This window comes from Apteryx rowi, unplaced genomic scaffold (assembly GCF_003343035.1).
Source record: "Apteryx rowi isolate R43461 unplaced genomic scaffold, aptRow1 scaffold_34, whole genome shotgun sequence".
Classification (NCBI taxonomy): Eukaryota; Metazoa; Chordata; class Aves; order Apterygiformes; family Apterygidae; genus Apteryx; species Apteryx rowi.
The window spans coordinates 1,650,206-1,722,294 of record NW_020449863.1 but is presented as its reverse complement, the minus strand read 5'-3'; the positions used below and the strand labels follow the sequence as shown (position 1 = coordinate 1,722,294).

Here is a 72,089-nt window from a genome sequence, read left to right as displayed (position 1 = left end):
TGTAGAAGCAAGGTCAGATGAAAAGTAGATGAAAAGTAATTGCACAAAAAGCTTCTTCATTTCCTGCTTCAGGGGTGAGTCTGATCTCACTCAGTGATCAGCAGACACTGACTCCCACAGTCAGTGGCCCACATCTGATAGTCCCTCATTTCTCCACACAGTAGGTAAATGAGTAACTTCAGAGAAGCCCATATTTTGATTTTTTGGAACACCATTTTCTGTTGATATCTGTCAGGGAAGGCACCAGCTAAAGTTCTCACTGTTTGGAAGAAGGGAGAAAAGCAAAAGGGAAAAATGCTAACTCTTTCTTCTCCTAGCATCCAGCTAAAAACAAATCTATTTGCCACTCCTACACAATCTGCTCACAATGAATGCTACAAAACCAAGAATCTTTGGAAAATTCCCATTTTGGACATTCAGAGAAATAAGGAAAGCTTGTTCCTGAACTGCCACACCACTGACTTGCATCTTTACTTCTCCTCTCCTTCCTTCTCTTCTCCTTTTTAAAAACCAATACAGAGGAAATAAAAAAATCCATGTTTTCTGCAGGCCTATTATTATCATTGACCAAGGACTCCACCCTGCCCAGTTTTGCTCCTCATTTATTTTTGTGATTTGCCAGTTGTTAACTGGAGAAGAGGTGATTGCACAGTCATCTTTCTGGAGGACTATGGCTCACAGCCAGAGTTTGATCCAAAGGGCTTAATCTTGATCTCATTGATCCAATCAGGGGACCAGCATTTGTCTCCAAAATTGTAGTTATATTCATCAGTACTGACCTGGAAAGCCTCATCTTGCAAAAAGAAGATCCAAAACACTATTTCTCATGGAATGTCTACACAGCCTGATGGCAAAGGGCTAGATTTGCCAGTCTAGGCTAAAATGCAGTGGGCAGTAGTTTTGTAAGGCAGACCTGTGCATGCTCATGATTAAAACAAGCAATTTTAAAGTTTCAGTGCAATCCTCCTCATCAGCATCTGCTGACCTGGAGTGAATGTGAACTTGCAAATGTCTCACCCCTGGGATGAACACCAAACCCAGCAGAAGGACTGGGGCACAACCAGGTAGTACAATTTTCTCTTCTTTTTGTTGGAGAAGGAAGAGGGATCAGCAAACTCTTACAGGCAAAGCAGAGAAAAAAGCTTAACAGGAAGACTGACAAGGCAGAAACAGGTCAAAGAAGAGTAGAATGCTTATTGGGAGGTCAAACCAACTGAAAAGTGTATGTTTTTTCTCCAAATAAGGCAGACATCCAGAGTCTATAGTTTGTGAGGCACTTGGCCAAAGTCAAAGTGAGACATACAAAACCCTACTGCAAGACAGATAGAAAGAAAGAAAAATATCCATATCTCAGCATAACAGCACACTTGGCTCAGAATCTACTGTTGAATGAAAGGCCAGCAGACAGCCCTTAGTCAGTGATGATTGCTGAGTATGAAGAGACACAAGCAAGAGGCAGCTAAAGAAGCAGAGATGATTAGAACGGCAGCAAACCTTCCCCAGCTGGGAATGGTGCTGGACAAAGCATATTATCTCCCTGTGCTCCCATGCATACTTAAAGCCAGAAGCCATTTTGAGAGGGGGCGAGACCAATAAACCTATCTGGACTCATCACCTCTTTCCAAACTCGGCTGATTCAGATAATGATGCAGTACAAACAGATTTCTGCAAATAACAACTCGGCATTTTAGGAATGCCTTCTACTGACACACATGGAGAATATGTTACAGCACACTGGCTGCAAGCTGAATGGGAATAATCGAAATTCCACATAGAACTGGGATCCCTGCCCTTCAGTTAACACACCTGGCACATTTCCCCCAAATGTGTTTAACATGAAAGCTTCCTATTATTTTAGCCCCTTATTTTCCTCCTTCCCCCATCTCACATTCTAGTTGTAACGTTTACTCTAAGGCTACCCCCAGCCAGAACTACTCCCTTGCCTCCCTCTCCCACATCTTCAATAAAATTAGCCTAAGCATGGTGAAACGTAAGGACAAAACACAAGTGACAGGTGCTCAGAATGGCTGAAGAGAACAATCATAACCCTATTTATTAGTCATTAATTAATTCCCTATTAATCCTAGCCTGAAAGACCTCTGCCCGACATATCATGGGTCTTTGCGGAATAAACTTACTCCCAAGGACAAGGATGTGGATACCACCAAACTCAGAATATGAATTGAGAACTGAAGCTCTACCATTACAGCGAAACTTTAAGTAAGTTTAGCTTCTCTGTTATTTACGCTCATTAAAGCTTTTACCCACATAGCTGGGGACTTAACTGCAATGCATCTGTTAGAGAATTTTGAATTCAATAGATGCTTTTATACATTTTACAAATGTTGACCTGAAGAAAACTGGAACCAAACTGAACGATCAGTGTGCTAGCTCCCCATCTCCTCTTCTCTGTTTTCTTGCTAGATATTACAGTATTACCTTTCCAAACTACTCAGACATATCTTTAAAGAAATTTTCCATATACTGTTTTCTAATGGACTGGGTTGAGAATGTGTGTTTTTCCTTTCCCTTTTCTTTTTTTTAAATCTTTATTCTGATTTTTGGGTGGCAAAAGAGAGAAGACTTAAATTTAAAATGTTTTAGGGATCCTATGAGGAACCTCTTTATAATTGTGTGTGGTCATACAGTTTTTTTAATTGTCTGACATTTTAATTTCCTGTTGCGCTCTTCTGGTGGGATTCTGATTTCCTCTCACTCTTTCTCTTCTCTCCACTACAAATAACTGACAGGCATCCCCATTTCTATTATCTGTTTCCTATTCACTTTTACGAATGTTTAAGAAAATAATTAATTTGCCAAACAGGGCTGGTGTAGCCCTCCTGTCAATAGGTAACTCCTACCATCTCTTTACAGTCTTTCTACGTCTTATCTTCTTTGCACCAGACAGGTAACCATTCATGGTCTAACTCACCAATGAAACTGGTCCAGGTTTACATGGTTTAATGTTTTGACACTAGAAACAGCCATTCAGGGTATTCCGTGTCCTCATGAAATGCGGTATTAATACAGTCCAGCTGGCCAACTACTTTTCAAGACAGTGTCCTTCAGTGTTTACACAACATATAATGTGAAGGAAATACCTGCAAACAGTGTGATAAAACAGCTAGGTTGGGCAATATATATTCTGTACTCAGCGGCTAAATACACAGTGCGCTGCTAGCAGGGATATGATGGCATCCGGCCATCAGAAAGATGGCAAGCAGAAAGATTGTGTCTATCTTTAAAGGAAACACAATCTATTTAAACAGATATCACCCARCTCCTTTCTAGTCCTGTTTTATATGTCAATACAGCTCTCAGCAGCAATCATTTCTCCTCCTATGAGATTCCTCCCAAATGTCTAGTTGCCATCTCCATGAGGCAGAGACTATCTTTTTCTTCTGTTTGGCTATGACTTGTGTCAAGGGGTGTTCATCCATGATAGTACTGTCCAGTGTTTACAAAATACAAATATGAAATCATAGCACAGCACTTATGAGCATTTCTACAGCTGCAGGAACATACATGTCCTGAATGCTAAGTATCGATTTAGAAAGTATTACCACTGGCATTTAATTGTTACCACCACTGAAGTGCTATGTACACATTCTGCCTTTAAATTTACCAATAAGCTTTGCTGTAAAAGACCATGCTAACCTTCACCACACCAGCTGCCAACAAGAGATATTATATCATAAAAAAAAAAATCTCAAAATCTCATCTGTGTGTCTAAGTGTCAAAATCCCTTTTATATTATTCGCTTATACCTCACACACTGACAAACATTAACGATTGTCAGAACTAAGATGGACCCTAATGTCTTGTGGCAGCTTCAGCTCTCAGCCCAGGGGTAAGTGAGTGCAAAGTTTATTCCTTCTGTTTGTCCTCCCTCTTACAAAATATCTCTATCGTCCTCACAGCATCAGCCCAATAAGAGTGCAGGGGCAAGCAAGCCAGGGGCCACGCGCTGAGCTGCCACAGTTGGACTTTGCCTTTCACCTGCAGAGTAGAGATTCCCATATCCAAAGCCGAGGAGAAACAGCCAGGCTGAGGTGAGCTTTGCACGCGTGGCTCCCTGTCAGGAAGGTGGCAGGGAGCAGGGCATGCTGAAAGGAGCCAGAGAGGCGGCTCAGGACCCAGCTCTCTTTGCCAGTCAGTCTGGCCAGACAGGACCACGTAGTTCCTGGCCAGGGTTGTACTGCTGTGTCCCCGCGTGCCAGCCAGCAGCATGCTGCTTCTCCCCTTCAGCAAACGGCAGCACCAACACACCAGACTGCACCAGCAGCTCCCCCTCACCTCGCAGGCCACCACAGTGCTTACCAAGCCTCACTCAAACCACTTTTCCTCTCCTTAGATTTTTAGTCATATCTCAGAATTCATCTGCTGGATGTTTTCCCAGATGAACACATCTGTAACTTTTCCTTGGGGCTTAAAAAAGACTTTTCAACCCATTTTTCCATATCCCCACACACTGCCCTGGAGATGTCTCTGAGGTAGGTATATAATGAGGTTATATATTCCTAGTCCTCACTGGGAAAAGGATTGCAAAAGAACATTCCAAATATTTTAAGCTATGGAAAAAGTGATCAAGTATTTCACTCACCACTAAAATGTCATCATTTTATGCATTTCATAAAGACTTCTCTCATTATGTTAGATAGGCCTGGAGAGACTCCAGTCTCTGTGGGTTGCACACATTCTCCTGTTCAGAAATTAAAAGTCTAAGTCTGTTTTATAAGAAAGCTAAGTCCTTTGGTGCCCTGCTACTGACCCAGAACTTAAAGGTAATATAACTGATTTCTCCAATAAATTGACTTGGTCTTTTTAAGAATATTTTGCACACAGTTGTGTGAACAGCATTCTCTCCATATGCCTTCATAAAAATAACAATTACACATGAAGAAAAAGAAAGCCCAAAACAGTAAGCTCATCAACAATCACCTGAGAAAACAGTGACAGCTCATGAGCGACGCAGCTAATCAATGACACTGAATAAACAAGGCAGCAAGTTCCATTCTCTTCCCAACTGAATAAGGTCATTAGTATCCTGACTTTTAATTTATCTAGACTTTTCTTTTTAATCTTGTCACAATGCTGCAGCAATACAACAGCATTATATGAATTACTGCAGCATCAGCAAGGATGCTCAGAAAATCTAGTTCAACCTCCTTGAGCTACAGAGTAACACAGACTCTATGAACACAAGAGAACAATTCTGATTCTGTCCAGGAGAGAGGTGAAGCATATTCTTAACTCTTACTCTCTTTCATACTACCACGTGCCTAAAGGCTCAAAGAGCCAAAGACACCAGTGACTCTACAAGCCTAGAAAATGACAGTTCTAAACCTATAAATGACAGTTCTAAGGCTGCAACACAAAGATGTGCAATCCAGTGGCCTGGCAGAGATGAAGGCTGAGAAAGAAATGTCTTTATTGAGAAATACATCATTTTTCAGTCTAGGTTGCTTTAGTCTGAACAATTGTATCAATGGATTTTACCTGATAAAATCTACCCCCTGATAATTCTCTGCAAAGTTTCTCCTCTTCTGTCAGATCTTCATAAAATATCTTTCTACAAAAATAGATAGAAAATACAATGCCAGTACATGACTACTTAAAAGTATGTTTTCGCCATTCTTTCTTTGTCTCTTGCCACCTCATCTAAGTTTATCTATTTATAATGAAAAAAAAAAAATTAAAACTAATGCTGTGAGATCCATGGCTGCCTTGTACTGAAAACATCAAGTAATCCTTTCATTGGCAGCATCTGGCTGAAAGATATAGGCACCACCAGAGTGTTTAAGGAACAAGTACAAGACATGTTCCAGATTATCTGAAGAACCATGACAAGAAATATCATTGACTGCTTGTCAGTAAAAAAAAGTAACAGATACCGCCCTTGAAAAGAAATATGTGTTGGGACAACACACGTTAGGGAAACACTAAAGATCCCTATCCAAGACCACTAGGTGTAAGTAGTAGCTTTGAATGCAGACATTGGTGCCTTGTCCTAGTGAACCAACGATGACAACAGAAAGTATCAAATGTTGCGTCTGATCCCACAGACTCCACTGATATGAGCAAATCCCATTGCCTTTGCAGGTCCTACTCCTGTGCACTCCTCACAGAAGAAAAGGTGCAACTGAGAGCAGCTATTGACCTGCTTTAGAACTGCCTTTGGAAGGGAGAACTCGTGAATTATTAACAATTTTCAGTTTATCCCTAATCCCTTAATTCTATCGTTCTGAGGATAGAGACTTTTGCTTAATGGTAGTGCCAGAAATAACAAGCTAGAATTGCATGTTTATGAAATGGGGTCTTAGTTACTTATTAGGATCAACTGGGCTTGAATTAATGTTGGCTGACATTCAAGAGCACTGAGTGGACTAAATAAGCATCACAGTTTAAAACACATTAATGGCTGTTTGTTGTATATATCTAACATACTAGAACCATGCAAGCTCGTTAGACCATAGTTTTCTTATAAAGATATAGACATTTTATATTCAGTAGAAAAATGTGGCTAATATAGCATTGCATTCTTTAGAATTACAGCTCTGTTCCTATTGGTGATTGATTGATGAAGACAATGCTCCATTTAACATGATACCTTTGATTTCCACATTTAAATTGGGCTGGGGTTGGTAGACACATCACATTGTTATCATTTGTGTTTTTATCTCAGAAAGTAGGTGACTATTTTACAGGTGATAAGCCAAAATTGGGCAGAAGTGGGGCTTGTGTAGAAGTGACGTTGAAATACAAGTGGAATGGAGTTCAGGCCAGTTTAAATGAGTAGCTGACACTGTAGACAACAGTAAGTTTCTCAAAGTCTCATGCTTAATATGTAAATATTACTCTATATTTTGATCTGCTCAAAAATTGCACACAAGATACGTGCTGCAGATGACTTATAAATGATCTGAAGCACAGGGAGGACAACCATTCACATAGTCTGGATACACATTACACAATCTTCTTACAATACTAGATTTTTTTTTTTTTTAATTGTGTGAAGGCTCATCACGTTTAAGCTTGCACAAGAGCACAACTCCATTTCTGAAGATCTAACAATGTGAGGGATATTTCAGATAGAGGATCCTATGTCAGGAATCAGCAAGCACAACAAAAAATAAGAGTAGTATATCCACATCAGCATTCTGTTTCATACCAGGAGCAAGCTTTTGAACAAAATCTCCTCATCATCCCACTTAACATGTTTTGCACTTTACCACTTTACCATGGTTTGCACCTCAAACAGCCTTGTGGTTCTCAAACTGGATTCTCTTTGGATGAAACTAAATGGGAAGATCCACTCCAACAGTATACCTACTGCACTTCACGCAGTTAGGGCATGCAGTTCACAGGACCAGATTAGAAACAGTTCAAGGTAAATCCCCTAAAATGTGTTTAGTGTGCACATCAGCTCCTCAGCACCTATTGTTCTGTCCCATGAATCCACTGCTGTTGTGCTGCAGTCCCTGCTAACAAGAACACAGTCAGTGTCAGCTGAATAAAACTGAGCCATGCAATCATAAAATTAATTTTTTAGAATGCCTGAAAAAAGAAGTTCCACACAAGCAGAATACGTGGAAGCAGAGGGAGAGGAAAGGAAGTACCACCTTTCAAGCAACTCCTTTCCTCTAAGGCCAGTCCTGAAAACCTGACACCTGAGCAAAGCACCTCTGGGCTGATTCCATCACTATTGAAGAACAGTACTTTGCCAAATCAGACCCAAAGAGAAAATGTCACTCTAAAAGGCCCAAAGCAAAAGCTTTCATGTGAAAATGAAACAAAACAAACTCATAGCTTTGACTGAATACTATGGCAATAATAATAACATATGGCAATAATAAAATAGACATTTCAGGATCTGACTTTTCATCAAAACATTAGAAAACTTTGACCAAAATGATCAATTTTGTCTGTCCACAAAGTCTTTCTAATCCCCCCCAAAAAAAATTAAGAGAAAAAGAAATTCCTCTCTCTGATACATAACCACAAAGCAATGGTGAATCCAGTCTGCATACAGTCAAACTTTCCACAAGTGGAGATGCATATACAATTAACATGACCCATACAGTACTCTCTCAAGGACACAGATCTGTCCTACATAATCTTGACTGTTTTTAGCAGAAGCAAAGAAAATTCCAACCTAAGTCCTCTGGCCAGAAGCTTCAGGGAAAGAAGTGTCTCCCTCCTCCCCCTCTGGGAAAAAGCAAAGCATGGCACCAAAGACAGTTTCACTTGCAAAGGCTTTCAAATAGCATTCTAGTAGGAACATGTTTTAAAATGATCATAAACAGACATCACTTTGGTCTTGGAGGACTACTCTCCTACTCTTCCCAGTCCTACAATGGAAGAATCTACAGTGACCAAGAAGTTTACCATGAAAGATGTAGCAGAGCTAAGAAGCCACTGAAACTCAGTAGTAAAGTTTAGTAAGCACTGTCATGTTTCAGTGACCCCAGGAAGGACACAGCAGGAGTCAGGGTTTGCATGGAGTCATTCAGATWACCGGTACTGACTAACCCCAAATGACAGTGCGTTTTGAGGATGGGTGAGGCACAGCGGTCAAGCAAGACTGCAGGTCAGGGGCAGGAAGGCAGCCTGACCCCTGCCAACGTTACAGCAGCATGTCCCAGCACTGAGGCTACCGCACTTCCCCGGCTACATACGTGCTCTGTTGCTGGGCTCCTAGGAGGATGACATCCGTCTGATGGAGACTTTCCATTACATCTAGCTAATGAGGACTTTTCCTCCCTCTGTTGCACACTGGACTACCCACAAGTATTCCTGAAGCTGCTGTACAGGTAACTTCTGCAAAGATTAGCTCTGCACAATGCACTGTATGTTTTAATGATAAACTCAGAGACAGATTTGATGGCTTGTGTACTAGAATAATTTTATAAGGTATTTTTTGGATAGATCAAAACTCTGGTAGCAAAGATTTTCAAAAGTAGTCTGTGATTTTGGGCCCCTGGTTTGAGGCCTGAAGTTGAGAGAAAATAAGGTCTGCCTGAGGTATCTCAAGATTTCAGGCCTGCTGCTTGATGCATTAGTTCTTCACAAAAATACAAGTTTCCACTCAAAAGAGAAAAAAAAGAAAAAACTTTTGGTAAAATTAAATACATTTATTCCTATACTACAGGAAACACTGATAGGCAATGAAAACCAGAAGTCATGTGATGGTCCCTTCATGAATGTAAGTAATTGTATTACAATTTGAAGGCCATATTATCCCTTTTTTTTCAGCTCAAAGTATTATTTTGCTCCAACAGATTGACCATGCCTTTTGAACTAAAAATAAAAAATTCGTCCTTTCCTTTATTCCTCTGCCTGTTTCAGAACTATCACAAGAAAAGATAGTAGCTGATAAAGGTATCAAGAAGGCTGGGAACACGGTAGAAGTACAAGTCAACTTACAAATATGAAAGAAAAGTATTCATGAAAACATAGTAGCATTTAAACAAAAGCATGTTTAGCACAGCAAGGCATATAACACTTTTGTTGCTGAATAAACTGAAAAGGTAAGTTGTCATGCTGCCAAAGAAAATAAAGAAAACCTACATGATTCAAGAGACTCATCAATTAAAAGAAATCATGACAACAAAACCTAAGCCCATGCAGAAGATTGCACAAAATACAAGCAGTAATTTTAAAGAAAGGCAAGCACGGCTTCCCTGAAAACCATTTAGACATCTAAGGCCTTTTGGAGTCTGAGCGGATAAGATATCCACTCTGCAACATCTGAGCAAAAAAGCAGACTTCTTGTGGTTACAGGGTTTCAGAAAGGATTCATCATACCTAGCATCATTTTGCAATCCCACATAATGCTGATTTCTTCATAATCTCATCTTGATTCCTTCATATTTCTGGTAACTATAAATCACAGCAGTTTAAAAGAAGGTCATGCACACACTTTCATATATGATTCTGTTACAGAAGATGGACAACATGGCGTATTTTGCCTGAGGGTTGTAAAGTCATCAGTTCACTTCTGGATTGATTTTAATATGTCTCCATGGAATACTTTCATCCTTTTCTCCTTCAGAAGGACTCTGTACACTCATTAGTTCCCTAACTACTTACAGCAAGCCCCAAAATTCTTCCAAAATTTAACAGACCACAAAGCCTCCTCTTACAGGAAAGCACAACACACAAGATGATGCAGTCCACCACACTACCTCAGTGCAGGCGCCCAACTCCTGAATGGGCTCTGTCACCCTCACTGAGGTACCTCGACTCCCTGTATAGTTTGTGAGGAGATTTAAGCACCTCAGAATGAGATACAAAAACCAACACACACCTAATGCATGTACCTTGCTGTGAACCTCTGAACTCTGGTATCACCTCTCAGGTCCTACCTCCCAGCTGCTGCAGTGTGCTTCAGCCCGCAAAATCCAGCCTTGAACCATCTCCTCTGGGCATATTTGTGCTCCTTTCCTCAGCCTGCTGGGCAGGGCTGCTCTGCTTTTTATTATTTAACATGAGCTAATAAGTCCAGGAGAACCCAAAACAGGGACTTACATACTCCCTGAAGGGTCCAGGTTATGCACAGCAGGGACAGTGTTGAACTAGAATTAATCATTTTAGCTGAATTAGACCTGGCTCCATGCTAAATCAATCTGATGCATTTGCTCCCCTTGTGCCCTAGGGAATCAGTATTATCCTGGTTTTCCCATTAACCATGGCATATCAGCCCTTTGTTATACAGAGCTGTGTGTAGTATTGTGCATACAGTAATAAACACTGGTATTAAGTGACTACTACATAAGATCACTCTAGGACAGAGCCTAAACCTGAGCATATCCACCTCTGACATTTTTTCATGTCCTTCTGAGTTTAGTTTTGACTTTGTATCTCCAGGTTTCATAATTGCTAATTAGAGGATATTAGCCTACATCTTTGCCATTTCCTAACAGTTTCTTTAAATCATCTGCAGTTATTACTGGTTTTATTTGGAAATATGGTTGCATTTACTGATTTTATGTGTAAGTATCAACTTCAGCCTAATCAAAAATACAAACTGAATTGCCACATATCCAAAAACTTATTCTGTGTTATCACAGAAACAGACCTGCTTACATTTTCATTACCTTTTCAGACCCATGTGAACACCAAAATCAGGCAGTATAGGAGGTGATCACCAGTACCTAGAATAGGCCTTATTTTAAACCATAGGTTTGGATTTTATGTTTTTTAAGCATTTTTTTTTTATGCCAGACCAAAATGCTTTACATGCTACTAACTCAAGCTGCAACGTTTATTGTGGTTGAAATCCTGACCCTTGCTCCTAGCAAAACTGTCATGGTCCTTGCTATAAACCCCAGAGCTAGCAACAGCTATCAATTAGCAAGCAATTAGGGGCCAAGGGGGTTGCTCCAGGCTCCATTTTCTTGCCTTCCATGCTCCAGATAAGTGTCACTGTATTATTTCTGCTACTGCTGCCTTCCATCTCCTTGCTTCACACACGGTAGAGAATCTTTTATGCTCCCAACTCTCTCACGCCTCCAGCCAGGCAACAACTTGTAATAAAAAGCTGACGCCAAAAATTAGAATCATAACTGTATGTTGAAATACTCCTCCGAAGTGCTTGTATCCGTAACACCATATGGATCCAGCAAAGGATCTCAGAGAGGGAGAGAGACAGACAGAAAGAGAAACGAGAGCTTCTAACTGAGAAGCACGTGGATTCATGCTAGCAGCAGCAAAGAAAGCTGCTGGGACTGATTTACCACTAGAGTTGTTAACCAATAACTGACTTTTTCCAATGAATGGTTTCACAAACAATAATCAGGTTAAAATTAATAATCTGAATATAAAACTTTTCTTAAAGGCAAGGTAGTGCTGTCCCACAGAGGCAGGGGAAGAGAGAAGGTTCAGAAAAGGAAGACATGAGAAAGCGTCCTGGAGGTGGGAAGTGTGTTTCCTACTGGGGCAGAGCTGCAGGACACCACACAGCACACACTGAGCTCCCTCTCTCACATCAGGAACTGCCAGGTGCCACTCTGGTGAAAGTAGGGATGAACTGGAAGCCAGAGCAGAGTATGAGGTCTGGGGTTGTTCGTGCGTGCGTGCGTGTGTGTGTATATGAGAGAGAGAAAGAGGGAGGGAGGGAGAGAAGAGGAGGGACAGAGACTAAAGTCTCAAATATATAATCTGGTTTTGAACAACTTTTCCTACTCTATTTGTAGTTTGTAATTACAGATTAGAATTAACAACTTCATCTACCATCTACACATTTACTTTCTCATATTTAACCACTGCACTGCAAGTATTTACCAGTCAAGTGTGTTTTAATAAATATAGCATCATTGAGAGTTCACAGTTCAAGAAACAGAGGCAGAAAGGTAAGAGACAACATTTTCAAAAGGAGGTTCTGATTTGGGGGTGACCAGCTTGTTTATCATAAACCAGAGACTGTTTTTTTAAAGCTTTGGTTTCAGTGACTGTAGCCAAATACAAGAGAGAAAACTGGAGCCTGAACACAAATGTCTGGCTCCTATCCTGTTCTTAGACCACCATGCCGGATTACCACCACTGCTAAAAGCACTTCCACTGAGAATTGTCAGTGGGGCCTCTTGACAAAATACGAAGATATGTTGATGAGCTTTGAGTTGAAAACACTGAAGTATTCACTCCATTTAATAAAGAAAAGCATCTAAATCTTTTAAGTCAAAAGTTCTATTGGGAAATAAGCAATAGACATTTCTGTGTTCCAAATGTCAGGACTTCCATTCTCTTCCTATAAATTGTATGCAGGGTTCAAATAAGAGGGGGAAAATTCCCAGCACAATTCTGCGCTGCACAGAATTCTCAAAAAGGACAATACTGAGCAACCATATTATCCATATAGTTTTCTAGTCTTTTCACACACCCAAAGAGAAAACAAGGACCACCCCAGGACAGGAAGCAATTTTAGTTACTATAGCGGAAACTAAGGTACAAATTATAGGAAATACTTGTACAGGAAAAATTTAGCTTCCTAGACACTTGGCAGTATCACTTACTAGGAAACAATAATACTAGCTGTTCAGAGATTTAACCATCCTTTCTAATAACTTTATGCAGACTGAGATGTTTCTTCCAGTCTGCAAAATCCAGTACAGCTTTGAGTCTTACTAGAGGTGAAGGAAGTGAGCACTGCTGGCTATTAAAATACAAAGGTCAGTATACAATCCCTGCCCCAGGAAGTCCCTACACTGCAGATTACCAGCTGTTTGGAGAGTTTAACAATGAAAGGAGCACTCTAATAATGCTCTGTTTTTATACTCCCCTCCGGACATCCACTACACAACATGCATCCTGGGATAGAAAGCAGGGTGCCTGGGGTGTTCTTTTTTCTTAGCAGTTCTTGAATTTCGGCCCATATATTTTACTTTTTTGGTGTATTTCCTTCCTTCTTCTGCAAGTTAAGAAAGGTTCAGTCAGTAAACAACAAGAATTTCACAGCCATTATTTTAAAAAGCATATAGGAAATTAGGCTCTAAACTCCTTATTTAAGAACCTAATGACTTCTAACCAAAACAAGTTCTAGTAAGATTTCCTAATGTGCTGAAAGACAAGCTAGCAAGTACCAAGGCAGCCAGACCGACCTCAACTGATCTCAAGCAACAGACTTTCACATCAGGCTTCTTGTCCACAGAGTCACTTCCTGCTCCTCTTTGTTTCGCAAGATAGGATTCAATCAAATGAAGTCATTAGATTAGCAACCTCAAGCTCATTTCCATGGCAGCTCATGGCATAACAAAACATAGGATTTTAATCACCATTCTCACATTTCATCAGGAGAGAAGAAACTGGGCTGCAAATTGACAGAATTGTATGACTCATAAATAAATAAAAGCAACAAGGGAATGTATAAGTGCAATAGCATGCTATATTACTACAGGGGCAAATGGATCCAAACCATGCTGTGTAGATCCAGGTCTAGATCTGGATCTTAGCTCCCCCACTGTTTGGTAATATTCAGTGCTTTAACCTGTGGCATTCAGACTCAGAAAGGGATGAACCTAAGCTCCCCAGAGATCATTAACAGTCAGATTCACCGGTCTGGTCCTGCTCAGCACAGAATTGGGCCTAAGCCATAACAAGGTCCAGGTCAACTGCCCCAGAGCTCAACTGAATCTGTTATTTCTCCTAACTGCACCTCTAGTTTCCGTATCTGAAGTCCCAGTTGAAAGATCCTCTTTTGATAGCATGTGAGAGAGATCATTTATTCTTATGCTTTCACTCATTTGAATATTTTTATTTCTACTGATAATTCCATTTTATTGCCTAGTTTCTCTCTCTGAGATAAAGCAGCATCAGCACTAGAATCTTATTGCTGATGGTGACTTGCTTTTAGTGAGAATTCTTGGTTAAACTTTTTTTGAATAAGATATCGTAAGACCTACACGTAAATATGTTTTGCAATCATTTGATTTTGTACACTTGCATCCTATACCCTGGCTTCAAAAGAAAGTCTTTGGATAGCAAATAAAATATTATCAATATTAGGACAAAACCAGGGGAAAGATACATATTTAGATAAGCTGAAAAAGATTCAGTGAACATTTGAATGAGTTTTATAGCTTTATCCCAAGTTAAGGCTAAGAGTCCAATCTCTGGGAAAGGCCCCAAAGCAATCTTTGATCATAAAAAATTCACTAGGCTATATCCTTCAAGCAAGCATAATTCCCCTGCTTCAGATCTCCTTGGACCCTGTGTACAGCAGCTAATCTTTGATTTGTTACATAAACACGGTTGCACATACCAGGTTAAAGCATATCTTAGGAGGCATTCCTGCATCCTGCTGGTATGGATGTTTCTTCTAACCCATTATATATGGAGGATTTTTTTTTTTTCCTCCTCCCATTCAGAGCTCCATTGCATTGTTTTTTTCAGGGAAAAAAAAAACAAAAAACTTTCCAATAGGATATTTCTACAAGCTGAATGAGTACCTAAGAGTGTTTTCACATCCTCTCTTGGAGGCGGTATTAAGACAGGCTGAGTTCAATGTGAAGTAAGGTGTGCAATTTAAGTATGCCAAATGGGAAATCTCAGGTCACAAGGACTGATGAAAATCACTCCTTAAGCTACAGCTTTCGTAGCTTCATATCTATGAACTTCATGCCTGTATGGTCCCACACACAACGGAAAATAGAAAGCCAGCCAAATTTCAACAATTTGGAAATCCCGCAAAATTACTGAATCCCACATAGTTCCTGTTTGAAAGTATAATTAACTCCAATTTGTTTAAGAGTCCTGTCAAAAGTCTGTGAATGAGCCCAGTTTGAACTTTGCTACCGACATTTCATATAACTGAATAACTAATAGTAGTCCTTAAGTTTTGAGAAGTTCTCAACATGCTGCCACTCCCACTGAGAAGCTGATGAGAGCAACATAATACTGCTGAATGCTGAGCTCTACTGAAAATCCAAGAGTCCAAATGAGAGCTGACGGTTTCCAAATTATTTTGAAAATAAAATGAGCTTTTCAGAATATCCCCTGCAGTGGCAAGCAACTCAAAAGGCATAAGTGATTGCTACTGTGGTAACACAGTCATAATGTTTTTATAAACATTAAAATTATAAAAAATATATAATTTGGGAAGTAAACTCTAAGATTTATCTCTTATAATTTCCGGCACCACCAGAGAATGAGTCAAATCTTATGGTGTGGTCACTAACCGTCTCTCTGTGGACTGGAGGAAATACTGAAGGCTTCTCATTTTGGTACTGAAGTAGGTGCTCAAAGGCAGGTGACAGGAGTACAGGGCAAAATGTTTCCAATAGATACTTCAGCAGTTAAGTGAACTGCCTCTTCATACCTCCTACCAAACTGTTAATCTGCAGACTCACCAAAGGAAATTTAGCATGCATTTTTCCAGCAATCACTTTTCTTGCATCTGATAGGACACTAGAATACAGAACCTCTATTTTCACTACAGCTGTTTTTGTGAATGCAAGACCACTGTCAACCTTGATTCAGTCTCAAAAGGACAGAATATGAGAGCAGGATGTCACAGTAGCACTTCTTGTTCTTTTCAAGCTGAAGAACCCTTAGGAAAGGTAACATGGCTTTAATACGAGTGTATGAATTTGAACCAGTGATAAACCCCATCATGGTGGATGATGGGGGATGTGTGGATAGTCTGGCAAAGTAGATGGAAATCTTGACTCCATTCCTAGCTCTGCCATGGATTTGTTGTATTAACTTTTACCAGCAAAATCATGAAACCAAAAAAATCAGCTAGTGCCTTGCCTTTGACATCAGGAAGGCTATGATGCCATCTTCAGTGTTTCAAATTCCTTTCTACAGAATAGAGATTATAAACTGCTCCCATTTCCCAGAGGTCACCATAGATAAACATCAAAAACTAAGAAGCTATGGTTATAAGGTCACAAAACAAAAAAGTTACTATATTGATTTCTAAAAACTTAACTGAATGAAAGGAACATATACTTTATATAGTGTTAATGAGCTTTCTTTGTATTGTTTTGCTTACTATAGCTCAGTAATTTTGTTTCTAGTGTTTTATTATAAGTTATCTTCTACATTCATCTGCCAAGAAAGACAGATGTCATTAGAGGCCATGTCAGATTGGAAACAGTAATCCATTTTCTAGATAAATCCTCCTACAAAGACAGCAACTAGCACACAGGATGTATAGCAGCTGAAACCGCAATGGTGCATATAATGTTTAATTGTGCATATGTGATATAGCTTTTTCTTTGTTTAATGCAGCACATAGAAACTCTCAACAGGCTGAAAAGGGTCATATCCATGGCTGAATGAGAAAAGAACGTTAAAATTATCATTATAGGCCTTCCTCCCTTTGACTTAGCTGGGTGAACCTTAAAAGATTTAGAGTTCAGGTTCAGTTCAGATAAACATCCAAAAGTTCACAGGTTTACCCAAACGATCTGAATCTCTAGAGCCCCAAAATAAGCTGGAAATCTCCAGAACTGCCCTTCTTGAGGGATTTCCTGCACTTCCCCTTTTGGATAAAAATCAGAAGTGAAACAAAAAGGAAAAAAACACCCAACATGAATTAAACATTGCAGAACCACAGCACAATTCATTTCAAGTTACTCTCCAAAAGTCAGTCTACCCATATTGATATCCTATCAAGTGTTCTGATGATCTCTTTTTTAATAATAGCTTTTATGTCTGAATCTGACCACTTTTACTTTTTCACATGGCTTCTCTCATTCACTCTTACTCCTTTTTACCATCATAATATTGTGACTGGAACCCAGAGCAGGCGGTAAAAGGATGCTCTGTTCTTGCACACACTGACAGTATATCTACATTGCACATTTAGGTCTTGCAGAGAGTATCTCCCCATCTAAAATATTTATTAAAAAAGAGACTAAGAGGTGAAGCGAAGAGACTGGGAGTATAGCAAAGTAGTTTACAAAGTGCTGACATTCATAATGGATAGCGCTCTCATTGGCATAGGAGCTGCTGGTTTCTCTCTTTGACACTGATAGGAAAAAAACATCAGCAGCCGCACTATCAGTAAGAACACAATCTCCTGATCAGCCTTTGCTTACTTTCCCAATGCAGATATTCTCACCTACCAAATTAACTGTGGCCATTCATTTTCTCTGTTGTAAAAATGTGTTTTCAACCACATTTGAGACTAAGACAGATCTTCTCTGCTAAACAAAAAACATGTTGCCTTGTGGTAGTTTCCCTCTTCTCCTCCACATGGAAAGCCAGATAGGAGTCTGGATACCTATGTCACGAGCACAATTCTCCTGGCATTCTGCAAGGAGCCCACTTTGTCAGGAAGCTCTCCAGAAACACCCTCCCCATTCGCTCGGTGCTGTGTTGTGCCATTTGTACCAGGCTGATCAGAAGCATTCTCTCTGACGCTTCTTATGGTACCAACTGGGGAAAAATGTATTTCATAATCTAAGCACTGCCATACTTCATCAGTCAAAGGTCTATGTAGTCTAGTCTAATAACAGTGACAAGAAAAGGGGTCTATTCACAGTAACTCTTTCCCTGGTATATCCATCCASGTACCAGCTAGAAACATCCTCAACCACAATTTGTATCTGCACCATCATGTTTAACAGCTGCTTAGGAACCCATCCTCCTTGAATTTGCCTAATTCTTTTCTGAACCTGCTTATGGTTTTGGCCAGGACAACATCCTGTGGCAATGAGTTCCACAACTTAATCATGCTTCTTTTTGCTTGTTTAAAATCTGCTAGTTGAGAATTTGAGTGTACATAGTTCTTGTTTTGTGAGTAGAGAAATAGTACCTTATGCACCTTCTCTATTCCTTTTTATTCACCCTCATTGCTTTTAGAGATATTGATCACCTTTCCCCCTCAGTCTTTTAAGTCTATTAAGCCTTTTGTCATGCAGCAATCATTCCACAGCATCCTTATGATCCACCTCTGTAATTTTCTTGAAATCCGTATCATTTTTGGATGATAGGATTTCCAGAGTTGCACACAGAATGCCAGGTGTGAATGCCCTATGGCATGATGCTCTATACTTTGATTTATATTCTCTTCCTACTAACTTCTACCATTCTAGCTGACTCTGCCATTTTCAGAGCTAACCATCATGATGTCCAAAGTTCTAACCCCAGATGGGAACAGCTATTTCCCACTAATCATGGCATATGTATAACTTAGGCTGGTTCCTTCTCAGACATTACTTTTCATTTACTGAGATTAGAAAATAACCCGACAGAAGAGATTCAGTCACTCAGCATCATAATAGCTTCTGCAATTCCCCATGGTTGATTTGACTGTAGATTATCCTGAATAATTTTGTATCATTAGCAAACCTTGTTGTTTTACTATTTACCCAACATTTATACCATGAAAATTTTGAATCAAATGGAACAACTCTTGTCAGCAGCTTCTCCTTCTGTGATTACCATCCTTTCTATTACATTGTTGCAAAGTTCTAGCTAAGGGAGGAGGTGTTTTCTACATGTTTTTCACCCATTTTTCGGGAGCTTGCCACATCATCCTCACAAAAGCATGAATACCTCTTAATTGACATGGGTTATTAGTAAATAGTAATTTTAGTATTAGTAAAACATGTTTCTCTTTCCTACCTCCTTGCTGGGTCTCAGTAAATGCTGGCTCTTCAAGAAAAGACCTGATATAGAGAGCTCAGTTTCCCCTCTTCCCTTTCCCTTCCCCAACGTTTTTGTTGTTGTTCTTGGCTGGTCTTTTGGTTGTTGTTTTTTTTGTTGTTCCTTTTTAAACCAGTTCTGTGTTGATCTGGGGCTCATCTCTTATCACCATTGGCTCAAACACTTGAAATTATCCAAAATCCCCAGCAATGCTATGGATCTTTAGCCCTGCTCCTCCTTATACACTGCAAGCCCAGAGCGCTACAATTTCACAGGCTCCAGAAAAGCCTACCAAACTGGCAGCTGAAACTTGTGCTTGCTGCAGCTTTCCAGAGGAACTTGTCTCATGGGGTCTGTTCAGCCACTGATGAAAGAAAGGCTTAAGCATGAAATCCTCTGCGGCTCCAAAGGCAGCTCTCTGTTGCTGTTTCCAGTGCATTGTCAATGTATAGCTAGGCATATGCAGTACATCTTCTTACCAGATGGTGCATCAGACCTGTTGGAGTTTAATTTTTAATTAAACTAAGAACTAAGGGCCACATTCAGTCACAGCATCAGCTTCCTCCAAACCAGATGTCATAAGATACCACAAAAATTGTATTCATGTGAGGCCAAACACAGGCTGCGGGTGGCCACTGCCCAAGCCTCATATACCATCTCTGTCAGGATGGGAAGACTTCTCAGGCAGCATACTGACAGTCCTGTTGCTCTGGGCCACTGCGCCCTTACAGTCTCCTATATTGTGTGCCACATGTGAAGTCCAACCCTCCTGCAACACATCAGCTACTAACCAGGCTCACTAAACAACCTGGCAGAAAATCCTCTATAGGTTTATCCAAAGCTTCCCACGCAGGAGGTGTCTGAACTGATAAGGTTACTAGACTTTTAATAAACATGGGTAAATTTATCAAGTCCTCAGAAGCCCCCAGACAACATTTTAGAAGGCAGATGGAAAACAAAAAAAAAGAAAGAAAAAAGGCCCAGGCCGGGATAGCCAAATTGCATGGCAGCCCTACAGCTCTCCAGGAGCTCTGCCTCTAGCACTCCCTTCAGTGCCACACAACAATTTTAGAGAAGTGAGGTCCATAAGGCTCCAAAGAAGCAATAATGATTTATTTTGGTAAAACCTGAAGCCAGCAGCCTACCTGTAATGTTATTTGTCAAGCAATGGTAACAGACTGGTACAGCTTTTATATCCTGGGCATTGACTCAGTGTCAAATATTTAATGAAAAAAATAAGAAAAATAAAAAGTAGCTGATCCAAGAACTGGCAATGACTGTACTCAGGGATCCAATCCCTCACTTGCCTCCAGTCCCCTCCCCACTCTTCACCGTAAGTCTCCCCTCCCTCTCTGCCTTTCTCACTTACTTGGAAGATGTTATTGTTTTACATGGCACATTCCCAAGCTGCTAGATCAGGACAGTAAAATTATTCACTGACTTTACTGTACTCTTCCACCAGTCACTCATTTTTAAGCTTTCAGCCTTAAGCTTCCCTCCACCCCCACCTCCTCCATTCCCCAATGAAATTCTCTTTTTGCTTCTCTCCCTCCCTCTTTGCTAGGCAGAATCTGGAAAAAAGAAATCAAGGCCAAACTCAACAAAACTACTGCTGCGTAATAGCAGTCCTTTTTCACACACAGATGGTCAGTCAGAAGAATGAGTGCTTTATAAGATAGACATCATGCTGGTCTTTCCARTCCTGTTCTCCTGGACCTCAGCAGGAGTTTTTCATCACCAAAGTGGATAATAACTCTGTCAGACACCTCATACACACAGGTATTAATAAAAAAAGAAAATACTGTGGTGACTGATTTTACAAGAAACTGGGAATCTTAATGTGATAGTTAAAAATGCGCACGATGATTACACACAACCAATAGCTATGTCAACAGGGATTTATAGCAGGTTGCTAATAAGCAGGGAATGTGCTTATATATATATATATATATATATATATATATGGTTTTGCACTTTATTGACAACATTTCCGTGGCCGAGGTCCATGTACCATTGCATAGTCATAAACATTCACACGCTGTGTGCTTGTAAAGTCCTAAGTGGCCGTAGACATCTCCAAGTTTATCTATGGAAACACTGTTTGCACGGGCAATAGCAGTTGACAGAACTGCTGTTTGATAGACAAAAAAGTGCTAGCACAATTATGTATGACTATTTCTGAAATTTGGCTGAATCTATAAATGGGCTTAAACAGGTTATCTTTTGAAGAATGTTCCTATACTCAAAACTGTGTTTTGATGACAAAGAGGGTAGATTTTGATCATTATTAACTAGAGGTCAACCCGCCAGGTTTTCTTGTCATAGAACTAAAATGTCAAGATCACATGTGAAGACACACACAGCATCAGCATTTTCTAACACAGAAACGCAGCTCCCTTTGTTCAGAATGAAATGATATTTTCAAAAATTCTACATTTTCCTACATCCCTAACAAAAGAATCAATGCAAAAGAAAATCACAACAGTAAGTTTGGACTAGGAGCTCTGTTTTGATAGCCATTTTCCCCTTTTTTTCCACAACTGAAATTCTTAGCACTTTTGTAGCAAAGTATTTTAAAATTCAAATAGAATGAAATTATGTGTGAACTCTCACTTCATTAGTCATCCTCTTCATTAGTCAATGAGAAGGGGCACCATGTAATGATTTTGTTCATTAAAGAAGTTCTTGCAAAAATGTATTCGAGAGCTATCTTCACATTTAAGTTAGAAAAAATGTACTTTGTACTTGATCTGATTCAATAGATGGCTTAAAAAGAGAAATGATTCCATCTTAGAACTGGGCTTAAAAATGATTGATCACAGATAGAAATGAATTTGCTGACTTCCTTTTGGTACCAAGAGATCACAGTACACTAAATAGTTATCATGTATGTGGAAGGAGAAACCTCTGTTGAGGTCATGTGCTTTCCACTGATTAAGCAGTACCTAATCTTCAGCCCTCATAGATTCTTCGCTCTTCCTTGGACACAGTGGTAAGAAATATCTTTTTTCCTCCTCTGGCTATCCTGTTTCTCAAGTAAAGAAACCTTCTCCTCTTCCTCCCTCCCCCAATCTATGTTTTCAGAACCAATTCTTTGTTCTATGAAGCTTCTGAAAAATAAACACCACCAACAGCATCACACTGATGATTTGTACTCTCTTGAGAGCAAAATTAATTCAGTATTTTGTTCAGGAGTTGCCAAAGAGCAACGTATTACAGATCATTAAAGAGCGGTATGGACAAAGCTGAGAGTGAAGACTGCCAAGAACTGGGCTTTGGCACGCCCATCTCAGTTTGGTGCTTTCAAGCCTTCAGCTTCATTCTCCGAATGAAACGAATCAAGTCAGACTTTTCAGCGTTGATCTCATCCATCATGAATTAATTTTAGGGGCATTTTTCCATGGATTCAATCAGACTGACTTGGATTTTCCATGCTTCTCTCTTGCACCAATCTGTGCCATAAAAATTAACAATAAGTGTACAAAAGGAGAGCTCAGGCATATGGAGCACAGAATAAGATGTTAGGGAGAGAAAAAGCATTTAGTCACTGGAAAAAAAAAAGATTATTTAAACTGCAAGTCTCTGAAAGTGACAAAGTTATTTAAAAAAAATCTATCTTATATTGTAGTACAGTACAAAGAAATCATGTATTAACTTTGAATGCACAATATCACATACACTCCTGTTTTCAATCTGCCTTTTCAAACTTTTAGACATTATTTTTTTTAACTAATATTCATGACAAACACTCGGACTCCAGCACATCAGCAAACCTCTTCTTATAGGATGAGGAAAAGAAAAAACTTACCCTACAGACAGGTTTTTCGGCAACCACCTATCTCAGTGACTCGTGAAACTTTCTTTGGCATGTACGATACTGGCCTCTGAGAAGCAGCATATAGGGCTGGACTCAGAGTGAGATTAGCAGGCCAATTCCAATAATAAGCAAATTAACTTTTTAATCAAGGAATCACTTTAAATAGGTTGGGGAGGAAACAAAGATAGTGTTGGACAAGAAAATACACAAGGAAAAGAAAAACTAGGTTTCAATGTACATTCTCACCCTCTGTCTCTGGATACCTCAGTCTGACATAGTAAGTTTCCATTCCTAGGAGTGCCAACTGCAACCATTACCATAGCAGCAGCTTAAATTGCATGTTTAATTTTTCAATGGCCAACAGTGGGGATAGGCTAGAACACAGATAGGGTGATGAATCCTTAATTTGCCACATTTATCAAGCCAGCCTTGAAGAATTCTTATAATCCTATACCAAGTCCAGAGTATTTAACAGCAACTTCCATGGTTTCTTTCAGAATTTCCCGTTTGCTGATTTGGGATTCAAAATGTTTCAATCCTAGCATGAAAATAAGAGAGGGTATAAACCAACCCTGCATTTTTGTGGCAACTTTATGTAAGTCAAAAATACACGTATGTAAATGATCTAACATGGGCTGAAACCCTAGCCCTGTAAAAACCAATGAACAGAATTGATCGCCCTCAGCGGAGACAGAATTTGTCCCTTGAAATCTATGACTTTTAAGGCTGTATTTTTGAAATAGGAGAACAGAGAATGTATTTCAGTTGGATTTTTAATCCAAGAAAACTCCTCAGATTGTAATAGCATTACTACTTTTCTATTTCCACCTTCACTCCTTCCCTGTTCCGTTCCCTCTACTGTTCTCACTGCCAACAGCTCCCATCTTGCTCTCCACACACACAATGCTGTTTCTCCATCTGGGCCTCAATCACATAAACTGCCCTGAATGGCAGGACCCCCAAGCCCTCAGGAAGCTCCCTCTTAAGTTAATGAGACTTGGCACAAGATCTTCTTATAGAGAATGATTTGCAAGAGCAGCGCCTACAATAAACAAAAAAGTCTACAACAATACAGTTGTAGACAACACAAAAATTGCTTCTCCACTGACAGTTTTTATCATCAGCTCTAATTTTCACCCGTCAGGAATATTTTTTGCTTTATATCTGAGCTGACAGTTATTAATACTACTGCAAGTACCTACCACCTGATTTTACACGATTTAGAAAGAGGAGAGAGAGTAAAGATAACAGTTTCATTATAAGTTTTAAGTGCCCATAAATCTTTCTACATCAAACCTGTCCCCATCTCCCTAGAGGGGCTCTCCAAACACTGAAGCCATGCCTATTTGGTAAGAACTACAGACAGGGATTTCTTTTTTAGCCTCCTTCGTCTTTGCAGAGGGCAAAATTCTTGGATAGAAAACTTTGGTCCAGAAGTCTTTTTTTTTTTTTTTTCCCCCATACAGCATTTAGAGGCACAGTGACGGTTTTAATAGATTTCTCTAATGACTCTATTGCTACTTTTTATGACTGTTCTTTGGAGTAATAAAGTGATAGAGGCAGAAATATTGTAGCTCTGATTTTCTGCAGTGAAGAAGGAAGCATAATGAGTCCATAAAGTTATTTTCATTCAAAGCCCAGTGTCCAATGTGTTTCTAGCTCCTGCAAAACACAAAGTAAAAATACTTTCTGGGCTGTGCTATCTCCTAATTCACATCAGGTGTACAGAAACAAGAACCTGTCAGGTGGGCTCACTCCAGGCAGAGTGATTTGTTTAAAGGTCCTGCCTTGACTTTAGTCTGGTTTGTGCTAAGCCCAGAGACTATTTCTGAGAGTGACTGTAACAGCAGTATATCAGTGCTCCCCAGGCACCTCAGGATCTCATGCTGTCTGCAGAGGTATGTAAGTGGTGGGCACCTCCACAGCATGGTTTCCCCCCCATGTAGAGCACACAGACRTTTGGAGTTAAGCAACTCAGCTCTCTCCAGAGTCATCTCCAGAAGATGAACCAGATCCCAGATGGGATATATTGCCCCATCTCTCTTGACTGACCAGGAAGTGGGTCAAGGCTCCTAATTTAGGCACTTCAGTTTGGTGACCCAAGCACAATGGGATGGCTCTACACTGCTGTGCAAGTAGTTTTGCAAATGTCAGGGGCCTTGCAGCCTAAGATAAAGTGAATACTCTTCCATCACAAATCTTTACAGAAGTGTAGAATGAGACTGGGATACCCATACAAAAGTTGTGAGATAAAATCCAAGTTCCACTGAAGGAAGCTGATGGGAGTTTTTAACCACTGGTTTCAATAGGATTGAGATTTCACTCCCTTTTTATGACAAAATGGCCAGGTTTATTACTATGAGCTACCTCTATATATTCAGTAGGAAACTTATTAACTTTACAATAGTGTATCAAAAATCAGTATATAAACTGATCATGGCTGAATATATGTACCTTATTAACCAAAACCAAATGTTTTTCCCGCTACAGTTCAGTTCTTGCTACAGTTGTATTTGTTAGGCTGGAGCAAATTCTGTGACACGGTTCTGTGTTATGCTGTACTATAGCAAGGCATGTAAAAAATGCAAACTGAAGGGTAAAATGATTTCATTTCCAAAATAAATAAGTGCTTTTGGTCAATACTAGTGCACAAAAGGCAGGTATTTTGAATTAAGGAATCTGCAGGGAATTGGTTCCTCACAGAGCTTCAATTAGCTTTCAAATTATCTTTCTCACAATGTGTACAAATATTCCTAACCAAACTTCACTGAAAAATGGATTCTCAATACTTCTATTTACCTAATAGTTAACACAACGATAACTACACACATACAGATTTAAAATAAAAACATATGTGGGGATTTTTTTCCCCAAATAAGAATTTGAAACAGATGTGCTCTTTTAATAGTATTTCTTCACCCAATTTTTTTCTCTTCACTGTTTGTAATTTTCATGTATTTTTTCCAAAGGTACAGTAAGATATAATTGTAATAAATTATTCTCCCTTTTATCTGACAAGCGTGGTTTTTAACTAACATATTCTATGTTTATTTCTTGCCAGCAAAACTTGTATCAATAGGAGTTTTGCACAAAGGGAGCTGACTACAGTTCAGATATAGGCAGGGATACTATTTTCATTATTCAAACTATATTTAAAAATCAACACAACACGGTAAGTTGGTTTTTTACTATTTTTCCTATAGGATGAAAACATTAAAATATTCACTCCTGTCTGTGCCAGTCCTATATTCTCACATCTTCACTAAACTCATGGTCACCACCATCCTATTGCCTGTCATGTTTTCAAACACCAGGGCCTAATGCTTAGAGGGCTGTATTAGCTGTAACAGCTTTTCAATCCCAATACCAGAAAATATTGGAAAAGATATTTGGTTTCTCTCTTTCTCCTCAAAACTTGATCTGTATCTCTGGCAGAAATGCATCATAAAACAAGTAAAACAAAACTCCATAAACATAAAAGGCGTCAGTTAGTGAATCAGCTCAGCTTACCAAAGCTAAACATGCCCTGTAAGATTCAAATTGGAGCAAATAATAGGGTATGCTAATCTACACTGCTCTTGAGTCACATTATTCAACAAGGTGTTTGTATCAAGAAAGATTCCAATCAGCAAATAGCAACTTGAACTCTTGTAGCAAAGCACTGGCTTATTACTGTTGTATTCAGATTTTCAAGGGCATTAAATCATGCCAACCTCCATCAGGACTCACCTGATCACAAGGTGTCTTGCCCCACTAGCACAGCACCAAGTGTCACTACACAAAAGCATTTTGGCTCAGCACAATCCAATTCTGAAAAAACATAACCATCTATATAGTTTCATAGTCACATGCTCTAAATATAGATTTTTAAAAATCCACGTATTTAGAAACGCCTTCAGGGTGTAAAGCCAAGAACCGGCGAGTTAGGACGCGTTCCTGCACTTGCTCCGCGCGCACCTGGGCGGCGGGGGCCGCCAACCGCCCTGGGCCGGCTCCGGCCGCCTCCCGCACCGCGGGGGCAGGAGGCACCCGCGGAGCCCGGCGAAGAGCGGCGCTGTGAGGAAAGGGAAGACGCAGCGCGGGGACCCGGGGAAGGAGACCTTGCTGGGGGCGCGGAGGCATCTCCCCGCCAGGGGACCGCGGCCTGCCCGTGCCGGGCAGAGGGGGACAAGCGCGAGGCGGCAGCAAGAAACCGTTACGCGGTGGTCCCGCCCGCTGCGCCGCCCGTCGCCTCGCCGGAGGCAGCGGCGGGGCTGCGCGTAACGGCCGTGGCGGCGAAGCTGAGAGCGGGCAGCGGGAGCCTGAGGCGTTTAGCTGAAGTTGAGCCTGGGGAAGCGGGAGGAAAGGTGTTTCCCTAAGTATTTGTTTAGTTGTTTGTCTTTTTTTTCCCTCCCCTCAATACCTAAATCAGTAATTATGTTAATTGGCAATAAATTAAGTAAAATTCCGTGACTCGAGGCTGTTTTGCCTGCAACAAACTTAACGTTTAGGAAATCTTAATCAGCCCCTTTTCTGTGTATTCGTTCAGCCTTTTCCATCTATTATACAACATAATCTTTAATTACTGATTGTAGACTATCTTAACCACAGAACCACACCACATTCACACTGAGTAATTCACCTTCACTTTCTCTTCACATTCAACATGTGACGGAGGATTTCTTTTTTTGTTGTTTTTGTTTAAACTCTTCCAAAAAAAAAACAAAATTGGGAGTTGACTTGTTTTCTTCAACGGTATTCTTGATAGCTTCACAAACATTTTACAATATGCTATCAAAGAAGAAAATTATCTTGATAGTAGCTGGACAAAACTGAAATTTTCAACACCCAGGAAGTATCAATGCTTCATACAATTCAGACTTCAGAGCTAAAACATTTCTGAAAAGCATGTTTGAAGTGGGATTTCCAAAAAAAAAGACTAATTTCATCAAATTCGGGAGGTTCTTCAGGGTAGATGTCAAAACATGTATTTCTGACACAAATAATCTCCCATGGCTGTGTCAGGTATCTGATACAAGTGCTTTTTTTTTTTTTTTAATCCCTTAGCAATTTAAATATAAGCAAAACAGTGCATTTTTTCCTTCACCTTATTTTGAAAAATGGCCAGACTATGTTGGTGGAATTTTTGCGCAAACAAATACATTCTGCTTCATGAAGACACCTGACATAGGAAATATAAACCCAGCAGCTAAAAACTGGCAAAACTAAAGTGACTGAAAAGGGGGTTTTAAATATGGGGTTTTATGAAAATGGTGGGAGGAGTCAGGCAAATTCAGTAACAGGAGGTAATTAGGTCTGTAATGAATTTGGAGACCAAGGAGTAAATTAGAATATTTGGGGAGCCTGAAGAAGTGCAGTTTCACAATGGTCAGAAGGGGAAGGGAAAAAATAGGTCTGTTTATGTGCTTGGTACATCTCATTGAAGGATCAGAATATAAAACTAAGTGTCATAGAGCTGCACTGGCCTTATACCAATCAAAAACCCTCTGAAGATTGGGACTGGGAGATGGCACTATAAAAATTGTGATCAGACTGAGGAACCAGACTGAGTGAATTACATGTTGGCCTTCAAGCAGCAAATCAAAACAATCAGCAGAGAAATCCAAGTGGCAATTGAACACTGACCACTGGAAAATAGTAGCAGCAGCCATTCATAGAGATTTTTTTTTTTAAAGTGAAGTCGAAGAAAGCTAGTAAAACTCAGCAACAGCTAACATACCACCATAACTATGGGTTTAATAACATCTCATAAACTTTAAAAATTTGAAATTCATTGCTATGGAGATGTTTTTGCATTCGGTTTGTAACACACCCATTTTCACACTCAAAGACATCAGAAAAGCAGATGAAAGTTTATTTTTCTTTTGATAAAGAAGTTAACCAGTTTTTGGCAGCTTGCCACCAATTTGACCCCATCCCCCAACTTCCCCCAGCCTAAATACTATAAATTAATCTTACTCTGGTTGAGAAAAAAATCTGAAAAACTTCCAACATTCAAGTCCTTTGGCTGAACCTCTCAGGGGCATATCCCACGGTGACAATCTTTGGCCTTGACTATCTCAGCTGGCCTCTTCCCCAAAACTAAGCTTGTAGCAAAAGCTTCTCCCTTAGACTCCAGTTCAGTTTTCTCTTGGCCTAGACATAACCATCAACCATCACTCTTTCTCATTTAAGCTGTCCAGAAATACCCACTATAACTCTCTTCTTCTGGACTAGCTTTTGGTCTCCTTTAAACAAGCACATTTGCAGAGTGACTTTACTGAGCTGAAGTCATTCCAGGTTTCCACTATGAAACTTAAGAGTAGAGTTTGGGGCCTACAAAGTTAGTCCCACAGATTAGCAGTTAAATCCAGAAACTATGTAGGGGAAAAAAGTTTTAGTTGATTTTAACTGTATGGCAAATTAGAAAAATATTTTGCTAACTTGTCTGCATAGCAGTGAATGTACAAACAGTGAACAAGTAATACAAGGGGACTCCCAGATACTTTCAATGCACATATATGTGCAATGCACATAGGGTAAGCCTAGGCCACATTTTCACGTAATCCTAAAAATACTCACATCCCAATCTTCCTTCAGAAATTCTACCCATTTTTTCTGATGGTGATTCTGCAATAATCTCCTACAGTGCTAAATCCCAGGCTTCCTCAGTAGAGCCAGGACATCACAGCACAGTATCAGAAACACAGCACAACAATACTGAAGACTTCGGTACAGAAGACTTGGAAAAGAGTGGATTTCTATCACATCTTCAGTCCTTACCACCTCATGTTGTTTAAATATAAGCAGGTTCCTGCTGATATGGAATGCCATCTTTCCCTGTACTTTCAAATTTTAAAAAAAATCTCTGTTATGCTGGTAAGATGCAGATGTATCTGCAGGAAGGTAAACTGCAGTAACTATTAGGGAGAAAAATCTTTCCATTTTCATTAAGTGGGGTCATCTGTATGTGTTAGGAGACAAGATGCCAAATGCAGGGTTCAAGTTTCCAGTCCAGGACACTGTGATGCCTAACTTTGAGATGCCTTCAAGGTTTATCTGTAACCAGATATCACTTATATAAGTGGCTGCCTGAAATGATTTTTCAGACCAGACTGAAAATGGGGGGAAGTTTCAAAGTTTTTAGTAAGTCTGAATTTTGTGAAACAAAAAGCTGGCTGTTACATCATTCTATGAAAAAATATTTATGTTGGCTCTGGCTTTAAGGTTACATTTCTCAGTTCATGCAAGTGGCAGGAAACATGCAGAATCTAATCAAGAGATAGTCCAAAAGGCTTGTTAAATGAAATACTAAATAAAGGTTTGTTGCAAAAACAAAAAGATGCAACTCAGGAAATGAGCTTGGTCATCTCACAACTCTCAGTTGTTCTACAGCCAAGCATTGGCTAAACATTAGATTATCATTGTAAACACCAGGAAGAAAAAAAGGTCGTATTCAGGATTTACCCTAAAAATAAATCTCAAGAGCAACTAAGTGCCTTATGAGCCTCAACTTTATTTTCAAATCTGACTTAAAAGACTAATTCAGATCTTAATGAAAGCCAGGGAATGTAGGCTTCCAAGACACTTAAGCACTTTTGAAGTATTTACCTAAAAACTAAAATACAGAGTTTGTTGATTTACTTAGGCATGAGCCAAGAAAACCTGTAAGATATATTCGCAAAATGCAAATATATTTAAAATTACACAAGAAAAATCTTTTCACATGGAAGAGTCTTTGAGGAAGAAAATCTATTTTTCAATGTGCAAGGACAGGGGAAATTGCTCTGTCTCAGAAGAAAAACGACAAACAGCACTCACAAACTTCTCATGAACTCCTGAACTGCAGAGTTGACCAAGGTAATCTATTGCTATTCTCCATATTTTTGGTCCAGCACTTCTTTCATTTCTTAGGCCTTGTTGCTTTACCTTTTATACATTTGTAAGGGTAAACTACATATTACCACAGCAAATATGATCATGATATTATCCAATGGGGTTCTTGCACTGGTACCCATCAGTCTCAGATTGAGCATTTCTTGGGATTATACAAGTGTAACTGCAGTGTCTTGAATTAAGATGGGTTGCCTCTGTTTTCATTATTTGACAGTGTGATTGCATTTACATTTGGTGGAAAGTCTGTGCAAAGAGATGGCTTTTCAGTTTGGCTCCAGTATGCACTCTTAGCTCCTAACACGGTGAAATTAATAGCTATTTTTATTTCATCTGGCAGGGAGTTCTGCAGTCAATGTAGGATTGCATCTCCTGTGACCACAGGGTTTCTCAGATTTCCCAACAGTTTAATTGCTCTGTGCTACGTGAGGTTGCGTTTTCAGAGAGAGAAGGAGGTATCTCATACAGCCAGAGCTCTAAGAATCAGCCAGCATTCTTGAAAGGTATTCTTTGTTCATTGTCTATTAGGAAAAAAAAAATTAATAAGGTTTCAGAGGACAAAGAACCATAACTAATAAAGAGCTTATGCTTAAAAACTACAATCAGTCTGATAAAATTAAATTAATGAAGCAAAGAAAGTTTAAGGCAAAAATTAAAATTCAGAGAGCAAAAACTTGAATATGAAGGAATGATTTGTTTAAGTAACTATCTTCATTGTTGACATGAAGACTGTTATCCTTTTATTTCTAGAAAGAGAGAAAAAGGAAAGGGGAAAGAGGAAAGGGAAAAGGGGGGAAGGAAAAGGTGCAAAGGGACAGAGACAAAGGGAAAAGACAAACAATTGAGTGTAACCTGGACAATCAATGAAAATAAATACTTGGTTTGTTTTTACTTTCCTCTCTTCCTGAATGAATTAATGAAACTGTTGAACTTTGGCCTCTTCTTCAGGCTCGAGCAGCAATGAGACTGGCTGACTTAATATCCCCCACAGCCCACAGCAATGCTGATSGAACATTTTAATGTGAGAACACTGTGTGCTCGTTTGGCATTGCATTCCCTAGAGGGAATATGGTAGACAGTGTATAGATTAAATTTAACTAGACTTGGACATTAAAAAACACATTCTTCGTGCCTTGATAGTAAAGGTCAGGAGAGGTCGTTCTAAGCTTGGTTTCCTTTGTAGGTTTATAATGCCTTTCTCATTCCTTTTTTCTTCTTATGACTTACTTGTTGCATAGAAGACAACCATTTTTTCTTTCTTAGCAATGCTGGTAACAAAATATAGGAAGCTTGTTAGGAAAATAATCAGGATCCTCTGAAGCACTTCTGAAGTCCTTTCAGCAAGCCTCATAATTGATTTCAAGCATCTGATGAAAAGAGTTGGGCCCTCTGACACAATTTTTCTCAGCCTTCAAAATCAGCAGGAGAAAAATTCCTGCCATAGAAAAAATCAAAACTTCAGGTCTGAAATGAGAGTTTTCTTGGATTTTCTTTTTGCCCATGAAATACCACTATTCAGAGGAATCCTCAGCATTGCAGCCACTAATAATAGTAGCACAAGGATAGTGATTCTGCAGTGGCTTCTTTGCAGACAATAAAAAGTCTTGCTTTTGAAGTGTGGTTCCAACAGCAGTTTCAGGTCATTTTCCTGCCTGGTGAGCCCTTCAGAGTTTTGGCTGTGTTGATGCTGCAGGTTAAATGAAACAAAAAATCCAAACGAAAGCCACAAAACTCAGCAACTTAGTCTTTTTGATCTACCTAAGTGGTTTTAAGCCTGCTAATCATCATGGGATCCAAGTATCCTTTTTCACATTTCAGTGTTTCCAAAAGGGTCAAGCCATGGTAAGACCATAACACTTGAGTAGTTGTTACATGAAAAGATTACTTCTTTAGAGAAGAAACAAGTCCTCTTCTCCAGAAATAAACTTGAACAGGACAAATAAAGGAGGAAAAGGATAGAGGGAAAGGGCCTTTTCTCCTTGGCAAAAGGATTAGTAGAGTTGGCAGCATAAGGAAACAGAGTTGTATCTATCAAGTAAAGGGTTGGCACAAAATGCGTTCCTCTCACCTTCAAGAGCAAAGAGGTCACAATTATTTCAAAGGGCTTCCCTTGGGATAATATGGATATAGACTGCCCCATACTTCATGGATTGAATAGCCATCTGAAAGTACAATAATTTGAGACAAACTGAGATTAGTTTCTTACATTGACATCTGCTTGGAGAATAACATGGAAAATCTAGTGCAAGGGTCATTTGGCTTGCTTTGTTAGTGATAATGTTGCCAACATCCAGCACCAAAACAATGTGTAATTTGTAAAGATTTGGCATATTACATCCTGATTAATAAATTCAAAGGCTTGAACATGACAGCATATTGTAATGTAGTAACATAATATTGCAAATTTGCAGGGCCAGATTCAACCCTGGCATAAGTAGACCCAACATGGATGTCAATATACATACTTATTTCATAATGAATGAATACATCTGAATACATACTGTGCCGAATATATCCCAACCCAACCATATGTGAAACGAAAAAAACCATGCTGCACCTTTCTTGTTATTTTTACATAGTCATGTAATAAATACATATTTTTTGTGCATATTTGCATCTCTATTTTGGCAATAAGTGAACTACTAATTTAAATGCAAGGCAAGATAATTGGTGTTTGAAGGCCTGGCAGGCACGACACATTAGTTAGCCTACTAAGTTAACAATGCATAGTCAAGACATTTTTTCAAAAAAGCATAGCAACTGTGGGATGAAGGGAAAGTAGTCAAATGAAAGATAAGACCTGTTATAGTAACCCGATATAGCCAAATAATAATGGAGAGTACAAACTGGTCAAGGTAACAAGGGAGAGAGGGACAGGGTAAGCAAGCATGCATACAGAACTGACTGGTAATCGTCATCAGTTATGGCACTGAGGGGAGGCAAGTTGGTGCCGATTTCTTGATTCCCTTTTCCCATGATTCCCAGCAGATTGTTACACTGATCACACACCAGTGTGCCTAAAAAATATCTATCTATCTATCTATCTATCTATCCATCTTGTGTTGTCACTTGGGGAGTCAAACTGAGCATTCAGGATAAATTCCTGATTCTAGAAGTCCCACGGGCAAGAATTTAACATTTGTCTTCCCAGGAAGAGGGAAGTTTTCAGTTATCGGAGATCAGCCATGGAACTTTCCTTGGGACAGGCTAGCCACCGTTTTCCTCTTCTATCTTTTACAAAATACCTGATGAGACTGCAGTGAGAGCAGAATTTGACCTGGAAGGACCATGGACGGCACAATGTAGGACAATCCTTATGTTTCCACAAGATATAAATGGAGAGGCATAAAAGAARCAAACCTAAACTAACAGTTCCTGTTCCTGCTCCACACATGGGCTAATTTCTGTTTGAAGAGTGAAAGTTTCTTCTAATAACAGAGTTCCTCTGTCAGCAGCAAGTGTGGGAGAAGTAATCCAGTGCTATTTTGCTATGCAAGACCCAAGCTTGTCTCTTTATTCACATAGAGAGAGCTAGTGGAGGCAAAGGAGGAAGCCAGGCCATGTGGAGAGAGGGCTCACCAATCCTGCYGGGAGAAAAGAGTATTTCACATCATTCAACAGCATCTCCACTGGGCAGTTACAGGAGAAGCGCTGAAAGCCTCTGAAAGGAATCACATCCAGTCATCTTCTAGTGGAAAGAGGTTGGCTTTGACATGAAGCTTACAGGGTGGGCGAGATGAAAGTGGGAGGAAGGGATCCCTCTGCTCTGCGTAGGATTTAGCCTTCCTCTGCCCCATAAGGAAAAGGAATAGGAATGCATTAACAGTCCCAGTTGCTTTCAGCTACACTGTCCTTTCTGACCCCTTCACCAAGCGGTTCTGTATAGCTCTCATTCCCTGCCTTTCAAAATTTAAACTTGCTAACCCTGCTGCCAAAAGGAAAGACAAAAAATAACGCTGGGGTTGAAAGCAGTTTAAACATAAGGAAGAGCTTCGGGGCAGACTGGATATTCCTACCACATGACACAGAGTGCATACCATACCACAGCRCACACAGATGATAAACATATTTTGCAATCTGTTTTACAGAAATGTCCTCCTGCTTTTTTTTTCCTTGAGAAAAATTTTAGTTGGGCTCTTTCAAACGTTGATTTGTTTGAATGTGATTTTTAACAGTTCAAGCAATAAATAAGTTTAGGCAAAGAGGAGATAGGTGGAACAGCTATGGAAGTCATCGAAGTCTTCAATGGAGTTATTTAGGGATGCACTTAAATTGAACAGTGAATGTCTGTATTTAAGCAGAGTTACCTTCTCCAATGTAGAAGTCAATAAGCATACAAAATGAACATAATTTATATCCCACTAACAAGAGAATGTGAAATGAAGTAGAAAGAGGCTCATCATGTCATACACATCAGTGATGAGAGAGAGTTTGTAATGCTTAACCTGAAGAAACGTCACCTAACAGCAACAGCTACTTACTGAGTAGGTGTGATTCCCCATCCCTGCACCAGGCCAGAGCACTCTGAGAGACTGGGTATTCAGCTGGGACCGAGGAGCTAAATCACACTCCCAGAACTCACCGCTGGAGTCATGTTTTTAAAACATGTAGGTGTCTAGGGTTACAGGCGGGCATCTGGATCTTTACACAAGGTATTCCTAACTGTCTAGGAGGTTTACACAGCATTTTTATTGCAGCGCACAGACTGCTTTCTGCCCTTCCCTCTTGAACTGTGGCAACAGCCACATGTCCCTCTTAGAGATCAGTGTCCTTCTCTTCTAGGCCCTGACCACCCCTTTAACAAGATAATGGCTCTTGCCTTGAAAAGCACATGAACAACTGCTTATTTCTGATGCTGAGTGATGACACAGAGAGCAGCCCCTCGCCCATTCAGGTGGAGTAATATTCACAGAAGTCCAGCTGCTTCCTCACTTCAATTCTATTTCAACATCACATTCTCCCCCTCCCCCTTTGGTGGATTAAGGTTGAAAGGCTTTACAGGATACATGTCTGTTACTGTAATGTAAACAATAAATAATAATAGGAAAGAGAAAGAAAGACTGATTTATTGAAGGCTATTCACTTTTATAAAGTAAATAACGAACTTTCAATTTAAGTGGACATTTTTACTGCCAAATAAATCTCCTTGCACAGATATGAGGGGGGCAGTGACTTATATGCAGTACACAGAAAAGCAAAGTTAGTCAGAAAAATTCAGATAGTGCAAGTGAATATATCAGGCAAGACTTTTCATGGAGCACTGCTGTTTTACAACAAGCTAGGATTGCTTATATAATCACCTGCCACTGATCAGTAATGATGTACACAAAATACAGCAGAAATAAACAAATTGCTTCCGAGTAAACAAAGCATAGCCATGGGCCTATTCAGCAGCCTTTGCATCAGGCAAAATTCCCGAGAAACTGATGTTTGTTTTGCCGGAGTAAGCAAAGCCAAGACTACCAGCCAAGACTTTTGAAATCACTAAAGGTAGGCACTACATCTACTTTTTTTGCTTCTGAATGCCCTGTTTTTCAAAACTTTGGGGTATCCGGCAGTTCTCTTGGACTACAATGAGAAGTGGCTTTTTTAAACACAGGACCACTGATTCACCTTTGTAGATTCTCATGGAGATGGGACTAAGGCCTGATACGTGCATCCAGAATCAGAGTGCAAGTGTGTTCAGTGTTAGCCACTACTTGCCCTGTTGTAGAAGATGCCCAAAGCACTAATGGCCGAATTATTGTTACTCTACAGACAACCCCACTGTAACTGAGAATGCACTGATAGATCTGACAGAGCATCACTAGAATGATATTTAGCTTGCCTTGTTATTTGAATCAGGTTGTATTTTCAGACCCGTCTGGCTTCTAGTGATGGTCACATCATCGATATGTTCCCCAACACTGATGAGGAAAAGCCAGTGTGCCTTCAGTAAAACCACAGGGCGTGTTCAAGAGCCTGCAGTCGGTATCAGAAGAAGCCTTACTCCTACCTTTTATCTGTAATCTAGAAATGCAGATACATAGTTACCAGATCAGGTACTCAAGAGTTTTACAACCACAGAGTAAACCTTCAGTGCTTGTTATGTGACATGAAGACAATGACCTGAGTTTGTCCCATCACTTCTGAGGAATGTTCAGCCCAAAAATTGAAGTCCTCTCTTTAATATTCTTTGTTGATTTTTGCACTGCAGTTTCTACATAGTGCTGTGATAGTAATCATATCATTGCTTTGATCTTCATTGATCCTTTCAGCAACCCAGAGAAAGGGGATTTGAAATCTACCTTCCTGAACTGCCACCAGCTCCACCCTGTCCAGCTGTCCTGCTTCAATGAACTAAATCTTAGTTCTTTTTGAGCTTGTTTCCCAAAAGGTCAAAGTACAGTTAACACTCTCTGAAGTAACATGAACAGCTAGGGGCATATCTAAAACACAAGAACTCGGAGCCAATTTTGAAATTTTTATGTATGTGAAATAATTTAATTCACACACCAGTGACTTTTGTCTCAAAGGATAGCCACACAAACTGCTGCGCATGATTCCTAACTGGTAGGATACGACTGCACTTACTAGATTTCCATCTGAACTGATAGACAGTCTTAGCAATTTTATGAAATGTGATCTATCCCTCAGGCTCTGAGTGAACTTTAATGGGTCACAAGTTTAAAGCTCCAAAACTTGAATTTGTGGAAAAGAAGAGATTTGGAAAGCTAAAAAACTTTTGTGAATGAACAAAACAAGAGAATAAGACAACTATGAGGGAGAGTAAGAGAGAGAAAAGAAATACATCCAACAGTTGTTTATATCTGTTTTAATTATTGTCTTAATCTTACCTTCAGACTTACTTTCCATTAGTTTAAACACCTCCCTCTGAGGCTTAAAAATTAGTGAAGAAACTAATTAAGATTAGTCATTATCCATGCACGAATACAACGGATCTTTCAAAACGTGTAGTAGCCTTTTCAATTCTTGGTTGATCTCTTTCAAGACCTCTCCCTTTTTTGTGACTGCACACAAGAAACCCAGGTTTCTGTAGCCAAATCGAGCAGATTGTTAACTGCTCTCTAGGCTTCAAGTAGTCTTTGAAGTCAGAGAGTTAGCGTGATGAAATTAAAATGCAATAGGACATTAGTTCATTGAGTTCATGTATCAGTGAAAATCTGTTTTAAGATTTGAAACTGAAGTTAAAAGCACAATAAAGTTACAAATTCCTGCTAATCTGAAATTTTCTCTTTCTCGCCTTGTCATAAAAGCCCTTTGTGCCTGTAACCACAGTCCCTTATCTATCCTCCGGACTCTGCCAAAAGGAAGCTGACACCTCATCAGCAGATATCGGGGGGAGAATGGTACTACTTGAATCCTGCCTCTATCTTCAGAATGATATTTTAGTCTTCAAGGGATGGCAAAGGATCTCCAGAGACAGATGGATCAACAGAAAATGTAATTGAACAGCTCATAAACAACATCTCCGTCTCATAACCAGCTAGCTGATTTTCTGTTTCATGTTCTTAGATTTAAGGATTCAGCTGCAACTGTATCTTGGTCTAATACCTGTGAATTTCATTTCCCAAGCTGTTACCTTGGAATTAGAACTGGTGTAAGTAACTATTTTATATGAAGATAGGCTTTCCCTTCACTGCCAATAGTCTTCTGTTTCTTGCGTGGTAGTTACATAACTTTACTATGTTATATATTACCTTTTCCATTTAGCAGAAACTAAGCACTGTAGTCTTTCTAAGAGATCAGAGTAGGGAAAGTCAGTCACAACTGAGTCAAAGAAAGTTGACCATATTAGCTACTGCATGGTAGAAATCTATAATACCAGTAGGACTTTGCAGCGCAAGGCTTAGCAGGCAGCAGTTACGATGCAGTAAAAAATATCTTTTTGCAATAAAAATATACATATAGCCTTTTCTTTCCTGTTTCCTTATTCTTTAGCTATATTCCTATTTTCCAGGTGTTTACATAGTAGTTTCTGCAAAATAAATCTTGGACTTTGAAGGTTTTTGCTCAGTCATTGGCTTTGACAACATGCTATATCAGAATGTAACTTTTCACTGATGCCCCTATATTATGGTTCCTGATCCAAGATAAATAGTTCAGCAGGAGAATAGGTATCGATGAATAAAGAATAATGAAAAATGAATGGCAGATAATAATGTTCTTTACTGAAGAACATCTTTTACTGTGCATGCCACAGTCATTAAAAAATAATGTTCTCTTAAATACTCTGGAAAAATGAGACTCAGAGTTAGCAAACCATTTAAGCATGTGCTTACCTTTAAGTCTGTGGAAAGTCTTATGAACATTAACTGGAGTAGTCATATGCCTGCAGTTAAGCATGCCTAGAAATACTTCACTGGTTTCAGAGCCAAAACCTGTTTGCATTATGGTTTGGGAATAGCAAAGGATACAGAACAAAGGGAACAGCTATTCAGAATTTGGACAAATAGCTGTAAATACATTTTTGGTGTTACTAAGCTGATATTGGCTCTGTTCAGAGTGCACTGACTGAACACACAGTCCTAATAATCACAGCTGAAAAACACAGACCATGGACGTTTATTAATTTAGACAAGATCACTCCTCACAGGAGAGAAAGTCTCTAGTTTTACAGACCTTTTAATTCCCTGTACACCATTCCTTTCCCTTTTACAAATCTCCTGCTGTGAAATTCTAATGCACTCTTGAGACACCAGAAATCATGGATCTAACTTTGTAAATTATCCATCAGCCAAAAGAGGAAGCAACTCCCAAGACCCAAGGAGTTAAGTTGTTGTTATATTCTCATCTACGTTACGCTTTTGTCCAGAGCATAAAGCAACAGAGTCACTATGTGTCCTTGGAAACTGCAATGCTATTGCAATATAGATAATAACTACATATTGTTGTTTTATTGTTGTTATTCTTTTGCCATATCCCCCCAGAAAAGCATAGGTAGATAATATCTGATGAGTCTACTGGCCAAAAACGTCATTTCTTATTTTAAGCAAATTCAACATTCCATGCAAATGGAAGTAATTTCTGCAGTACAAAAAGTCCTTTCAGAAAATGCTGAACTGATTAGTATTATGGAAAAGTGGAACTAATTACTATAGTGATATAACAAAAAAACAAAGCTAGAAATTAAAGCCATCCAATTCTTGCAAAAAATGATGGCATGTTTCCCATAGACACAGTCATTATGCACACTCATTAAAAGATACAAGCAAGATAATCATATATCACCTATCCAACCTGTAAAACACATGCCTCTGCAATTCTTTAAGGACCAGAAGTATATACAAAAGCCTGTACAAAATCTTCCTGCCCAGGCTTGGTTGCTGTTCAGGCACTCACCAAAAGGGCTAATTTACTCCCTGAAAATGAGGTTTGCTAGCGCAAACGTTATCTACCAGTCAAGCCCCACATGAGCCTGAGGCACAGACCTTTCGCTGGCCCATCGCTCCGTGGTAAATTTCCCCTTTGGAAACAGAGGCCGGGGGCTAGTCCGAACACCACGTGTCCCTGTTTTTTGAAGGAACACTGTCAAAGCTGCAGGGCCAACTCATTAACCTATCCCCCGGCAGTCCCATCTGGATGGTCTTATCTGTAGGAATTCAGTCGTTCATTTATTTTTTCAACCACCATTTGTGACAGACTTTCTTAAAAAGCAGGCTCATGACTTATTATTAGCACATGGGCAGGTCAGCACACAGGTTTATTTGCTGTTAACCAACAGCCTAACATGCTGTGTTTAAAATTTCCAAAGGGACTATGAATAGCTTGTAAAAGTAAGTAGGAGGTTGAATTCCTGAAGGTAAAAGCTTGTGATGAGACCACTGTCAAAGCAAGTCATATTTTGCTCTGAGAGCCCACTAAAATTGCTAACCAAAGACATGTAGTTCATATACCCATGAATTTCTAACAATTCCCTTTTTACAGATGCTTTGATGACTAGCCTGTAATACTGCAGCTGTGCCACAGAACAGGGAGCCCTGCCTAGAGAACAGCGGGACATAAGCAAGCATTAAACTTTGAAAACCTATGATCCATCCAGAAAATTCCTCACATGGAAGGTAAAAGCTGGAGTCAGGAGAGAGAGGAAGGGGAAGGGAGAAAAGGGAAATACACCCACAAAAGCATAAGCAGCAAAATTCCTGCAGACTATTAGGAAGAAAATAAATACTTCAGTCACTCATGGAGGGAGCAAGACCGAAGCCCCAAGGACGTGGCCTGGAGGACCTTGATGGGAATGCTTGGAAGGGAAGCTCCCCATTTTCTACCTGGGACATCTATCAGATCCTAGGCTATTGACAACTTCACCGATGGAAACACTCACTGCAATAACTGCATCCCTTCTTATCTGCATACAGTGTATGCACACAGCCTGCTGGACAGCTGGGCAGTGCAACCCAGGAAATTATTCCTAGTGGAATAAAAGTTATAGAATCACCTCCAGAAATCATCCACTTGCTTGCTTTCATCTTGTGCAGAGCACTGAAAAGTCTGGAGGGAGATAAATGTCTGTTATACAGGGATTTACACATTTCATCCAGACAATTGACTTAAATTTCAAGCATGAGGCCAGAATCGATCATTTATCAAGTTAATCTTTATGATGTATTTAGTGTCTAATGTTTGCAGAGCACTGGGTGGGGGGAGAACACCTGTTAAGAATCAAGCAACAAGAGAGGTATGCAGTGGACTGAAGTTATTCATATTGGCCCCGATCCTGCAATTGCTTGGCATCCACTGAGTACCAGTGTGAGTAAAGCTACAAATGTGCACCTTAGAGGTCTGATCATTGTCTATCTATTTTAAGCACGGACCACCTTCTTAGTTCATTCAAAAGGATTAAATGCTCGGCAGGGTCTAGCATTTCTATCCTAATGAAACAAAGGAGCAAATGAAGGTAGCTTGATTACAGCACTAACTTAAACTGTTAGGATATCCAGTGGCTTCATTTCAACACTCATGCCTTGATGTTCAATCATCACCAAGAAACTTTCGTTTTGATTGTCACTTTTCGTAATGCTCCTGCCAAAAACAAGTATTAAAAAAAGGGAAAAAAATCACAGATCAGACCTCTTTCCACCCTCAGATATGAGACTGCTTTTTAAATCATGAGCTTTTCCAGCCAGTCAGACTTAGAATCTTATCTTCTTTCTTGAATGAATGAAAGTATAGTTTCTCAAGTAATACACTGATTTCAACAGCACTAGGTAAAACTATGAAGCCTCTGATCAAAACTGAAGACTTATTAAGTAAACATCTTTAAAACTAAATTAGTCATTTCCCAGTTGAAGTTCTGCATCTTAAATTTCAAAGCTAATCAATTGTCAATGCTTTTTTTGGTGCTAAACTGAAGTACAATTAATAGAGAAAATACTCAAAATTCTTTATGGGGTTTAGAAGACAAATCATGCTGACTTTCAATAAAAGCTATGCTCCTAAATCTCTTGGGCGTATTTTCAAAATGTTGCTCATTTTGTAAAAAGACCACTGTAATTTTTTAACATTTGCTTTGCCTTTCCAGCTATTGTTTGATAACCTTTCCTACATATTTCATTTAATTTTATTTTGACTCAGTCTTTTATCTAAATCAATTTAACTGTCAAAGTGAGCAAACTGCCAGTTCCTAAAAGCAAAGGCCCCTGTCTCTGCCATCATCAGTCTAGAAGAGTGGACCTGTATGCCAGTTTGTTAGCTATCTGTATCATCACACATCAATAGCTGTCTCCAGACAGGTGCTGAATTGCACCAATACTACAAGCTGGGAAAAAAATGACCCTTTGGATCTCTAATTAAATCACCATCTTCCCTTCCTCTAGCTCGACCCTTTGATTTGATGACTACTTGCAAAATCAGTGGGAGGAGGAAAGAGAAACCATGGGAAAAAAACATTGTTCAACCACTACTCGGGATCAAATACAGGAATAGAGGAGGACTGTTGGATTATTTTCCAACCAGCACGCCAAGAGAAATGATTTTTCATTCTGATTTGTACAACACCTTGACACAGCAGAATCCTGATCAGAGATGGAGACTTTTCAGCATTTCTGTAATCCAGTAATTCCATAAAGAGACATGGAGGCCATTGGAGTTACTCATTCTTATCACTGGATGAAAAGTTGGGGTGCTGTAGTTCCATGGTCACAGATCCAGAGTAATACAATTATTTCCATTCCAGACTTCAAAGATTAGCATTTGTATACTGAACAATTGTAATACAGTGTTTTAATTACCCAAATGAATGAGATGCTCAAATTCAAAATCACTGCTGCATGGATTGTCTAAACTGTACTTAAAAGTGTGATTTTACTTTCAAGCTCAGTCAGATCAAGTACAGATCACTAACACAGGTGAAAGACAGAAACTGCAGAGGGCCAAACCTGTACATTTGGATTGGTACATTTTTTTTTTTAACTCTCTGGGGTTTGTTCTGAATTACTACTGATTCAAAAGAAAAAAAAAAGGTGAGGGGGAAGGAATGACGTCAGAGTGAAAATTCACATGTCTGGGTAGCAGGAAAACTAAATACTATTTTGCCCATTTGTACTCAAGAACAGATTTTATTTCAAAATGGGAAAAATATATAGGATCTTTATTAATTATTAGTAATTTGAAAAATAGCAAGTAATATGAGCTTCACTATGCAAGGTACACAAAAACTACTTTGGCCTGACACCCGCTTTCCTTTCTGAGCTGCCACCTTCACTAAGTGGCAAGCAGCAGAGGTCAGAGGTCAAACAAAAAGGATAAGTGTCAACGGGAGGCCCTGTGGTGTGACAYAAGTGCATAGTGGTATATTGTCCACAGCCCATGAAGAACTTGTCAACAGCTCAGTGAGAATCCCGCGCAGGAGCATCTCCTGTTTCATTGCATCCCGCTCCCCAGAGACAGTGGCAGATACCCAGGGAAGGAACAGCTATATAAGCAAGATGGCTCTCTAGGAGCCCTGTTGTCTTCTAAGTATTTATTTTTACTTATCAGCACAGAAGTTATCAGTGGAAAATGCTTCCAAACTACTGAAAAGTTAAGTACAAGCAAGAATTGCCAGAAAGAGGTAGACTAACAATGAGTTATGCCTTAAAGTGCTAGATGTGAAGATAAAATACCAATAGTTATTTGTTAAATTGGTTCAAGCTATGTTAACTTCTGCAAAATCCTCTTGTGACATCCGAGTCGGCCTTTCATTCTCCCATGAAACCTGAACTTACCTAAGCACCAAACCAGGCTTTGATGAACCAGAATTTCCTGCAAGAGAAATAACTAAGATGTAGTATCCTTTTCAGGAAAAATTAATTATCAAGTTATCCTCTGAAATGTTACCCCTCCAGGAGTCAAGCTTTCATTTAATTGGTTCTGATCACAGACGTTACTAAGGACAGAATAAAGAGCATCTACTGTTAAATGAGATTGGTCAGGTTTTCAATCCTGGTATGGAGTTAATGGAGTTGAACAGAAGAGAATTTGGCTCACAGTTAAGAATTCCTGTATTTCTAGATTAACCAGTTAAAACCATACAATATACAGACACACTGCCTTTGTTTTGGTTTTATACAGCTCCTAGAACAATTGGGTAAGAGCCCATGAGAAGTCTTTTAGGCCTAACATCCTTCAAGTAATAGATCATGATCCATATTTTATTTTGAAGAGAAAAGAAACCAGGACATAAACTGAAGAATTTTGAGTTGTATAATATGTATAATAATATAGACAATGACAAGGTTCATCAGAAAAAAAAAGAAAAAAAAGAAAAAATTAAACAGCATCTGTTCGTCGGGTGAGGCACTTTATAAAAGTGTTTGTGGATGGTCTTGCAGCCCCTTTTATTCATACTGAAACAACAGGACTAATCTGAGCGTGAAAGTATGAACAAAAGTGAAAGAAGGTGACATTTTGTTCTCTTAAAGAAGCTGGAGTTTGTGCTCCTGCAGAACCAGTAAGGAACTCATTTGGGGTTGCAAAGCATGTTTTAGTGAATCTCTTCTGGTTCTTAATGAATTCAAACATGCTGTATTTTCTCTTATTTTCAGTCTCTCCTTGATCATTTAAATGCCACAGAATATACAAATAATGAAGATGGCCTTACGGATTCCCAGCTCTTTAGATACTGGTACCTGATTCACCCTGGGGCATTCAAGAACTGAGAGGAGGAGATTTTCTCCCATGGGATGAATTAAGAGATATCTCTTGGTGGATAAATCACGCAAGGCAGAAGAGAGGAGCAGCTGGACAACTCCACGCTTATCTGAATGAAGTCCAAATCAGGGTTGTTCCAAGGATATTGGCAGAGTCATTTTAATGCAGCAGAGGAATTTTGGCCATCAGAGAGGCTGTGTCAGATGGCTGTATTATTTTTAACTGTTTCTACTGGCCTATGGGCACTTCTGTCAACTTCTCTGACCATCACTTACATTATGCCAGTTATTCCAAATCAACTCTGTTGAAATAAATGGGGTTACGGCAGCATGAACTGCAATACCAAAAGGAACCTGACCCATGCACTGTAAATATGATGCCATCTGTGGAAGGGAATGTCACCTGTTTATCTCCACTGTTCCCAAGGCCAGAAGAACTAACACTACCTCACTGAGCAAAGCAAAATCTGCAGCACCAAGTTTTTGGAGAAGAGACTGGCAGGGAACCAAGCCAAAACTCCTAGGCATGAAAAGATAGGTTCAACTGCTCTGAATAAAATTCTCCCCAATATATATTAAAATAAACGCATTGTGATTGTTAATATCAACAGCCATGTACAGCTTTGCAATCCCCTAAAGCGTCTTAAAAACACTGGCAAATACCAATCAGTCAGCCAAGCCTGACAGGATCCTCCATCCTGAAGAAAAGTGCAGAGACTAGAGCCAGCACTGTCAACAACCGACTTGAAACCAAGAGTGTCCTACTTGAATCAAATAAGTCCTGCTATTCAGCAAAATTAGGCACCTGCAGCTCCTGCTGATTCTAGGAGGAACTATGGGTCCTTCAGATCTGTGAAAATCAGGGTTTCAGACTCACCTCAAAAGCTGTCTTTGAAGCACAGCTCCTTTGCTCCAAGCAAGATATTCGAGAGCACATCAGAGCTGAGTAGGCAACGTCAAACAGAAGTCCCAGCTCCCAATCTGACAGGTCACAAATTCTCAGTCTTTGGAGCCTGCTATACACATATTTACAACTTAGCATTACAAGCACTCAAGAACATCGTGATACTTCCTTCCTTTAGTTATAACACATTCTTATTCTTTATTCTAAGCTTACCTGAAAACAATTTGGCTACAGAGCAGGTACTTCCTCTCTGAGAGCTGCTGTATTCAGAGAACAAGAAGGACATAGCCAGCACGTCTGCTGAGAAGCAGAGGCTTCAGCCATGCTGCTGCTAGGGGAAAGCAACTTAATTTGGGCGTACATGAAATGCATTGTGCTGTCTGCACAAAGCCATGTTTTGATCAGCTGCCTTTAGAAACCTGGAGGAAGCCCCTTTTAAATACATTATTTGAACCTTTAGCAATAGGAAGCTTTTCATCTTTTGGTCTGAAGGTTTCCCAGTAGAATCCAAGGGCCTGGGAAATTGCATCTAAACTCATCCTCAGAGGCCACGTTTATTGTTTTTCTCCTGTGGGTGCATTTCCCATTAATATCAACATACATGGACATGGAAGCTGAAGACCTTAACAGATCATTCCACTTTGATCCCTTAATACTCGAACCCCTAATAAGAAAGGCATCTAACGCACTAGACAGCTTTCAAAACCACTTTAAAAACTGACTTTGGTCCTGTTCCTGCTCTGTTTGAAGCCAAAGAATGCTTCAGCATGTGCAAGCAGAATCAGGCTGCTTTTCTATCCCTGCAAAGATAGCAGAGGTGTCACCTCTCTTGTAATGAAACATTTTAAAGGTGTTAAATTCTCCTTACACAGGACTTGATACAGGTGGATTTTGGCCTTGTCTCAGTTTCAAGTAATAGGTCAAATTTACTTTTCTACTTTATTTTCCTGTATGGGATTAATCTTTCAGAGGAAAGCACTTATTTTTAAAAAGCCAAACGGCCACCTTTCATCATTGTTGCACTCTGTTGTGAATCTGAGGCTCTGCATTGCTCCAAGTGCTTAAGGAGCTCTTCGTCCTATAGCACAATGGCATCAGACCTTAGTGTGAGCAATATCTGCTTCATACATGGCACACATGGGGCGACTTCCTCTAGTTTCCTCCCTATGCTGCACCTGGCTAAGTTACACACCAGCGTGCTATCATTTGGTACAGATTATGGCTCTGAACACATCTAAAATCACTCCCTGGGTTATTCAGAGTTTTAACAGAAGGAAGAAGGAAACCAGAAACTTTTTTCTACAAATCCCACAAAGTATTCTATAGCATTGTTACAAATTATACAAATACTCATTCGCAAACCTCAGGAACTGTTAAGGGATCAGAACAGGGAAACAGTAAACTCCTCAGATTTTTTGGCTGAAAATAGAAAAGAACATTGTTTTGAACAAAAATATAATTATCAATCTAGCATCTGAATATAGACAGATGGCTGGCTTGAGAGAAAACCAAAATGACTTACAAGGTTCACCTGCTAAATCTCTGTTCCTCTGTCCAGCTAGGGCTATCCAGCACAGAGCCAGTCCTGTATCATTAAAGGCAACTTGACTTCACTGGATGATCAATGCCATAAAGAGATGTAGAAGGAAGGAGAATGACTAAGCAGAAAGAGAACAGAACTGATGTGGGTTTTATTCACAATCTGCCAAGAGAATAACCCTGAAGAATCACAGTGTAGGAAACCAGACTAGAGCACTGAGCTTTAAGGATGAAAATCTTGTTAAAAGGGCTAGGTATCAGTGTAAAACCAAAAGATAAACTACATCTTTCTGTTCAATGGCACCACTACTGTATGGCTATGAATAAATTACGTGAAAAAGATTTAGAGGTTCAGGTCCTAAACTTATTCCTCCTTTGATAAGAAAGCATGCAAACAATGATCTGGAGACAAAAATTAAATCCCTAGGACTGGATCATATTCAGAATAAATACAAAGAGGTTCTTTAAAAGCTAATCTCTCAGAAGTCTCAGTACAACAACACGATACTCTCTCAAGGTGCGGATTTCTCTGCTGCTTAAGCATAATTTACTATGCAGACTGTAACAATGCAGAGCATTTTTTTAAATTCAGTTAAAAGGTTAAAAATCATCTTAAATCATAAAATAAGCAAGATACTAGGGCATGAAATTAGAAGCTGTAGGAATCTGATTCTCAGACAAATACAGAGATACCACTCCAATTATTGTTTCTTAAATATATCTATTTAAAAAAAAAAATGATATGCTGGGTTTTCATAATCAGCTACTATGTCAGGCATTTCTGAATAAACATATTCAGATGTCCAAAGCAACCCTCCTAATTAAAGGAAGTAAACTTTATCATTAAACTGACCTACAAATGGAGCCAACACTGCCACAACCACTGTCCCTCTAACAGCAATTAACTGCCTTCTGGATAGGTAGTTTGCCTGCAGCCCAACATCTTTAAAATGCTCTCTTCCATATGCTGTAACCTAACAAATGGTCAAGGCAGCAGGCAGGCAGTCTCACCTCTGCATGGACGACGGTCAGTCTGGGAGCTTCTGAGCACAGCTAGCATAAAAGCAGGTGAGCTGGTTTCCTCAGGTCTGAGCCTGGTACAGACCATGGCAGAAGAGCACACAGCAGCCATGAGGTAAGGACCCTTCTGACTGATAGCTCCTTCCCTGTTGTGGACCCTACTCCTTCAAAATCCCTGAATAACCAGAAGTCTCTAGACAACTGAAAGAAGAAGGGGGAAAGATTAACAGATTACACATTTACTATACCTTTCCTGTGATCTTTGGTGCTGAGATCTTGGCCATCCCTCTACCTTTTACCTGTCAGCTATGATGTGTCTCAGTTAAGGACCAGTCCTACAAAGTGTTGAGTTTATTAAATGTCTTTCAACTTGGTTCTTCAGGCATTTATTGATTATAGGAGCTGCTATGGAAATCTTTTGAATCAAGATCTATGTGTTAAAACCAYGGTTTATTGCCTTTCTTATGGTGTTTCTTTCACTCATCCAGCATGATCTCTATCAGGCCCCAAGGGGGGGTTTAAAAAAGTTTGATGAAATACCTGGTTCCCAGACAACCTTCTTCTTATAAACTTCTCTGGGGAGCAATCCCAGTTTATGAATCAGCTTTATGTAGGCATATCTTACATTCTAGATGCTTCACGTCAAGTATATGATCAATATTATTCCAGGTGGTCATTTAAATCCAGTTACAAAAATGCAAAAAAAAAAATAATTTAGCAAGTTAACAATTCTGATATTTACAGATTAGAAACATGAATCTTGAACATACTCAAGTTTCCTTCCATTGAACCTTTTGAAAACTTAAGGATATGTAAAATACCTGCAGGCTGATATCCTGTCCTGTTCATGCAGCTTCTTTTTTTTTTTTTCCCCACATATAGATTGTTCTTCAGGAGATAACCACTAAATATTGAGAGAGTATTCACAGCACTAGAATCTGGGTTGTTAGGTAAATGCATAAATCTAGCAAGTGCTCAATTCTTCGTTGCATTCTGCTATCTATATAAATAAGAGGTAACAAGGAGGAAATTCAGAATAACTTTTTTTTCTTTTAATGACAGATCATTTTCTCCCTTCAAGGCTCTTACTTGTGAAAAAACTCTCTCTGTCCTGAGTCACACTGATGACTGCCCTTCAACTCACCTTCAAAGTCAGTGGTATTTTTTGCTCTTGTCTTACTTAACTAGGATATTTATTGGTAATCAACATGAATTGTCCCAAGGCATTTCTCAAATAATCAGCAAACACATAACTGAAAAAAGACAAATATTGCTTTATTATTTCAAAAACAAAAGTGCATACACATCATGCAAAAAATATATTAAGTAATCCAATGTAATCTGGATAATTATCTTAAATGCCTGCTCCAAAACCCTGAATGTGTCAGCCTACAAGTCCACTTCCTATGATTTTCTATCTGCAAGATCTGCAAGTAATTTAGTCTTGTTTTCACAAAGTGCAAAGACATTCCATTTGTTTACACTAGAGACAAATTTTACTCAATTGACGCAATTCCATTGATTAAATAATGGCTTTCTTCCTCATTTTAGGCAATTTCAGCCTTATATCATGACATAAAAGAGGTAAGTGATTGTCATCTGTGTGCATATTATGTGACGGGCAGATTATCAGGTATGAGCCTTACTGCCTAATGACAGGACCTTTTCAATGACTGATTTAGGTCTGAATGCTCATAACCTGTTCTGAAAACTAGGCAGATGATTAAATAAGTCAACAAAGGGTCAACTGTAGGCCAACTACAGGTGATTTAACTGGAGAGACCTCTAGTAGGTCAAGTGAAAAAAAGCAGATGTAATTTGTCCAACTCATGCATTAAAAACACAGGTGAAGAACAGCTTCTGTTTATCTGCTATCTTTATAATTTATATCTCCTTCTTTAACAAAATTATTGGATATATAAGGTCTGCTTTACAGCTTTTTTAAAGAGAAAAAGCATACAAAAGTCTACACATTCCTCCTCAGTGTGGGGTTTTGTGTTTGGAAGATAAGAAAATAAAATCCTTAGCCTTCCTGTAAATAGAGTCCAATTAGAATAGTTTTACAACAGTAGAGGCATTTGCCCTGTGTTTGCTTGCACAGTGCTAATCCCAGTATTGTTCCTGTGCCCATCCACAGTCTCTCCAAAACCCTAGCATATACTGTAGTCCTTTTTTTCTGGCCTTAAACCTGTGCAAGCTGCCAGCCTCCGCATGCGAGCCCGGGGGTGGCTCCGTCCAACACACGGTCGCTGGGGAGAGCAGTGAAAGCCACCGCCTTAACACAGGAGAGGAGCGGAAAGGGGTGCAGGCACACATGGGATACTCACCTGACCATCATCATCTCCTTAAGGACCTACCAGAAAAGGCTTTTTGAATCTTATTTCAGTGAAGCACCAGTGACATCTAGTGGACAGTTTTTCTAAAGTAAAGTTTCTAATGGGGCAAAGCTGATATCCTTACAACTTATTTGAGGGAGGCTACAGAGCAAGGCTCAGACCCAGAATGGTGTATTTAAAAGAAATGTCCCAGCCAACTTGCAATACGCTATTCCAAAAGCAAAAGCACAAACCCCCATTTCTCAATCTCGTTTTCAGGAATAGTTTCAAAAATAGCCTACTCAAAGCAGACAGCTCACCCTGAAGATTTCAGCCCCAAAAGCTAAAGTTTGGCAGAGATACATGCAACAGTAGCAGGGATCTTATAATGGAAAATATTAGACAATTGTAGCTCTAAGTGAAACTTACCTTCATATGCCTGTATATAGTGTATCAGCAGCTAATCCTTTACTAAATAACACTTTGCAAATGATATTTCATTCCTTAAAACATAGTATGGATTTGTTAGGTTTTCAGGAGTAATTCCAAACTCTAAAAACATCTAAAAGCTATAAAAACAACAGTAATTTATTTTCTAAATAAGATTCTGTGTAAACCCTTTATAGACACTCCTGAAATTTGCTTGAAAAACAAAAGCTTTTCTAAGCCAGTATCCAGACCTTGGAGCTTTATGCTGCTGCGTGTGCTTCACACCACACAGCAACATCTGCTAGCAGTTAATTTGGAAAATGGGAGACTGTCACCACAAAATGTAGACCTTTTAAAATAAACACAAGAAAAATATTACCAAGCAAAAATAAAACTGCATAATAAATATAAGTGGGTGGTAGCTGCACACTGGTATAGTGGATTTTATAACAGATCAAACAAATCACTGTACTGAAGCTGACCACCACGGTGGCACCTCTGAGGGACTGCTGTGTCAGGCTCAGATTCGGACCCCCACCCCCCCTTGCCATTATTTTTCCTGTAAAAATGTCCTAATTATCTATTTATTTTCATAGAATGGTAATATTAAAAATACAAACCTCAAAACCCAAATTTCCAAAGTACTCTGTCAGCAAGAAAGCCTTGGTCTTTCTTCTTTATGAGCTCTAGGTACAGACAAGCAGAGAAGTTCAGTCCCAGCGTTAGCTGAAATATGGCTTGAAAGCAAAGTCAGAACTCAGTTACTGTTCTTCAGTGGGAGCACTGCTTTTCTGATGGGCAAAACCACCTGCGCTAAACAATGGAGAAGACAGAATAGCAGAGGTTTTACTCATGTCTTTATATTCCTCAGTATGAATGAAAAAAGAATAATTCTGCAATTTCAAAAAAGAAAAAACAAAACATAGAAGTGAATAATTAATTTTAAAACGTAGGCTAAAAATTCCAATGTTCCAGGTGATATCAACTGGGAGGAGTCATATCGTGAGTCTTTGCATACAGGGCCTAGCAGACACTATTGTCAGGATTACTTTGAAAGAAATACCTGACTCTTGCATACCATAAAATGCCAGAATGTTTTTGTATCAGGCATTTTGGGGAACAAATGAATTGATCTAAATTTCTTACTAGATGCTGTAATTTCACACCCATATTTGTCCTTGCCTCATTCAATTCCATTTATCATATAATTGTTTTTCATTTTTGGGAGGGGACTGTCAAGATTGGGACTATGGAGACAGTTTAGGAATGAAAAAAGCTCTGTAAATAGAAGGACTCTACTGGCTGTGGGCAAAAATATGATCATCAGACAAGAGAAGAATATAGAATTACCTTCTTTCAAGAGAAATCTGAAATTCTAAGACTCTTCCACAAGAGGAAAATCAAAGATCTGAATTGTCCTCTGCCGCCACTGTGAAAACTGCCTGAATTTGGAACATGCTCCTYGCAAACTCTGGAAGAAAATCCAGGAATCAAAAGCTCCACATTCCTCTGCTGCCTGCATTTAACTGGGAAGCTCACTGGCAAAGTGAATTGTTCAGCTACTACTATCATCCAGAGGATGGGGTCTCCTATATCACTTTTTCCTCATAATTCGGTGCTCTTAGAGAGCTTATCCTAAGTTTTAAGAAAGATTACAGTAGCATCTTAGTCATGAGACTACTGATATTAGTACCATATTGCCTTACATGAGCTAGGCTTACACTTGGCTCTAACAATTCAAACCTGCTGATGGGCAAGTATATCATGAATTTTTAGGGAGAAGTGTTTCAGTTTGCTTTTTCCAAAAGTCCCTGGGAATCACACTAAAAAGAAAGTCTTTGTTTAAAAAATATATATATAGTCAGAGCATTAAGGTTCTCAACTTGAGCTCTCAGAGTGTTTTTCTGCACAGAATGACCAGGGGTTGGCCAGTAAGTCTGACAAAGTTCCCACTGAAGTTAGTACAAAAACTTGCATTGTTTTCAGTTGGGCAGGTTTAAAACTCCCATTGAAGATTGCTGCTGCTGGGGAAGATTTTCAAAAAACTCCTCTAGTGCATGAGTTGCCTACTTACCATTCATGGGTTTTAAAATCTTTATTGTCCTCCTGGCTCTGCTTTTTTGCTGGAAAGATTGGAAGTGCAAAGTGAATGCAGGGAAAGCCATTTTCATGGCTCCAGCACCTGAATGCTGTTCTCAGCCATCGAAGTTTACTCTTGCCTTTGAGCAGTGCTTTTAGGTGACCCTAGGTAGCTCAGGTATTCCCCAGTTCTGCAGAGTGAGACCCTGGATCAGATTTTCAGGAGTGCTAATCTCTCACAAGGCCATCTAAAATTATTAGAGACTTTCAACATCGTTGTTGCAGCCTTAATCCCCTCTAACATCGGTTTGAACCATTTCTTCACCTCATGGGGCAAAGTAAAAATGAATGCATTGACATGAAAATTTTAGATAGCTTAGCAATCAGCACAGTAGGAAAGACCACCAAAAAAAAAATAGATAGTTCTATATAAAAAGCATAGTTTGGAAACATGTTTGATCCACAATGCCTGGGGACAAATATGGAATAATAAAAATAAAATAAAATGTTGAATAACTGTTCATTCACTGAGTGCTATCCATCCTGGCCCCTGGCTAGGCTGAGCTAGTCTCATAGGTGCAAGATTAACATGAGTGAAGAGGACCTCTTCTATGGTGGAAACAGGCATTTCTGACATTCCTGAGGGGAGACAGCCCTGCCTAGTGAGGCTTCTGGCCCAGTGGGCCTGCCAGGAGCAACAGGAAATGGTATCCCATATAGCAAAAAAAAAAAAAAAAAAAAAAGACTTTTGCAGGCAATTGAATGTACATCAACTGATAGTACTCAGGTCAGATGTCAAAGGAGAACTGGTGCCAGAACTGTGATATATGGCTGGCATGAAAAGGCTTGGGGTGTCACCATCACCTTCCATCTGAAGATATCAAAGACATAGTTGGACATGAACAGATAACATCCACTCACACTTGGAGAAACAGGAATTTCATTGCTTTCAAATATTTTTATCCCCAAGGTAGTCCTAATGAATTAACCCTTGTAGAGCTTGTAAGTGTGAGTATAACATATATTTGGTTCTCCTCATGCTATAAATAGGAGGGCAGAGAAATAAGAATTTGACGTGCATTTTCATGTGTTCAGTGAACAATTTTGCTGTTTGCCCTGCTGGGGTATACTAGGGTTCCTCTTTGTTCAGTATGGGTAGATCTAACAGGAAAATCTTCCTTTGGTATCAGGGTGAAAGCTGCCAGTGCCATCCCCTCTACCTCAATGCTGTCTCTGAATATCCCAGACAATCCCCATTAACGGAGCCTCAGTTAACCATGTTAGAGCTGTACTGCTTCTCTGCTCCTGCTTTTCTGTTGCCCCTAATGTAACTACTCATCCATCTTCATCTGTTTGCTGTCAGTTTAGGTGAGGTCTGAGTACAACACCCCCTCAGACTCCTCAGCACTTGAAATGTTTATGTACAGGAATAACTCTCTGCTGTCAAATGAAACTGGATTAGAAGTCACTTGACTGAGACTCGTGTTTATTACACAGCAGTGGTTTTAAGCCAAACCTGTGGTATGGAACCTGTGCTGTGCATTGGCTATGATTATGCCCATAATCCGTAGGAATCGTAGGTTGGGAAGAGCACATAATTTGACTCTTTCAATGGAAGTTCTTACTACCCTTTTATTATTACAAAATAAATTTAATGAGACAGTCAATATTAATTCTCTAAGTGGCTGGACTCTTTCTGACTGGGAGTGGACATCTCACATCTGTACTGAGAACTGGGAGTCTTCCCACTACAGTAAAAGTGAATCCCTGGTGGTTTATCCGATTTACAGGCTTTTACAGCTCCAGGTCACTACATCCCTGAACTGCATTGTTTCTCTAGAGATTGCTCTACTATGTATTTTCATAGTTACAAATTATCTTTCACATTTCCCTGCAGTTATTCAAAGCCTCCAGTTCTCCTAAGAAGTATTTAAAATGCCTGTACTTATGCAGCCTGTTTTGAAACTGGGAGGCGACTATGAAGGCACACAAAAGTCACTGTAGCTTTTGCTTGTATATTTGATTTGCTATTCAGATTCCAGAACTGGTTTTACATCTGTTGCTGGGTGTCTGTCATCACTTCTCTTCAGAAGCCCAGCAGGGGACCCCAAACAATACCATCCTTCCAATGGGAAAGAAGGTTTCTTTCTTTCCAAGTTTTAGTGGCAAAAATCTCAAACAACAGAGTGAAACATTGTGTGTCACAGTCCAAACTGAAAAAAAGGCAAACAAAAAACGGCTTTTCCACCCACCCATCTTTGCTGTGAGCCCAAACTCTCCCTGAGTTATGGCAAGCACCCTGGAAAACATAGGATTTTTCCAAATTAAAAGACCACATGTCCAGACCACAGTTCCTTTCTAGAGAAAATCATAGCAAGTTCCCCTACATTTATAGTCTGCTCTAGTGGAAACAAGAAATTCTTACCTACCCTTTTTCCCGGGATCCTATGAGAAGAAAGAACGAGGAGCAGCTTCAGGAAGGACTGTGTGGTACTAGGCCCTAGATGTCTCTGGGACCACTAACCTACAAGCAGCTACCTTGGGGTCAGTAATCTTCTGTTGGTGCCTGTCAGTCTGCAAGGAGAAAACAAAAACCAAGCTGTGCTTGGTTTCAGAGACTCCCCTCTTGGCTCAGGGCATATGCCCCTGCACTGCCCCTTTGACRGCCCGTACATCACGGTGCCATTGTCTGAGCTGTTGGCCCCCGACATCCACACGGACCAGAGGGGACAAGAGCCACAGGCAGGTGGTTCATCAGGCCAGTGAGTAAAAGCCACTTCATACCTGCTCGGTCTTTGTTGCAGCTCTAGGAGGAGGATAGAGGTAACCCCCCAAAAAACAGTCTCCTTTTCCCAGAAATCTAGACCAACTGGAAGACCTTTCCARAAGCTTTTTCAATCAGCTGCTCATCTACAATACATTTTTCCTTTTGCACTATTTCTTAATCATGCCAAATATCTGCTATATTGTGTCTGGGAATTAACAAAATAGGCCTCAGTTTCCTGAATTACAGTGATTTCTTTGCGGCAATTTGAGGCTGTCTCAGCAGAGCTTCTTTTTCGAGGAAACTGAGGAACATCAGTTTCATCTGTGGGCTCCTAATCCCTTCAGACTAAAGACTACTTCCGAGAGCTTCTTGGGTTACTTTCAAATTGTGCTTTGGTTAGATCTTGCAGGAAAGCAGCCATAGAAGATCTTATCTCAACCTTTGCCTGCAATGACCTCGTTACTCCATTTCATCAGTGGTTTTAAGATCACGTTATTAGGGATAATATTAGGAACTATGGGATTATTTTGGACTTTTAGATACATTTTACATTGACTAATTTATTCTGTCTTCCTTATCATGAATGCCTGATATAATATATGAGACAGAGAGTTTGTAAGATTCTAACGGTATTAAGCTTTCACCTAATCATTATTTTTGAGGCCTTATGGAAACTCAGCCTGATCTGCAGCTGGGTCTTACTAATATCTGACCCCAGACATGTGACAGTACATTAAAAGTGCTGGTAAAGTGTCTGGTTAGCAGATTCATGAAGGGAAAGTTAATGAACTAGTACTATGCATACACTGCTGTGCATGTAAGTTATATCTGGCTGCCATGTGTGCCCAGAAGCAGTTCTTTCTCTGAATATGCTGAAAAGCTCTGTCACCACAAGTCAGGCGCACCCTTAATATTTTTCATAAGGCTCCAGAGGAAATTAATGTTGGTTCTTCAAGGTTATAGCTTTTATATGATAAAAAACCCTACACCAGCTGTATCATATGGAAAACAGAAACAGATCAGAACTGAGACAGGTAACATAATCCACATGCAACTGATAACTCAAGTACAGGTCTGATGTGACATGTCAGCATGTGACAGAATGATAGATGAGGCCTCCTGAAAACACCCAACATCAGTGGGAGAAATGAAAGCAATAGAAAAATGTGCAGATTGATGATGATGGAAGGCAAGCCATAAAAACACAATAATTGTTAATGTAGGTTCTTAACAAGAGTAGAGAAGCTTTCATGGATCAAAACTGAGTGAGAGGAGGCAGAGCCCATGCAGATACAATTGTTGGTAATTGAGATACACAACTACCTCCCACCACTAGTGTGGACGTGGAGGGGAAGGTGTTTCGGAGAAGCTTGTTAACTAGACCAAACCTTCCACTCTTCCCCCTATCACTAGCGGTTACTTTCCTAACACAGATCAAGAAYTCAAGATCTTGGCAGGCAAGACAGATAAAAGACATATTGTCATCTCCGGTTTACGGAAGCAGAAGTGACAGGCAACATCCTGAAAGTGACTTGCCCAGCGCCTTTCAGGGTGTCTTTCCCAGAGTCAGGAATGAAGTCCAGATTTTCTGAGTCAAAAAAACCAGTATTTCATCTATAAAATTTCACCCTTCACCATTGACAATTATGCCTAGAACACATACAAAAATCGACACTTATACTGTACATACCTACTGATAATTAGCACTTTACTATGGAAACCTTTGTATTCTCTTTCCTGGCCTGTTCCTAGATTGCCTGAAAAGCTCTCAATTTGGGCTGCTTCCTGCACTRTTCCCAAAACAGAAGGAGTGGCAGACGGACAGAAAGAAGGAAGGAAAGGTTAAAGTCTGGAGCGTAGCTGGTATCAACGTGACCATTTCTTCTCACAGTAAAAAAGTGGGATGGGTGCTGAGGTTCAGTGTTTTAGACTATATGGAACCATCCTGTTTGTCAGAGCTGCACAGAACGCTCACAGCAAAGTCACAGTTTTGAAGAGTAGTTACATATATGTTGAACTCTAGCCACGTGTTTAAATTCTGTGTTTAATATAACAGACAGGACTTAATTAAGTTCAAAGTGTTCTGCYGAATCAATCTAAAAATCTTTCAGTGTCTACAGTAAAGTCCCCAGTTATTTTGTGCTGGGATGTACGTGACAAATCTGCAGGTATCGGAGATTTTCTTGTATACCACCAAGTTCTGAATGGTTTGGTCCTGAACTTGTAGTGAATATCCAAGAATAGCAACACATGTTCCACCCTTGTCAGAGTTGCCAGTTCTATGCACAGGATTGAAAAGCGCTCAGTTAATAAGATGACTGGATGCTTAGTAAATGCATAGATGAGACAGAGATAAAAACTTGGAGGTCACTCCCACAGTGTTGCATCAATATAAAACTGGAATAATGCCATGATGAATCAAACCCAAGACATACCAATCCACAAACATAAGGACTTGAYGCACTACACATAAGACTAGTAAAAAGATCAAAGAGAACTCTTCAGCTAGTATTTTGGGTGAATCATCCCTTTACCTTTTAGGACCTATATACTTATGTACAGACCCTTTTTGTGGAATAAGACAAGACTGACTATATAGAGGGAGACAGACAGGATGTGTCTTACGGGAACAGAGTGTGTGAGTTGGGGTTGGGGGGAGGGGAGGGTTATAGCAAGATCCATTCTTTGCCCAAAATTCAGCAACAAATTTTTCAGTAATTATGTGTAGCAGTAGCTTTTGCAAATGCACCCCTTAAATTCTGTTCAGCTGCACTAGACTATTTGTAACACGTCAGTTGTCATTGTCTATACAAACATTCTCTTAAGAATCCATCATTTCTTCTGTATTCTAATCTGCTATTTTTATTATCTCTGGGTTTGTCTCATCAGAAGAATTCTTCTTTTACCTGCTTTCATATCAAAGCAAGTTCTATCTTCATTAACACACAATTCATCACAGAGAGAATGAAGATTTACGACATCTCATCTTCCTGAAACAGGAAATATGCTACCAACACAGCTCAGCATGTCTGCAACAAGTAACTGAAATTAATTGTCCCATGACATGACAAAGATCTCCATTACAGAGAAGATCCCACACTTTGCCAAATTTAGAAATCTGAGGACTCTAATTTTTACATGGCTGAACTACTTTGCCAATTAAAAAAAAAAAAAAAAGCCTAGATCTGGGGCTTCACTATTTCAAATGAAAACTGCATTATAGTTCTCAGATATTACAGTGACAAGTATGGCAGAAGCACCTGGCTATTACTTTGATTTTTGCCTATTCTCTGCCACCTGATGCATTACAGCTTGAATCCTCTCCCATATGGATGGCACAAGAAACCCAGCTTGGTGATGAAGAAAGTAGGGCAAGCAGCATTTCCTTTCACAAGCTACAGAACCGCCGTGCAGTCATTTCTTTAATGCCAAAATGGAAACTGGTTCCTTTTTCTTCTCTGCCCTCTTCTCTACTGAGCATATTCACACATTTGTGAGAGGAAATGGAAACAGCAAAAATAGTCACAAAGAAGATTACTACACCATTGCCATCTTCTCTTTGCCTTTCCCAACTGGCCGAGTATCTGTCCTCCCATCACAGCCTGTCATGTGGATGAGGGAATGTGTCTCCAGGAAGAGCTCCAGCATCAGATGGTGGGGAGCCCAGGGAACCTGCTTGCCACTATTGCATCAAAACTGGCATTTTCTGTGGAAATGAGTCCACTAAGTAAAGATGAAAGAAGGTAATTCAGAAAGATCAAAACTCTTTATTTCCACATTTTTGTAATGGGATATTTAGAATTTTCATTCCTAAATTACTTTTTATTTTGGAAAGTTTTCTTAAGACTCCCTCTCACCCAAAATGAAAAAAAAATCTGTTTTTTGCTGAATCCAAATGAAGGACATTTTGAACCTGCTGACAAAGCCAGAAACAGAATCTTGATTCAGAGTAGTGACAAAGCAATTCAGACTACACAACTGAAACTAAAAACAACTGATCAGATTTATGCCAGGCCTGATGCATATTTTCCTGGCTCATAAACACATTACATGTGGCATCTAGGAATAAAGCATTCAGCCCTGAAAAAGAACAGGAAATACATAGAAATAAACCTTGCGTGGGAATCGCCAGTGCTGTTCCTTCCTGCTTAACAGTCTCAAAATACTGCTTCGGCTTTGGCTATGTTTTCTCAACTTTGGCACTATGACCTTAGACGACCCAGACTGCTACGACTCTAGCCACTGTACATTTGATACAGACTACTAAACAAGCAGCGTCATTTTCAGCCACTGCTAAATCCAAATCTGACCTGGATAGAAAAGCCCTTACATCCCATTCCTAATCCCTTTGGTTCCATTCAAGCATCCAAGCCTGTAAGCAAGCAGCACACAGACTTTAAGAACAGTAGATGAACAAATCGAGTTTCCCAGAATTCTAAAAGCTCATGCTTCAGGAGATCAATCCAGGTAATATCAGTCTCCATATTCCCCAAGGGCATATTTCCCTGTATTGCCCTAATGCTTGCAGACCATTCTGTGATTGCAAATAGATTTTATATATTTTCAATGTCTGCCGCTCTAGTAGGAGATTGGAGCAACCATATATTAATTAGCTCTCCCTATAAGAGAGCTAATAAAAAGGTACATTTTGCATGAATCTTGCCTCAAGTTTTTGTTTTTTTTTTAAGTTACCATTTCAAAATATTTTGCTTCAATGTGTTGGACATTCCATTTAGCATTTTTCTGCTAAAATCATGATTCTCAGCCACAGTCACTTCATCAGTACAGAAATAGTTGATTTTCCCACAGTCTTTCCAATAGTCAGACAACAAACTTGCACCAAGATGGTTCAATTTCATTGGAGTCAGCACCTACTGAGCAATGTGGTTTGGGTTTCTTTTAAGCATTCAAAAACGTTTTTCATAATAATGCCAGATGGCCTTGCAATCAAAACCTTTGCTTTCAGCCCTTTACCTCCAAACTCTGTGCTGATAGTGCATAGATTTAAATTTGAATGCACAATATGGAAGTCATTTCAGATTAGTTGCAAAAATTAAAATAGATTACCTCTACAGTGACAAATTTTCCAACTGCATTAACTGTTCTCTGGCTTTCACATATCTATCCAAACATTATGTGAAGAAAAGAGAAGAGAAAAATTTCTTGACTACCATCACAAAAGAAATTGTTTCTTAATTACAAACAGGACACCCTTAAGCCAAGAACTGAAGAGAAGGGCAATCTACGTGACCTTTCCACATCATTTTGCTTTGAAATATGGGGGAGGCAGAACCAATTGATGTGAACAGATTCACTAAGATAAACACCAAAGGCAACTTTTTATATTTAACAACACTAGGTCTTCTACAGGACAAAGAATAGGAATATGAAAACTTGTTATGTCCTCTTACAAAATATAGGATGTATTTAAAAGGAAAATATTTGCTTACCAGTTGTGACTGTATAATGGCAAACATACGGTAGCTACATGATATTTTAACCTTACCACGATGAGAAAATTGAGTAGATAGTTGGTTTTCTAGTGTCTTTAAAGTAACTAAACATGAAAGGTCATACTTAGGGAGAACAGTAGATAAGCCATCCAACAAGGCCAGCAGTGCTGAGGAAACATATTCATGTGCAATGGATATCCCAATGTTTGCTTAGAAACATGTCATAAATGTAACATTTAGTGATGGTTTAAAAGTATCCCATGTGAATAAGTAGTAGAATTTACACAGGAAAAAAGAATAAGAGAGACTGATTCAAACTGAGAATAAAGAGATGGCTGAGTTAAAATATTAAGTCTAATTTTAATTAACTTTATGATTAACTGGTTTTATGATCCTGCATCACAGTTAATGTAATCATATTTCCTTTAAAAGGCAATTAAATGGCCTGCACAGAGACATCCAGCCTCAGAATAATATCCTGTACACATTTTAGCCCCAGAATATTAGCCTTTTGTGGTGACAAAGTGATGAAATGGGGAAAACGTGCCTGGACTACCTGGGCTAGAGCCAGGGTCCTCCAAAGTCAGTTGAAATAAGAGGTTTCAGCAGATTGACACACAACTCAAGGAGAAATGTAAGCATGATCTGAGGTGCTCACTATCAGAATTTGTCAAAACTTGTAATACCTGTTTGATGAGAATTGTAAGTGTCACAAGTTTGGGGTTTTTTTATGCCAGTACAGAATAATTCAGTGTTTGGGCAGGGGGGGGGCGGGAGGGAAAAGAAGATGGCTTTTGAAAGCTAAAATTAATCACTACAGCGCTAGCCACAGGCAGACAGCAGGAGAGAAGGTGACATAGGACCCATTGCTGCACACAGAGCTTGAAGCTCCCTTCTGCAGTGACTGTGCCCAGCAAGCTCCGAGAGGCAGGATGGCTCTCCGAGAGGAGAGTCCTACCACAGTCCCCTACCAGTGATTTACAGGTAGGATACTACAGCAAAAGGGCCCCATTCTTTAACCCCATGGATAAAGATACTATCTCATGCATCACAAAACAGTGGAGATCTCAAAGATGGTGTTTCATAGTAGTGAACTCAAGAACCTTTTTTCTGTTCCAATGCAGGTTTACTACAGTAGCATTTCAAGAACACTTTCTTCCGTATTAGATCACTGGACCCCATTCTGAAACCCACACTGCAGAGGGGTTGAAATATTTCCACTAAAAAGGTAAAAATATAAATATATATTAAATATATATATTTAAATATAATTTAAATATTTAAATAGTATGTATTTATATAAATTTAAATATATATTAAATGTAAATATTTAAACATTTACTTTTGTTTGCAAATATATATATATATTTATATATATATATATTTGCAAACATACACATATGGGTCCATCATAAAGTTTCTTTGTGTTTAATTACATAATCTTGCTTTATCCCAAAATATCACTGATAGCTGTACATTTGACTACTTTATTCTGAGATCAGCCAAAGCAGTTCCTGCAAGCTGTTTCAGAGTCAAGAATTTTGCAGTAGACAAGGCAACCTAATATTGTACCTCAGAAATTACAACTTTCATCCAATGAAATCACTTGCAGATATTGTTGTTTTCTTTCTGTGCTTCAGGAATCAAAAAAAGTACCCCAAGCACTCCCAAAACAACAGTGTTTGTAAAATAAGCTTAGCAGAACCACATTTACAGTGTTCAGGTTCCTCTGTAGCTGCTCTTCAGAAGCAACAACCAACCCCCCAGGACTTCAGCAGGGCTGCAGAGCTAGCACTCCACAGTGGAAACAGTCCCTGTCCCAGCCAAGTGCCTTGCTCCAGAGCTGTCCTGACACCTCCCCTTTTTGTGGCATCTCAGYGGAGCAACATTCATGGAGGACCAAGGAATGGGATTCATGGGACAGAAACATCGTGTGCCTCTTTCTGTTTGATTCCTTCTGCAATGATCCTAAGCCAAATTCTATACTATACTTTGGATAAATAATGGTGAATAAATGTTGGAAAATCTCTAATTTTATGGAGGTACAAGTTCCAATTTGAATAAACTCTGCATAATCTGATATTCCCCCAATGTAGACTTATGATATTGTACTTTACCTTAATTTTTAGGAAATCYTGTTTTACTGAAGTTTTGAGTGTTCCTCATGACTTCCATAAGATGAGGGTTTGTTGTATGCTACTTGGTTCCCTTACACACAGCACACAGTGCCCGTAAATTTCACATTAATTAACTCATATCTGGTTTTCCACAAGCAGAAATACTAAGTTCTACAGCCAACTCCTATTACTAGCTAAAGTGCTTTGTGCTCTCACTTGTCTAGGGATGAAACTAGCGCATCTTTGATTTTTAAATCTATACTCTTAAAGTCTGATGCCTTGTTTGAAGGCCAGGGGTTATTAATTCCAAAAACAGAAGGTAGAGTTTAATGAATAATGAATAGCAGCTGTTGGAAACAAATCTTTGTAGCCCTGGGACCRTCTTTCCCTATGTTACAATTACACTTTGATTGACCTCAACAATAACGAACAAGCATGCCCAGCTGGATCATAAACCAAGTATATACTGTGTCCAGATTTGGTGTAAAATTTCACATCAATGAAACACTCACTGTCAGTCTAACTTTGTCCCATCATATGTCAATCAGACTTACAAATAAACTCATTAGAGCTGGGAATCACATTTGCCTAGGGAAAAGTTCTTTACTGGCAATGAACACATACAGTTTAGAAAAACCACTAGTACATAAGGATGGCTCTGCCTCTGAAGGAGATCATCCTGTCRTGACAAAACATTTGGGGTTTGCTCACTGTGTGAGTACGTACGGGCCTTAAGAAGGAGTGACAGTTTTCCAGGTTGCAAAAAACAGCTACATCTCTGCAGCTGGGAGGCTGAGAGCAGAAAAAGATGAAGTACAAGAAGATGGGCTGATTGCACATCTCACATATTTCTCTGTGAGGAAACGTACTAAACTGGGACTTGGTGCTTCAGCCAGTGTGCTGGGAGGAGGCCTGTGGGGAATCCGCTGGGAGCTCAGTGCCTCTCTCATGTGGGCAACCGCAGAGCGGGACACCTGAATTTGTCTAAACAAACTGTGCAGGGACAAACTGCTTATACGTGTTAGCAAAAGAAGAAGAATCTGGTTTGCACTGTCTTGTGAATGGGTTACTCGCAGTTTTCACATCCTGTCTTATCAGATAGGAACTTTGGTCTATAGCCAAAGAATATCAGGGATGAGCCACTGGTGAATAAAATACTCCAGCCTTGGGATTTACCTATGCTCTCAGCTTTCTGGAGCATTGTCCGCCCTCTCCTGACAGTTCCAAGTGAAGCAAATAAAGGAGCAACAGATTCCCTCTCACATCAAATCGTTGGACTTCTCCTAGCTCTTCCATTTAAAACAGCTAGGTATTATTATTTGTATTATTGTTACTATTGCTAAACATGACTTTTGAAAGCTTACGCTCTGGAGGGGAGACAAATTTCTTTGCTACCGGTTCACAGACTACGCTATTACAAACCCCAGATATTTTTACAGGAACTTTCTTAAAGGGCACAGCAGAACAAGCAAAATAACTTAGATGCCAAAATATCCCAGGTGTAGCTTTCCAGCTTTAATTTCCTAGATGTGTTCTGTGAGACACATGGCACTTTGTACAATCTGCACTCAACAGTGAGCTCAACTTGCAGGTTGCTTGTAACACATTGCAGAGCTGTAACTACACACCTTACCTCTCTCCACCAGAAGAGAAGAGCATCAAGTGCATCCCTTCCTCATGCTGCTTCCCCTCTTCTGCACCTTATTTAATGGACTGTGAATAAAACAGACTGTATGACCACTACCAACATGGATTCTGCCTGCCCTTACGCTAATGCTTTCCTTTGTTTTGTTTTCGCCACTTGATGTTTCTGCTCTGTCTCTGATGGCTTCTCATTATCTCAGTATGTTAAAGTGAAGTCCTATTACCAGGGTTTCCTGATCTTGTCCATCTCTACATAGAATTTCTTTATAGATTCTTGTCTGAATCTCAAAAGTTCTGCTCAGAGGAATATCTCACTCCCTGGTACTCTCATTTATAAATTCCCATTGATTTCAATAGAATCAGAAATGAAATTATTTGAAATATACAGCTGGCAACACCTCAGTTCAAGCCACAGGATTGCAGGTATAAACTGTAGTTGCACTATCATTTCAAAAACAATATACTGTTCTTCCTAGTATAAAAAAAAAAGAAAACCCACACACAAATAGACATTCACCAGTAGATAAAATTACACACTGCCACCACCTCCAGCAAAAAACAGCCCCCAGGACCTCAAACCATCCCCATACCAGATCATCAGGCAAACAAATGAAGCTTAGTGCACACTAACTGTTAGTGCGCCAGTGCAACTGGCACTGTGTTGACAATCCCAGCCCAGGTAGATGGATTTGGGAAGTAAATTCCAAAGCTGAGGTCAAGTGTCTCTGGCAGATTTCAGTTATAAGTACTGTGTTACAGCAAGAGAAGCAGTCTCCTGGGTAACCATTTAGTGCTTTACAGGTTAAAACTAACACCTTGATTTCTACCCAGAAACTTATTAACAACCAGCAGAAGTCCCAGGCACTGATCTAAAGTGCTCTTGGCATGAAACTCCACATAGTGCATGTGCAGCCACATTCTGCACAAGCTCCAGTTTCCAAGGGTCTCCGCATACACTCCTGTATGGAGTGCACGGCAATAACATAATACAGTGTCAAGGCAACAAAGGCATGAATAACTGCCACAAGGTTTCTCCACTGGAGAGAAAAGGCCCGTTTTTCTTAATACCAACATATGAGAGAAAGAAGTGTACGTTTTTGTCAAAAGACCTCTCTCAAAGTGTTTTGATGCCATTAAACTTGGAACCCTTAAAAAAGTTTAGTTAGGGACCTTTTTTGTGCTTTGGTTCTTATGAGAATTTTCTGATCTCACCCTGTTGAAATCAATTAAGTTACACGTGTGAAAGCGGCACAGGGGTCACATCAGACCCAAAAGCTCTTCTGGTGTGAGGATTAGTGAGGACATACTGGAGAAATTTTAGTGGATGAAATGGCTTTCTTTGTCCTCCACAGAGCTTATTGCTGTCATGCCTCTTGAAGGTTTATAGAGGTCAATTAATTTGTCTGCATTGTCAACTCAGGACTGAGCTGTACAGAGGAGTGTGTTTTGGAAAATGCATTTAAAATCATATCTAATTAACTGACTTGCTCTGCATTTGTAAATGCTGTAACTGGCTGTACTACATAAATAATTCAAACAATAGGACTGGACAAGAAACTAAATTAACGCTTCACTTTGCTAAAAGACTTTCTGGACCAAAAGCATTTTAGCCGACTATGGACTAATCTGCAGATACAAACAAATATTGTGCATTCAGGCTTGAGTAAATTCCTATATATGTAAAGGCAATTTCAGTCTCAGACAGTCCAGGCAAAGCTGATGACAGAAGCTCTGATATGTATAGACTGTGTATCCAATTATGAGTAATAATATGCAGCAGTGATACAAACATTTCTAAACTGAACTAGTCAATGAGCTGAAGTTACTACGTGGGTCTGGATAATTATTAGCATTCCCTTTATAACTGATCTATGTAAATAGGAGACAGTGTGTTGAATTATCAAGAATGCATCAAGGATTTTCAGTTAAGTACCTTCTTTATTAGTGAAAAGTCAACAATGTGAAGCTCTAGGCCAAAGTAACAAAGCTGTTTCTCCTGGCTAAAAAAACAGAGATCAAAAAACCACTTCAGTTAAAAAGCCTTCCAGGGGTCACAGAAGGTATCTAGGAGGACACACTGATAGAGAAAGTGTTAGTGAAAGATCAAGCAGTAGAAAAGCTTCCTCCTTCATTATATTATGAACTGCAAGCCTTAGGGAAAATTCAAGCAGTCTAGTACCTCAAAAATATTGCTTCTGAAGCAAAAGAATTTTAAAGTAAATATATCTTCAAAATATATCTTTACATTAAAACCCATTTATTCTATATTGCCTAACAGAAGAGAACTTCTGATTGCTCTCATTTTCTTGGAAGGAAGAAAAATGAAAAGCCAGAGTTTGGAGTCATTCCCACAGAGATGGTTACACGCAGAGCAGGATACACAGCCAGGACTTGATCTGCAAGTGAAAAAATTTTCACGAAGTGCAATTTTCAGGGGCATCTGAAAAAAAAATCAAAGGCTTGATCAGACTAAAAGATTTCAAAGGTGTTGTGGGTTTTCCACCACCACCCCTTGTGACCAGAGCTCTTCAGGAGCTCTTCACAGGCACCATCAAGTTCTGGGTGGCTGTCTGTTGCTACTATTTACCTCCAGGAATTTTCTACTCTTAGCAATATCCATAGGAGGTTCTCCCATCTCTTTTCCCTTACCTAGAAAGGTAAATGAGTTAGAGCCCATCTTCAAGCTCTGATTTCCTCTCAATTCAAAGATAAATTCTACATTATGGAGAATGGCGAGTGCATGTGTGGAGTGCAAATCCTCCAGAATACTAGTTATTGCTATGTAACCTCTCAACAGAAAATCCACGTGTTTAGCAATGGTATCACGCTTGATGCAGTATAAAGGGAGTTCCAGGTGGCTAGACCACAGATGTTTCTTAGGAAGGTGAATGACACTGCTCAGGTTTTAGTGTTGTGATCTCCAACCACTGTGAGGATTATGGCTAAACCATAGATGATCTTAACACAGCCCTTCATCTTTGGGGCTTTACTCTAATAGAGACAAATCATTTTGCATATTATGTGATGCACCTGAGAATGGAAAAAGGCAAAGTCTTTCTGATGTCCTTGGTGTACAGGAAGAAATGAATATGCAAATTGTAGGAAAGAAAGCTGGCAGAATCATGTTTTGGTTCTGGTGAAACTTATCAAGCTTTAGGAGTTAAATACGTCAGATCAAGGGATACTCTCATTGGAAAAGAAGATGGTAGAGGAATAATATGAGCAGATATGATATGAAGCTTACCAAGAAAGCCACCTTCTTGGAAAGGTTTAGCAGTGAGCACATTGCCTGCAAGTACTAAGTTCAGAAGTCACTTAGATATGGTGCCTTGATGATGTAAAACCCTAAATTATATTCTTGAGAACTAGAAGAATTCTTCATTGAGAAAAAATTTTTGATAGAGGAAGCTAGTTGGAAGAGATAGCCATTGGAAAACCAATGGATAGTCCGGTATCTAAACGGATGAAGAACTATTCTCAAGAAGTCTTTATGCAGCTCTGGCTTATCATCAGCTTAAAAAATGGGTTTATTTTGTCAGGAAAGTGTATCTTGTAGAAGACTTCCCACTATTAACCCTAGTATCCCCATGCAGCATGAATACACTCCTATTGTGCGATAAGAATCATCCAGAATTCACATGAAGGAGGTTAGAAGATAGCATTTTTCTGAATTCTGTGGGAAAAAGACTGCCAGGAGAGAAAGGGTCCTTGCGTCATTTGCCAATAGGTCAGACAGAACAATAAGCACCTTAACTGTTCTTACTTTTCAAAGTAAAGCCAAGGAAAAGAAGACCGAGACGAAGTGCCTAGGTCGGTCCTGTTCCCCCCTGCCCCAAACAGAGAGGGCAGGCTCTGCCTTGTCATAGAGGGCCTGATACCCAGACCTTTCTGCTACAGCCTGAAGTAATTAGATCAGTCTTGGATCTTCTCCACTCCCCACCAGGAAATTTCCCCCCAGAAGTCTCCCACTCTAGGCCACAACCAGCTGAGGTTATCCACCAGCATGTTCACCAAATGAATCTGGTGTCCTGTGGATTAACCACTTCTCTTCAGAGTGGAGAGGACCTGGCATTACGCTATCTGATGATACAAAGCATTTTAGCAATATTGCAGTTCATCACCTACGCTGAGTAGCCATAAATTTTAGGAAAGACATGATGTCTACACACATCACAATCAAATCTTACAAAACACTCATGGAATTTACATTAAATGAATAGGTGTCTTCCCTACCTTAAGAATTCTCCACTCCTATCATGACAGGCTAATATTTATTTGTTCTCAAGTCCTTTATTATTTCTCTAGCGTCTTTGTTGACTAAGAACCCCCCTGAGTTTGTCAACAAACGTTGAGATGATCCAAAATTAAAACTTCCATCCTGTACATCATAATGTGTCCTGTATTCCATATCTGGACTCTAACAGCACATAGTCTTAGCTGTATTGTAGGGAGAAAAAAAAAAAAAAGTACGACTATTTGGATTGGATTCAGCAGGAGTGAAAATAAACTGTAAAAGTATTATGGAGATTAACCAATCACACAGCACTGGAATCCAGAAACACTGAGCCAGACAAAGAGAAAAGTTTCTGTTTGGCAAAGAAGAATTCCCTGTATGAAACCCTATCGAGATGTACCTTAGAGATACAGTCACAGTAAAAATGCACATCACATTTGTTATGTAGCTACAGTTCCACTTCAGAAGGACCCAAATTTTAATTGTGGCAGAAGCCCAAAATAGTGAGGCAGGAAAAACCATCAATTATTACTTGCAATAAAGTTGAAATCTTTCCTCCACTGACAGCAGTGAATATTTTTAGATTAGGTCACTGGGTTCAGACTTGGCCAAATTGTTTGGGCACCAAAATAGGTTCTTCATTTGCTAAGACATTAAATGCCCCGTTTTGAAAGTACCAAAAGAAAACACAAAAAAATTGTGGAGGTGTTTTTTGGTATTCTTGGGCTTACCTAAAATAAGGTCCATTTACTCTGGACATTAGAAAAATAAATGAATAAAAAAATGCAGGAAATTCCATATAATACTACAGAAATATCTTGAAAGTGTTTTTTAAAGAAAAAAAAAATCCCAAACTCCCACCAACCACCTCCACGTTAAAAGAAAACGGATGTCATATGTGAATCTGAAGAACAGTAAGTTAATAAAGTATCTTCCTTCAAGCTTCCAGGAGAAGAAAAACAGAAGGGGTGTTAAATCTTTGAATAAATCTCCAGTAAAGACAGCCAGAAATGATGCTGCTTTTAGCCACATGAAAGAGGATAGAAGGATTTCTCTTTTTAAATTAGTCTTTATTGTCTGCTTCATAAATCGTGATCGCATGTGGTATTTAYTACCATGAATTTTTATTGTTGCTATAGTCCTGTTTCTTGCACTTGGTACTTTCTATTTATTTTAAAAGAGGAAGAAGTGCAGAATTCCTTCAGTTCTGCAACTGAAATTTTATGGCTGTGGACATAGTGGAGGGTCACAGTGACAGCCACGGGCACTGCAGAAAATATATTATACATTTGATTCAGATTCAATGCAGTAGAAATATTTTTTTAGATAGACTGTGTTACTTCATCTTTGCATTTCATCCTTGCACAGATATCTTTTTATAGGCAGGATGGGAATTCTAGTCTAATAAGATTTTTCTGTGTCTGTGTAACTTAATGACTTACACTGCTTACTCTAAAGCCCATCAGAAACATTCCATTATGCACAATTTTTTAAGCCCTTCTACAACTGACCAAACCCTTTACAAACTCGCCAAACAAGCAAAGCCAATTCACAGGTTGACACAAATTCACCTCCCCACTGAGGCTATGAATCACTACATATATGTAACTAAAAAGAGACACTGATATGACCATGGATAAACACATTCCTTGCATTTTTTTTCACTCGGAAATTGACCTACATTTGGTTTGAATTAAAGATTCATCGTAGTGAAACAAATAACTAAATGGAAAGATATGAGTCCCTTTGAAGAGCGTGCAAATCAAATTTGGGTGATAATTAGCAGCAGGCAATTGAAACCTACTGTTTATTTGCACAGAACCTGATGTTACTGAAATGCGACTTGAATTTAGGCACACTGAAAACAGAGTGACTGAGTTTTCAGGAATTAATTTAACAGTTCAATATCTGAGGTAGAAGCAACCACACTTTTAACAAAATGAGACAGATGTATATGTGCTTAAATCCTTCATTTTAGCTACTGTCCCCTACTGTACGGTTACTGTGCTTTCAAGACTTTATATGCTGTAATTTTTTCCCCAGAACAGCCCTCTCCTGGGAAAGTGATGCATAGTGATGCCATGATTGGAATGGAGAATAGCTGCTCATAGTCAAGGTATAATGAAGTATTACCTCCTACAAAGTCTGCCCAGCTTAGTCCCCGTTCGTTTAACTTAGTTTGCCAGGGAGCATAAACACATGTGTCATCACCTACATGTTTGGCAAACCAAGCCGTTTTTTCTCCAGATGTGTTTGGCCTCAGCGTAAGAGGAAGCACAATTTTGCAGCACAAGTGAAGATGAGAAAAATGGCTCTCCAGCACAGAGCAGGCTGGAGTAGCAACTCCCATGTGATAGATTTGGCCAGCACACTGAAATGAAATTTTGGTATATTTTTCACTTCACTGCATGTTTTACAGGGTTTTTAGTCAGCCTGAGCCATCAGGAAATAAAAGGCGGCCTGATAAAGAAGATTAAAAAAAATTAAATGATAGCACCTTGCGATGAAGGAGGCTAGCAACAGTGCAATCAAGATAATGAGTTACAGAGAAAAGAGTGCTCTTGCAAGCTTTAAGATACAGATCTCCCTGTATCAGTGGACTGCTCCCAGTTTCAGCTACTAAAGCCATCATCCCAAAATGAGGAGATTTGGCAGGGATGAGCATCATTCATTTC

At 39.5% G+C, this 72,089-nt stretch overlaps 2 long non-coding RNA genes across 2 annotated transcripts; both read right to left on the bottom strand.

The window, feature by feature from the left end:
• Positions 1 to 30,489: 30,489 nt before the first annotated feature.
• Positions 30,490 to 45,920, bottom strand: LOC112969231. Its single transcript, XR_003254648.1, has 4 exons — positions 45,791 to 45,920; positions 43,990 to 44,026; positions 32,853 to 32,946; positions 30,490 to 31,305 (listed from the first exon to the last, which is right to left on the bottom strand). It is a non-coding gene; the product is annotated as an uncharacterized LOC112969231 (long non-coding RNA).
• Positions 45,921 to 47,184: 1,264 nt separating this feature from the next.
• Positions 47,185 to 48,524, bottom strand: LOC112969232. Its single transcript, XR_003254649.1, has 3 exons — positions 48,368 to 48,524; positions 47,340 to 47,475; positions 47,185 to 47,236 (listed from the first exon to the last, which is right to left on the bottom strand). It is a non-coding gene; the product is annotated as an uncharacterized LOC112969232 (long non-coding RNA).
• Between the last annotated feature and the right edge of the window lie 23,565 nt (positions 48,525 to 72,089).